General features: G+C 31.1%; 7 protein-coding genes and 1 non-coding gene across 9 annotated transcripts; 4 read left to right on the top strand and 4 right to left on the bottom strand.

Annotated features, from left to right (window-relative positions):
* The first annotated feature begins 31727 nt into the window (after positions 1–31727).
* LOC124934683 lies at positions 31728–33025 on the top strand. Its single transcript, XM_047475202.1, has 3 exons — positions 31728–32402; positions 32470–32721; positions 32778–33025. Exons 1-3 carry the CDS (start codon positions 31796–31798, stop codon positions 33023–33025), a joined length of 1107 nt encoding a protein of 368 aa, XP_047331158.1. The 5' UTR covers positions 31728–31795.
* A 17057-nt stretch (positions 33026–50082) lies between these two features.
* Positions 50083–52549, top strand: LOC124934250 (14-3-3-like protein GF14 iota). The gene is made up of 7 exons (XM_047474751.1): positions 50083–50267; positions 51127–51433; positions 51516–51603; positions 51681–51790; positions 51879–52033; positions 52123–52175; positions 52254–52549. The coding sequence occupies exons 1-7, from the start codon at positions 50195–50197 to the stop codon at positions 52254–52256; spliced, it is 789 nt and encodes a 262-aa protein (XP_047330707.1). The 5' UTR covers positions 50083–50194; the 3' UTR covers positions 52257–52549.
* Positions 52550–54046: 1497 nt separating this feature from the next.
* Positions 54047–57541, top strand: LOC124936096 (triose phosphate/phosphate translocator, chloroplastic-like). The gene is made up of 12 exons (XM_047476556.1): positions 54047–54503; positions 55543–55623; positions 55710–55775; positions 55869–55947; positions 56037–56157; positions 56231–56326; positions 56410–56522; positions 56599–56676; positions 56747–56863; positions 56935–57034; positions 57109–57209; positions 57294–57541. The coding sequence occupies exons 1-12, from the start codon at positions 54211–54213 to the stop codon at positions 57324–57326; spliced, it is 1278 nt and encodes a 425-aa protein (XP_047332512.1). The 5' UTR covers positions 54047–54210; the 3' UTR covers positions 57327–57541.
* On the bottom strand, positions 57410–60090 carry LOC124936095 (protein root UVB sensitive 3). 2 transcript variants are annotated; one of them, XM_047476554.1, is made up of 14 exons: positions 59875–60090; positions 59744–59803; positions 59601–59639; positions 59451–59513; positions 59305–59361; positions 59153–59216; positions 58983–59066; positions 58828–58910; positions 58530–58659; positions 58359–58451; positions 58147–58288; positions 58022–58062; positions 57743–57933; positions 57410–57672 (listed from the first exon to the last, which is right to left on the bottom strand). In XM_047476554.1, the coding sequence occupies exons 1-14, from the start codon at positions 60040–60042 to the stop codon at positions 57574–57576; spliced, it is 1314 nt and encodes a 437-aa protein (XP_047332510.1). In that variant the 5' UTR covers positions 60043–60090; the 3' UTR covers positions 57410–57573. The 2 variants fall into 2 exon arrangements, with proteins under 2 accessions (XP_047332510.1, XP_047332511.1); XM_047476555.1 differs by lacking the exon at positions 59875–60090 and having other exon boundaries at positions 59725–59803.
* Positions 60091–60150: 60 nt separating this feature from the next.
* Positions 60151–60224, bottom strand: TRNAN-GUU. Its single transcript has one exon. It is a non-coding gene; the product is annotated as a tRNA-Asn (tRNA).
* Positions 60225–64838: 4614 nt separating this feature from the next.
* On the top strand, positions 64839–66895 carry LOC124936160 (pentatricopeptide repeat-containing protein At1g69290). The gene has a single exon (XM_047476627.1). The coding sequence runs from the start codon at positions 64847–64849 to the stop codon at positions 66827–66829; it is 1983 nt and encodes a 660-aa protein (XP_047332583.1). The 5' UTR covers positions 64839–64846; the 3' UTR covers positions 66830–66895.
* Positions 66896–67383: 488 nt separating this feature from the next.
* LOC124936364 (peptidyl-prolyl cis-trans isomerase E) lies at positions 67384–68372 on the bottom strand. The gene is made up of 3 exons (XM_047476860.1): positions 68239–68372; positions 67878–68141; positions 67384–67776 (listed from the first exon to the last, which is right to left on the bottom strand). Exons 1-3 carry the CDS (start codon positions 68273–68275, stop codon positions 67544–67546), a joined length of 534 nt encoding a protein of 177 aa, XP_047332816.1. The 5' UTR covers positions 68276–68372; the 3' UTR covers positions 67384–67543.
* Positions 68373–69639: 1267 nt separating this feature from the next.
* Positions 69640–70860, bottom strand: LOC124936711 (protein BIG GRAIN 1-like E). The gene is made up of 2 exons (XM_047477230.1): positions 70312–70860; positions 69640–70183 (listed from the first exon to the last, which is right to left on the bottom strand). Exons 1-2 carry the CDS (start codon positions 70808–70810, stop codon positions 69819–69821), a joined length of 864 nt encoding a protein of 287 aa, XP_047333186.1. The 5' UTR covers positions 70811–70860; the 3' UTR covers positions 69640–69818.
* Between the last annotated feature and the right edge of the window lie 1229 nt (positions 70861–72089).

Here is a 72089-nt window from a genome sequence, read left to right as displayed (position 1 = left end):
GAATTAAAGGATGATTGAAAGCTTACCAATGATTGAAGAACACTCCTTAGACCTTATGGAAAATTATGGGATGCATTGATCCAAGTTTTAGATCTTTAAACAAAAATTTCAAAAAATCCGAAGATTTGAGCTTCAATGGCGAATTTTCGATTTCTTTTGATTTAGGGCTTGAGATGTTATCTCTTTCATTCAGAAAGATTGAGGGGGCTATTTATATTTGTCCGATGTCAGTTAATCCATCCAATTAGATTGAATCATCCAAAATTCATTAATGACATTTTGGTTGTTCTTAGATCACTTGATGATATAGGCACTGATTGTGCCTATAGATGAAGGGGAAATGATCACCATGGTAGTCTGTTACAACTTTAAAATGTGGCATCGGTCTTGAATTGATTGTGGATGGCCAGGACCGAGAGGTGCCTAAAAAGAATGTCGCGGGCGCGTGGCATGAGCACTAGAGATGCGTAGTGCTAAGTGTCCAAAGCTTCTGTCGTGGCATAAATGTGGAATATCAGGACCGAGAGAAGGATGTTAGCATGCGTTTGTCTTGAAATGATTGCGGAGTGCCAAGACCGAGCCTGAGTACGGTCGTGTGCGTGCGACCTAAGCACAAAAGAGTGACAACGGCCAGCGCACTAAGAGTGCGTGCTTGGAGAGCGGAAAAATCAGACTAACGGGTGATGGTTAGAATAGGACCGGTAATGACCAGATGGGGGAACCGAAAATGTAGACATGATGGGCTGAGGATTCGGAAATGTCGGTAGGATGCGTTGAGGACCGGAAATGTCGGTAAGATGGGCAGTTGTGGCGGAAAAAGTCAGTAGTAGTTGGACTGGGGGAAAAACGTGGGTATAGTGGATGGTTACAACCCATTACCCACGTTTAGCAACTTAGTGTGCAGCTTGGACCGATGGAAAACGTGGGGATGGAGTTAGTGGTCGGTTATGACCCACTAATAGTAGTTAAGAGCCACGTTTTACAACAACTGCCTAGCAGTTATTTCCCACTCCCGAAATCAGTTGTTTTCCTAGGCAGATTGTACTCTTTAGGGTTATAAACATCTCTTGAGCTGCACAAGGATGGTTGGTTGAGTTTTTGTAGATAAATACCTACAGCTAGTGAGAATCCTTTTGTGTGCAGCCAAAAGTGTTTGTAGCCTCTTTATAAATCGTATTTGTGTGTGAATATACTTATAAAGTTGAGCGTTGCCCATAACTTGTGTCTCTTTACTTTATGTACGTTGGATTGCTTGTTCATGTTTGGCTGATTATTTTGGTGTGCGAAACAGGCCTCATAAGGGGTGAAAAACTTAATAAAAATCGCTGCGAAATTATCCCTTGTGATAGTAGGGTGATCATTTCGCCTTTTGAATAGAGTCAATCCGTCCAAAAACGACGAAATTCCATCTTTGAAAAATCAAAGATGACTATAGATGGTTATCCATCCGACGTTGCGTTGAAGACGACGGTGGCGTGTTCTGACATTTAGGGGACATTCTGTCAGCGGTCCGTCAAACGTCGTTGTATTTTGGCACTCCGTTAGCGATCCACCTAATGGGATGTTAGTTGATTGGGTGTGAGGCGGGCGCTCATTTCCTCCTTTACAGCGGGCTATGTGGATGGTCCGTGAGCGTTGGATGACATTTCAGCTCGTATCCAATGGTTCTGACGCTAACTGTAATTGTTTTTCACAATTTTGGCCACATAGGATCATTGATATATTTTTTATTTTAAAGTTTAAGGGTTTATTTGAAATTGATTTTTCTTTCACTCTTTTAGCTTTAGTTTTGAAATTTTTAAATACACAAAATATTAAAATAAATATGACAAATATTTTCTAAATATATATGTTTTGTTTGTATATTTAAGAGTTAAATAAATAGGTTTGGGGGGATGAAATGAGTACCTCACTTCATCATAAATTATTTATTTGAATCCCTTTAATTTTTTTCTAAAATTATTGTAAGATAAATGAATACAACATTTATTTCAAAAAAATATTTTTTGTTTTGGTCATTTTCCTTAATTAATTATAACGTTTTAATTATTACAATAATTAATCTAATTAATTGTTCTAATTAGTTTTTGGTCTTGAGGTTAATTATTTTGATTTTATTTATTTAAAAATAAATCAAAATAATTATTTTAATTTTATAAATTGGATGCGTAGATTTTTAAAGATTACACCCGTAAAGAAACTAGCCACCTGGATTGTCAAAACTAACAACCAAATAAGTCTAGGGAAATTTGCCAATGTGTTGTTAATTGAAAATTTTGCCAATGTGTTGTTAATTGAAATGAGGTTACCGAGTTAATCAAGTTTTCAACCCATGCATGGTTTTGTAAAATGTTTCTTTTTTCAAATAATCCCATGAGACTGAATCGGGCACTTTCGACTCAAATGACCAGCACGGGCTCCATAGGGCACCAAACAATGTATATGATATACTTAAAAGACCACGAGAGACCTAGGTCTACAAGTGAGCACAAGCCCCATCACTCCATTCTTCATTAAATAAACACAGTTCACGTCTAAAGGTGGAAGAAGCCTCAATCACGATATCATGAGGTAGAGTGTGTTCATCGGGAAAGAAATAGAGTTACATTGCACCAAATGAGGTGTTGACCTACCAAAAAAATCATAACTCAATGAGGATCAACTATGCACCGGCCTCACCTCATCATTCACATGCTAAAGAAGGTGAGGATTAAGGGAAGCCTGATGTGGTGTAGGGAGGCCAAATGGAGATAGCTTAGGTTTTACTCGAAGGAAAGCCTAACTATAGTGCTCCATTTGAGACTCATGACCTACTAAAATTACATTATTGGACTCCACTACATGCTTTGAACTGAAATTTTCCCGCCATGTATCATCCACGAGTCTAGATAATCCCATGAAGCCTAATGTTTACTCATGAATCCAATTAAGGGAACTAGGACTTTGGTTGGAGAGAACTCAAGCTACAAGCCACCAATATAGGTCAATGACCTACCAAAATTACTTAAGAACTAATCTACATGTTGAAATGTTCCATGAGTCTTCATTCAACACCCACAATCCGAAATGCCCCCGAAGCCCAACTATCACCCTAGAAAACTAATTAAGGCTATATCACATTTTGCCAAAGAGTGACGAACGATTGAGTTCACTTAACCAAGTCCATGTGGTACCAAAATGGTTGTATGTGTCTTATCTTTCTAATGGAAATAACCACATCCGGTTATTCAATGTATGCATCACAGGAGGAGCCCGAACTTCACCTATCGCAAGTTGATATCCAATGAGAGTATCTTTACTTCAACGACGAATAACTCAAACTATTGTGCACCACCTGGGATGAGAACATACCGAAATCACTGCGTGAAAGATATATTTCCAATGGAAGTGTCTCAAGTAGTCTTTCATTGTATGTAACCTCTGAGAGCCCTCAAATACAGTTGAGTTAAAAAGACTTCTCAAACTTCCATCAACAATAATTTGAGCTAGGCTACACCAAACAAAGAAAACCATATATGAAATTAAAGCTTTAAATTAGTGATAACCAACGATGACAACTGTTTCTAGTTAGTCACCCTATGTTGCCTTAATCGAGCTCCTACCATCTCTATTTTTTTTTTAGGGTGGAAGTTAAATAATCATCATAGACTTTGTTATTTAAGCCCAATTTATAGCATAATTCATGTTTCTTGAGTTATGAAACTACACTTATAATAAACTATAAAAGTTAATTACAGTTTATTAGGTTTGTATTTGAGTTTGGGTTTGACCAAGAGTTATTTAGATTTTATTACATGAATGTCTACCCTATATATATGTTATTGCTAAGGGTTTACATTGAGAAGACCGAATTTTAAGAGATAATGTGTGAGACAAAAACTCTATAATTCATCTTCTTGTTCATAATGAAAACTGGTGACAGCTAAAGTGGACGTAGCTCCTTTGAGTGAATCACTATAAATTTGTGTCTTTATATATTTGTTTTTGCGTTATTATAGATCGTTTCAACTATGTCAAAATTGGGGGATCATAATCCTAAAAATTAGTATTAGAGCATTCAACAATCTCATTCACATGTTTGGTGTTAGGATTTGTATCTCCCAAATCCGACCTGTTTGAAAACAATCTGTAAAAACGCAAGAAAGAAGAACACAAGAAGACACAGATTTATAGTGGTTCACTCAAATTGAGCTACGTCCACTTTAGCCACCACCAGATTTCACTATGAAGAAGAAGAAATAGAGTGTTTTTGCTTCACACTTTATCTCTCTAGAATTATGTCTTCCCCATATAAACCCTTAATAATCACATATTTATAGGGTAAACATTCAGGTAATAAACCTAAATAACTTTGGTCAGGCCCAAACCCAAAACCAAAAAGAAACTCAATAAACTCTAATTAACAATGTTAAGTGTAAGCTTCATAACTCAACAATCTCCCACTTGGAGACTAACTTCATCATCTCTCGGTCGGTAGTGGCTTTCTATCCGGTGTCTTAACGAAGAAGACCAACTAAAGTTGCACACAACTTTAGTTTCTCATTTGTCACAGTTTTCGTCAACATATCAGCTGGATTCTCACTCCCGGGAATCTTCTCAAGAGCTAATACTCCATTTTCTAAAGTTGACCGGATGAAATGATAACGAACATGTATATGCTTCGTCCTTCCATGATAAATAGGATTCTTTGCCAAATGAATGACACTCTGACTGTCGCATCGCAACACACTTCCCTTGTAGTCTTGACCCAATTCTAGCAAAAAGGGTTGTAACCACATCATCTCCTTAGCAGCCTCTGTCACAGTAACATACTCTGCCTCACAACTAGAAAAAGTAACAATCTTCTGCAATTTTGAAACTCAACTGATTGCAGTACTTCCCAGAGTATAAATGTACCATGTTGTGCTCTTCCTACTATCAACATCACCACCATTATCAGCATCAACATATCCTTCCAAACCCATATTAGACTTTCGAAAACACAAAGCGAGACCCGTACTTCCTCTTAAGTATCGTAGTATCCACTTTACTTCTTCCTAATGTTGTCTAACCGGGTTGCTCATGAATCTGCTAACAACTCCCACTGTATGTGCAATGTCTGGTCTTGTGCAAACCATCGCATACATAATACAACCAATGGCAGAGGCATACGGAACAGTGGTCATGTAATTTTTTTCCTTCTCTGTTGAAGGCGACTGGTCTTTAGATAGTCTGAAGTGACTAGCTAAGGGGGTAGTAACTGGTTTTGCATCATACAAGTTAAACCTGCTAAGAACTTCTTCATCCCTGAAAATTCTCATCCCAAGGATTTGTTTAGCAACACCCAAATCCTTCATTGCAAACTTTTCAGAAAACTCTGTCTTGAGCTTGTTAATGTCATACAAGCTTGTTCTAGCAATCAACATGTTATCAACGTAGAGTAACATAATAATGTACGATTTATCAAACCTCTTGATATAGCAGCAATGATCAACTTCACACCTCAAAAAATTGTTACTTATCATGAAGCTATCGAACTTTTTATATCATTGCCATGGAGCCTGTTTCAAACTATACAGACTTTCTGAAGCTTACACACAAGCTCATCTTTTCTTTTGATTTCAAATCCTTCTGGTTGTCGCATGTAAATCTTTTCATCTAAATCACCATGAAGTAAGTAGTTTTGACATCCATTTATTGAAGATGAAGGTCTTCTTTCACAAAAATACTCAAAATAGTTTTGATTGTCATCAATTTAACTACTGGAGAGAAGATCTCATTGTAGTCAATACCTTTTTTCTGTTGAAATCCTTTCACAACCAACCTTACCTTATACCTCATGGTTTTATCATGTTCTTCTTTAATCTTGAAGATCCATTTATTGTGAAGTGCTTTCTTTCCCTTTGGTAGCTCAGTGAGCTCTCAAGTCTGATTCAACGTCAAAGAGTCCATCTCATCTTTTATTGCAGACTCCCACTTAACCGATTCATCAGATTGTATTGCTTCCTCATAACATTTAGGTTCACCTCTATCTGTCAACAAGATATAGTTCAGAGATGGAGACCACCTCTCAACTGGTTTTCGATTCCTTGATGATCTTCTCAACTGTATAACCGGTGTTTGCTGATTTACCTATGGGGCCACGTTTTCAACGATTTCATCTTCAACAACACATTGTTCTTCTTCGATAGTCGGTATATATTCAGCTAAAAATTCTCTCAGATCGACTGTACCAGTCTCTTCTAACTTGGAATCACCATATGATGTCTTCCCAACAAAATCTTTGTAGAGAACTTATTCATTGAAGATAATATTTCTGCTACAAATGATCTTCCGATTTTGATTATCCCAGAAAGGATAACCAAACTCGATATCACCATAACCAATGAAAAAGTATTTATTAGACTTTGGATCAAGCTTGCTCCTATCACATTCATTAATATGAATATATGATAAACACCAAACACTTTCAGATAAGAAAGGTTTACCTTTTTATTGCTCCAAACTTCTTCAGAATTCCAAATTTAAGAGGAACAGAGGGTCCCCTGTTTATCAAATAGGCAGTAGTATTGATAGTTTATGCCCATAAAGTTTTAGGCAGCCCTGCATGTAATCTCATGCTCCTAGCACGTTCGTTCAATGTTCGATTCATCCGTTTAGCTACTCCATTCTCTTGAGGCGTCCGGGGAATAGTCTTCACCATACTGATCCCATTTATATCACAATATTCTTTGAAATTTGAACTGAACTGATGTACTCTCCTCCGTTGTCGGATCTCAAGCATTTAACATTCTGATTTAATTCATTTTACACCAAAGCCGTCCACTTCTTGAAAATAACAAATACTTCAGACTTGTGCTTCATAAAGTATACCCATACCTTTTTTGTCGAATCGTCTATAAACGTCACGTGGTATTGTGATCCGCCAATAGAAGAAACATGTACAGGTCCCCACACATCAGTGTGTACCAACTATAGCCTTTCTTTCTTGTGCTCCTTCCCAATCTTTAAGAAACTCACACGTTTCTGTTTTCTAAGAATGCAATTTTCACATAACTAATGTTCAACAGACTTCAGTTCTAGAATCTGTCCATTCTTTAAAAGAATTTTCATCCCTTTTTCGCTCATATGGCCCAACCTGCAATGCCATAGCTCACTGTTCTTTGAGTCATCAACTACAGTAGCAACTGTTTTTCTACAAGTTGAAGTCATGTATAACGTTCCAGTTTTGTGACCTCGAGCAACAACAATTGCTCCTTTAGTCACCTTCCATGCACCATTTCCACAACTGAAATTGTGACCTTCTTTATCAAGTTGTGTAACAGATATCAGATTTCGCATTAAACCTGGAATGTGTCTCACCTTATTAATCTTCCAAACATAACCAATTTCCATCTTCAATTTGATGTCCTCCATGCCAACAATATCTAGTGTCTCACCATCTGCAAGATATACTTTCCCACAGTTTCCATCCATATAATTCTCCATTATTTCTTTATGAGTAGTGGTGTGGAAAGACGCTCCTGAATCCAAAACACATGATTCTATCGGGCTATCAACAGATAGAAGTAACACATCAGTGAAAGATTCTGTAACAATGTGGTTGCATCATTTTTATCATCATCGTTTTTCTTTGGTGCTTTGCAGTTTCTCTTTAAATGACCATGTTTACCACAATTCCAGCACTTAAATGTCCGCCCAGACTTGGACTGACTCCTCTTGCTCCTTGACATAGATCTGCTCTTACCTCGATTAAAATTTTTATCATTACATCTACCCCTGTTTTCCACATTCAGAGCAGATACTTTGAATGTTTCACCAAAATCAATCTTACGAACCTCTTCAGCGAGAATACGATCTCTAACTTCAACAAATTTCAGTTTAGCATTTCCAACTGAATTACTAATTGCTGCCCTCATAGGTTCTCAACTATTTGGTAGAGATGCTAACAAAATTAGGGCACTAACTTCATCTCCAAAATCAATCTCAATAGATAGCAATTGATTCACAATTATATTGAATTAATTCAAATGAGTAGTAACAGAAATACCATCAACCATTCTTAAGTAAAAGAGTTTTTTCATTAAGTATACCTTATTGTTAGCAGATAGTTTCTCATACATATCAGAAAGAGCTTTCATCAGACCCATGGTGGTCTTCTCCTTTGCTACATTGTGAGCAACCGTCTTGGCTAGCGTCAATCGGACAACTCCCAAAACTTGTCTATCAAGGAGTTTCCATTCAGCTTCATTCATCTTCTCTGATTTCTCGTTCAAAGGAACATGAAACTTCTTTCCATAGAGATAATATTCAATCTGCATTCTCTAGAAGACATAATCTGTCCCATCAAATCTTCCAATTTCATGTCATATACTATTCTCACTTACCATTGTTTCCAATGCTCAAATCTAGCCTAGTTGCTCTGATACCAGTTGTTAGGATTTGTATCTCCCAAATCCGACCTACTTGAAAACAATCTGAAAAAATGTAAGAAAAAAACATAAGAAGACACAGATTTATAGTCGTTCACTCAAATTGAGCTACATCCACTTCAGTCAACACCAGATTTCACTATGAAAAGAAGAAATACGGAGTTTTTGCCTCATACTTTATCTCTCTAGAATTATGTATTCCCCATATAAACTTTTAATAATCACATATTTATAGGGTAACCATTCAGGTAATAAACCTAAATAACTTTGGTCAAGCCTAAACCCAAAACCAAAAAAACACAATAAACTATAATTAACAATGTAGAGTTTATTATAAGTGTAGGCTCCATAACTCAACATTTTGCGGGTTTCGAACATTGGTTGTAGACACTCATTTTTGCTCTAAAATTTTATTTTTAAAATAATCTCGAGTTTATAAAATTATTTTTCTAAAATCCTATACAAACTCATTGCACACGAATATATAATTTGAAAACGATGTTGTGTCCATCGTATCCCAAAATAATTAAATTATGATGAAACTAGTGGTGTGATTAATTTCTAAATTTATAGTTATGAATTAAAAAAATCAATCCCAAAAAAAAGACAAAAAAAAAAGAACACCAAAAGTGAAAATGACTGAAATCAACTAAGACACAATTCACCATGTTTTATTTTTTAAGTTTTTGTCCAAAATTTCTACTTTTCTGTGAAGGTGGTTGAGTGTTAAATGGGTGTTTAAGAATCTTCTCACTTTTGTAACTCCATTTATAAATTACATTTTAAAACATACATTTGAGTTTAATATATTTCATTCACAGTTAAATTTCTATAAATTACACCACTAAAGTGGGCTAATGGAAAAAGTTGACCTAACATACTAAAATGTTTTCGATTTTATTAGAAGTGTTCTGAATGAAAACGGAGGGTAATGAATGTGTTGACTGAGATTTATTACTAATATGGTTTAAAAGTTTTTTTTTTGTGATAAATTAAATTTATTACATTAACTTTATAGTGAAAATATTTAAATTTAAATCTTAAAATTAAAAAAAAAAATTGTTGTTTTGTTAAAAACGTGAAAACCCCCAAAAGATCACAGAAAATAAAAAAAATTGCTGCCTGAGCAACACAACAATGTCAAAAAGCATATATATATATATATATATATATATATATATTAAATATGTGATTGCAAATAGATGAGATATGCGTTTTAAAATCTTTTTAAAAATAAAAGTATAATAAAAATCGCTTTAACATAACGAATTTATTGTGTTTGAGTATTTGTTATATAGATATGCGCCAATAATACGTTTCAAAATCTTTTTGAAAATAAAAGGAATAATAAAAAATGCTTAACATAAAGAATTTTTTGTCTTTGAGTATTTGTTACACGTATACGTTAATACGATCGTTAATCACATTAACTATGAGGTTCGAGAAGGTCAACCACTAGGTAAGCAAACTATCTTAAGAATACTAACTCTCTGACAAACATCATGAATGGAGCAAAGCAGACGACGATCAAAGCAAAAGACGAAGGTCTACCAAAGCCAAAGACGAAGGAACAAACATACGACAAATGACTCATACTAGAATTTATTTCGTCATTAACTTCCCTTTTATACAAGTGAATGTTTGTGATTGTGTCTTTTATCCCACGTCAAGGTAAAACAATTTATTTGTTGAATAAAAAAGATGAATTGAAAATTTGGCACTTATTACGTTTAGAACACTTAGGCACATGCACAAGGGTAACCCCGTTTGTTCCTATTAATTGTCTTGTTGAACTCACTTGTTTTGATGCTATAGACTTAATATTTTTACCATGGGATGTACACGAGATCCCACTACTGATCGTTTAATTTTAAAAATGTCTATGGAATAGCTAACATCACAATCCATATCACCCAATATTCTGCTCAAACCAAGGACCTAAGAGCCAACTGGCTCGAACACCATCTTAGGGTCACAAGTACAAAATCTGAATGAAAATATGTCAATGATACTTTACTCCATGAAGCATTTACTAATTCGTCCGTATCGATCGCTTTGTAATATGTTTATTGTTATTGACAAATAAAATTATATGAATAATGAGTTTTTTTAATTATAGTTTTACTCTTTAAAAAATTGCATTATCATATATATAGACATTATATTAATTAAAAAAAAATTATTAAAAAATGAACTTTGATCTTTGTTGTTTTAGTGAATATATTTTTTACTATATTTAATATTTTAATTTTAAATATTAAAAACTAGCATGATATATACCACAATAAGACATACATTCTATTCTATTCAGTTAAATTATGTTTTTATCCAATGAGTCTCTAATATTGAGATGATTTTAGGTTGATAAGAGACTTTAATCACCCACTGTATTAAAGCTCCATCTTTATTAGATTATGTTATTTTCTTTTCTAACCTTTGTTATTTATAATTTATAATCATTATGACCAAATCAATTACATGAACCATGTTATTGTGCATAGAAGAAAATAGTACCAAACTTTCATTCATAGTAACATCAACAAGATTTATTCGGTACTAATTAGTTTATTGATGATACTTAGACAAGAAAAAGAAATTGTCGAGAAGTTAACTAGAAATACATAAACAATATGGGATACTTCCGGGTCCAGGAGGCTTACAATATCCACCCATAGGAAAACCTTTGCTAAGGCAAGTCGCATTGCAATTAGTGAAGTCCTTACACGGTCCTTGTTCTATTAGTCTTATAGCCTCTCCTGTCATCAAAATAGAATAAAATTAATATAAATTTAACTAGAGATCCAAAAAATGATTATTATTACTGTGAAGCCATTCTATACCTGTGTTGGAAAGAAAAGTAACACAAGAGAAGCAAACCAAGAAGCAAACTATGAAGAGAGAATATAAGTTTCTTAAGCTCGCCATTGCAAAATCTTTATATTTCTTCTATCTAGATATGATCTTTAGATGACTTTAGATGAATATAACATGTATAATTTATAGGTAAATATCCCTCTCCACTTGATCAACTATTAGGTCTTGGTTGAATGATGTTTTTAATACTTTGTATGGAAAATTTGTCTGGATGAAAAATAAAAAGGAAGAGAGGATTAATTCTAAATTCAATCTGATCTAGAATTAGCTTTTTTTGGATTGAATTGAATTGGATTGAGTTCAGATTTGATTAAGATTATCAAAATCAAAAATATATTTTTGAATTATTTAAATAAAATATAATTATCATTTTATTTTCTAAATTTTAGCTCAATATAATAATATTATTTTTATCCCATCGTTAAAGCTGTATTTGTTTCCTTCTTTCTTGAAACTACCTTATCAAAAGTTTATTAAGCAATTAACTAAAAACAAATATTAAATATTAAATTGAATTTTTCAAATCATATTAATCCAATCCAATCCTAGTCTCAATCTCATCCCATTCATATTTTTTATTTTGATAATCCTAATTAAATCTAAACTCAATTCAATCCAATCCGTATTAATGAATATAATGGTTTAAAATAAGGATTAAATAAATATAATTGGATTTAATACAAATAGGATGAAACTCGTCTAACTCTTAAAAATTTGAATTTTTTTTTTTAAATATACTGCAAAATGTTAGGATGAAAAAAATATATATTTGTTAAACACAAAATTTGTTGATTTTTAACAAAGTGATAAAATTGTGATTCTAAAAATTCATCTCTAATCAATTATATTATTTAAAATAATCAATTAAAATATTTGTAATTTTTCTCATTCATTCTTTAAAAATAATATATAATAATATCTTTTTATCAAAATAATTGACTATACATAAATCTAATTTAAACATTATTATTCAAAAACACGCCTTAATTATTTCTATGAATAATTCACAAATAACCCATCACCATCATTTTACGTTAAATAAATATATATACATATATATATATAATATCTTTTAATTCTCTTAAAAAATTATTATGTTTTTTTTATTTTTTTTTACCTTTGTAATTTTAAATATCTTCATCAATTACTACTCTTTTATAAAGCATATTTCTATAAAAATAAAATATAAATCTCATCAATAAAAGACTGATTATAACAATCTTAGTAGATATTAATGATAATAACAATCTTAATAGATATTGACATTGTTTTATCTAGTCAGAATTATTATTTTATAAATGTTTTATTATTTAATATCTAAGATTTCACTCAATATTCATGTAATATATTAGTGAAATGAATTTATTTATACCATCAATGAGTAAGATATCAAATTAATGTAGCTATAAATTAATATACCAAAATTAAAAAAAAAAAAAAAAAAAAAACTGAAAAACACAATATTTTACTACTAATATTTACTCTTTTTAGAATATACGGCAAATGGTTGGTTGATAAATATTATTCTCTAAACAAAATATTTCTTGATTTTGGCAAAGTGATACAAGTGTGATTCTAAAAATACGTCTCTAATCAATTACATTATTTAAAATAATCAATTAAAATATTTTCTATTTTTTCTTCATTTTTAAAAAATATATTATATAATAATATATTTTAAATATATTTATCAAAATAATTCACATTTTCATTGAATAATTCTAAACATTATTATTAAAAAAAATAGGCCTTATTTATTGGGTTATTTGAATAATTTAAAAATAACTCAAAATTTTGTGTTTATCCACTTTTTTATAATCACATTATTTAAATAATAAATTAATATATAAATATATAATCTTTTAGTTTTTTTAAAAAAAAATCATTATATACTAATACTTTTTGAAAGAAAAAAATAAGTTTTATAATTTTAAACAACTTATTTTGAGAACATCAATTCAAAATAAAATTATCTTAATTAGTACTCTTTTTTAAATGGGTCTTAGTTGTTATAAAACTTAATCTAGCCAGAATTATTATTTTACAAATGTTTTATTTTTTAATATTTCCGATTATATTCAATATTCATTTAATTTATTAGTTAAATGAATTTATTTATAAAATCAACGTGTTATATATCATATTTACATAGCTTTAATATACATAAACTATAAAATTTCTAAAATACAAATAGCAAATACTTTGGCTATCTTTTCATTACCATCATTACCATATACAATCAAAGGTACACTTGAAAATTAATATTTTTAACCATTTTTTCACCACTTAAAATAAATATTGTGACATCACATCCAGTATTTTGTATCCAATTATCTCATTTTATTAGTGGCATCTAATCACTTCGGTCAACTAACCATCTCATTTACATATTTAACCAAAAGTATCTATTATTCTTTAATAAATTTCTCATTACTAATATTGTGACCTTACTTCGAGCATTTTACATCCCTAACAATTTCAGCATTACACCAACCAATTCACTATTAATCTCATGACCTCATTTTAAGTATTTTGGCATATAATCATCTCATCATTCTAGACTTCTTACTCTAATTTTGGTCATCTCTAATATTGTTGATATCAATGAGAGACTAAATCACCCGCGGTATTAAAGCTCCATCTTTATTAGATTACGTTATTTTCTTTCCTCATGTTCGTTTATAAATTTTGATATTTTATGACATAAGTGCACTTAATTAAATTACATGGTGATTACAAGCCAAACATGATTTATAGTTTATAATCTTTATGACCAAATCAATTACATGAACCATATTCTTGTGCATAGAAGATAATAGTGCCAAACTTTCATTCATATATAGTAACATCAACAAGGTTTATTCGGTACAAATTTGTTTATTGATGATACTTAGACAAGAAAATAAATTGTGGAGAAGTTAACTAGAAATACATAAACAATATGGGATACTTCCAGGTCCAGGAGGCTTACAATATCCACCCATAGGAAAACCTTTGCTAAGGCAAGTCGCATTACAATTAGTGAAATCCTTACACGGTCCTTGTTCTATTAGTCTTATGCCCTCTCCTGTCATAAAAATAATATTAATTTAACTAGAGATCCAAAGAATGATTATTGTTATGTGAAATCATTCTATACCTGTGGTGGAAAGAAAAGTAACACAAGAGAAGCAAACCAAGAAGCAAACTATGAAGAGAGAATATAAGTTTCTTAAGCTTGCCATTGCAAAATCTTTGTATTTCTTCTATCTAGATATGATCTTTAGATGAATATAACATGTATAATTTATAGGTAAATATCCCTCTCCACTTGATCAACTATTAGGTCTTGATTGAATGATGATTTTAATATTTGGTATGGAAAAATTGTTTGGATGAAAAAAAGTAATTTGTAATCCAATCCGATCTTACTTTGTAATTCAGTTTTGAATTAGCTTTTTCAGATTAGATTAGTTCAGATTTAATTAGGATTATTAAAATCAAAAATATATTTTAGAATATTTAAATAAAATATAATTTTCCGTCTGTTTTTCTAAATTTTACCCCAATATAATAATGTTTTCTCTTCGCTTAATTTATAGCTGTATTTGTTTCCTTCTTTCTTGAAACTATCATATAAAAATTTATTAAGAAATTATCTAAAAACAAATATTAAATTTAATTTTTCAAATTATACTAATTTAATTTAATTTAATTCAATCTCAATCTTAATCTCAATCTCAATCTCAATTCCGTCCAATTCAATTAAATCCAATATAATATGTATTAATGAATATAATAATTTGAAATAAGAATTGAATAAATATAATTGGATCTAATACAAATAGAATGAAACATATAACTCTTCCTAAAAATTTGAATTTTTGTAACAATTTTTTAAAATATACTGCAAAATGTTAGGTTGAAAAAATATTGTTCGTTAAACACAAAATTTGTTGAATTTTAACAAAGTGATACAATTGTGATTCTAAAAATTCATCTCTTGTCAATTAAAAATATTTGTTATGTTTCCTCATTCATTTTCAAAAATGATTATATAATAATATCTTTTTATCAAAAATAATTCACTATACATAAATCTAATTTAAACATTATTATTCAAAAACACGACTTATTTATTGGGTTATATGAATAATTTACAAATAATCCATCATTTTACATTTGTTAACTTTTTGATTATTCAAATAATAAATTAATATATATATATATATATATATATATATTTATATATATAATCTTTTAAGTCTCTTTCAAATATACATATTTATATTTTTTTTACCTTTGTAATTTTAAATATATTTATCGATTACTACTCTTTTATAAAACATATCTATAAAAATAAAATATAAATCTCATCAATAAAGGTAAATCATAACAATCTTATTAGATATTGACGTTATTTAAGCACGGCTACATAACTTAATCTATCTAGAATTGTTATTTTATAAATGTTTTATTTTTTAATATCTAAGATTACACTCAATATTCATGTAATATATTAGTGAAATGAATTTATTTATACCATCCATGAATTAGATATCAAACTAATGTAGCTTTAATATACCTAAATTTAAAATTTTAAAAAACACAATTTTTTACTATTAATATATATCTTTCTCTATAACTACCACCGTATACAACTTATGTAATATCAATCAGTTTTGCACTTAAACAAAATATTTTTAATTAATTATTTTTAATTAATTATTTTTCGTCACCAAAATAAGTTTTGTGACATTCACTTCAAGCATTTTGGATATAATCATCTCATCATATTAGTTCATTTTTTTAATTTCGACTGACCAACAATCTAATTCACATATTTAACTACAATTAAATTCCATTTGCCAATAGATTTCACTTTACTAATCTCGTGACCTCATTTAATTTTACACCTCCAAAAATCTCATTATTATCAATATTTTACATTTATTTCGAAGAACTAACCATTTCATTATTAATCTCGTAACCTCATTTCTAGTACTTTTTTATCCAATCATTTCATCATTAACCTCTTAACATTATTTTGGTCATTTCTTCATTTTAGATCTCTTACTCATTTTGGTCAATCAATAATTTCATTGACATATTTTGCGAGATTCGAACATTTGTTTTTATTATGTATTATGATTTTAACTATTTAACCATTTAAGATTGATGGTATATATTTATAATTTTGTGTATAAATATATATTATAGAAATGACTATTAATTTAAAATAAACTACTCAACTCAACATTAAACAACTTTATACCTTAATATTACAACAAGAAAATAAACTTATAAGAAAATTAATTAAAAAATTAATTAGAGATTCGTTAACGTATTTTATAAAACATATTTAATTAAATTTAAAATATAAAGGTTAAGCAGTCTAGTTAATAGAGTAGTGCATATATAATATATAGTTTGTAAGATTGTGTTTATCTCAATTTAAATCTTATTTTCTTTTAATTATCTGTTCCATGAAGTTTTGAGGATAGGTCAATTCGTTGTGATGCGAGAACCTAGTAACATAATATTAAATAATATATATATATATATATATATTTCTAAATAAATGAATAATTTTCAACCCTTATGCATTTGTTGTATAAGGTTTCCTTGTATATGAGTTTGATCACCAAATAAAAAATTTTCAATTTTTAGTATGTAACTATTTGAAGTAAATGGTGTGATTTGACTCATAGACAAAATTATAAGAAACTTATTACATAAAATTTATTTAATATAGGGATTTGAAAAATCATTAATATATGTTGGACTCAAAATGAGTTACGATAGAAATGAAATATTGTGTTAGGTTTCGAGAAAACAAGCAATTTTAACTTAAATTCAAACCCTATTACTCTTTCATTACTAAAATTTGTCACTTCATATACCACCTATTAGGTGAGGTTTCGAAAAAGAAAAAAAAAGTTTGATGGTTGCTTCAATTGGAACTATCATTCTTAAAAATTCGCATATATCATCATACTTTTTCCTTTAAAAATACATTATTATCATTCAATCTAAATTTTCTCAAATTCACACATATATTATAATTATTGTCATTTTAGTTTTTATAATAAATATTCTCAAATTCACATGGGATGGGATTCGAACATTGATCTCAAATATTTGTATAAATTAGTTTCAAAATTAATTAATTATCGGACTTCGACCTCATGAATAAAATAAAAATATATATATAATAAAATAAGAGAAATGATTGGGAGAGGGATTTGAGGGAGAAAATGGGAGAGGGAATGATGTGACGCAATTTGAAGTAACAAAATTTTTCTTTTTTCTCTCTCCTTACCTTTTATCCTTTTTCCAACATGTGATGTAGTGACACATCATTCCTTCTCTCAAATTCTCTCTCCTATCCCTCCTCATAAAATAATACCCAAAAAAAATATAAAATAAATAAAACCAAAAATAAATAAATAATAATAATAATAAATAAAGTCAAACAAATTTATCTCTATATAATAATAACAATGATAAAAAATAAATCACACAAAATAAATAATTATATTTATAAATATATTAATGTCAAGTTTTAAATTTGTCTAAAAAAAAGTTCTGAACTTAGCCTAACTCCATTGTAAACCCCCAAAAAATCCCTTAGTGGAAATTTTCGTAGAAAACTCGAGATTTGAGAAATTCAACTTCGGTTTGAATGTTGGGAATTTTCTTATAAAAAAACATTATTTTTAAAAGATTTAAATATCCCTAACAGCTTTTAAAATTAATTAAAAATAATTAATTTGGGTTTTGATTTTATATAATTCGGAGATTTACCATAATCAAATATCAATTTGATTATTTAAAAATTTGTTGTTTAAACTAATTAGAAATAAATAATTTAAAAGATTATTTATTTGAAACAGAGTCGCCAATTGATTTTGAAAATCAATAAAATGTGATGTACATGTACAAACGTATTGGCCTGAGTTTCTTTTAGCTCGTAATTTGATGATAATCGGGAGAGACTTTCGCGCTTCAACCTCCGTACCCATTTAAAAAGTGGTCTTTACTTATAAATTTGGTTTTTGAAATCGGTTGTATAACATTTTATTTTTACTGATTATTCTTTTAGTCCTAAGCATGCATAAGGTTTGTGCGTTATTTAAAAAATTGTAAAAATAATTATTTAAAGGCTAATACATGTTTCTGATTATAGCTTAAGGAGGAAAATACATAAAGAATCTTAGTAATTTAACGATAATAGAGTTTAAAATTAAATCATAAACAAGTCTTTATCAAAAAAAATAAATTGTGGAAATATCCCTAAAATATTTTGAAACCATTTTCTAATTTTTTTGGAATTTTTAGAAAATAATTTGAGATTCCAAAATTGCAAAAATAATTATGAATTTTTAAAATATAAACCAAATAGGCCTTAGGACTAGGGTCATAAGCCTTGGGTTCATTTTCATTGGTCGAGGTCCGGGACCCTCATTCAGACTCATTGGTCCAGGTTAAAAAACATTTCTCAAGGTGTTAAGAACTCTCGGTCCTTTGCTGAGATTATTAGTTGGGGAATAGAAACCACTTGTCCTGGGTTAGCTCTAGGCTAAGTTCATCGGTCCAAAGTTCAGGAATTCTCGGTTAGGGTCTAGATTTCTCGGTCCTAGATTTGACCTTGTGGTCGGACCTCACGATCCTAAGTGGAAATCATCGGTCCTAGGTTTAGTAGTTCTCAGCTCTATGTTTAATGTCTCGATCGAATGTAAAAATTATCGGTCGAACCTCTCAGTTCTAGCTGAATAACATTGGTCAGACCTCTCGGTCCTCGATGAAGAATATCGGTCATTCCTCTCGGTCCTATCGAAATTCTCTATCAGACCTCTCAGTCCTAGAGTAAGATTTTTTGGTTGGACCTACCGGTCCTCAAGAAGATCAAAATTGCAGGTTTTGCAATTATGATACATGCTTGAATTCTTTGATATAAGGACCTGGGTAGCATCAAAAAGCTCCCAAGAACATTTAGAACATCTCCCCAATGTATCAATCGACATCGGTGATGATCAATTCATTCAAAACAGTTTGTAGCCGAAAATTGATTTTGGTTTTGAAGTTGTTTTGAGGTGAAAGAAGTCTTTATACCTCATATACTTGATTAATACCAAAACAATAACATGGATGTTCGTTTGGACCAATTCAAGAACTAAATTTTTAATTATTTTGAAAATTTTGATTTTGATCGAACATGATTGGATTGGATCAAACATGATCAAAACAATTGTCCAACATCATTACAATAATGTTGGAAAGCTTTATGGGTTGTGATCCTCAATAATTAGCCCATGAACAACAAACCTTTTTTTTTATTTTTCAAATTAAAAGATTGGTTTTTTTAAGATCGATTGATCGGTTCTAGCTTTCACAAAAAGCTTATAATGATTATAAGATCGATTTCCAACCATTAAATTCAAGAACCAGACAACATATAAGCTTATGAAAACTAAAATATAAAAAATTTAATTTCAAACTAGAAGTATGAATTAAATGATGATTGAAAGCATACTAAGGATTGAAGAACACTCCTTAGACCTTATGGAAAATTTTGGGATGCATTGATCCAAGTTTTAGGTCTTTAAACAGAAGTTTCAAAAAATTCAAAGATTTGAGCTTCAACGGCGAATTTTCAATTTCTTTTGATTTATGGCTTGAGATGTTATCTCTTGTCTTCGTAATGATTGAGGGGGCTATTTATAGTTGTCCGATATCAGTTAATCCATCCAAATAGATTGAATCATCCAAAATCCATTAATGGCATTTTGGTTGTTCTTAGATCAACTTGATGATATAGGCACTAATTGTGCCTATAGATGTAGGGGAAATGATCACCGTGGTAGGGTGATCATTTCGCCTTTTGAATGGAGTCAATCCGTCCAGAAACGACGAAATTCCATTTTTGAAAAATCAAATATGACTATAGATGGTTATCCATCCGACGTTGCGTTGAAGACGACGGTGGCGGTCGAAACGATGTCGTTTCTAACGTGTTTTACATTCAGGGGACATTCAGTCAGTAGTCCGTCAAACATCGTTGCATTTTGGTACTCTGTTAGCGATCCACCTAATGGGATGTTAGTTGATTGGGTGCGAGGTGGGCGTGCATTTCCTCCTTTGCAGCGGGCTACGAGGATGGTCCGTGAGCGTTGGATGACATTTCAGCTCGAATCCAATGGTTATGGCGCTGACTGTAATGGTTATGGCCAAATGGAGATAGCTTAGGTTTTACTCGAAGGAAAGCCTAACTATAGTGCTCCATTTGAGACTCATGACCTACTAAAATTACATTATTGGACTCCACTACATGCTTTGAACTGAAATTTTCCCGCCATGTATCATCCACGAGTCTAGATAATCCCATGAAGCCTAATGGTTACTCATGAATCCAATTAAGGGAACTAGCACTTTGGTTGGAGAGAACTCAAGCTACAAGGCACCAATATAGGTCAATGACCTACCAAAATTACTTATGAACTAATCTATATGTTGGAATGTTCTATGAGTCGTCATTCAACACCCACAATCCGAAATGTCCCCCGAAGTCCAACTATCACCCCAGAAAACTGATTAAGGCTATATCACATTTTGCCAAAGAGTGACGAACGATTGAGTGCACTTAACCAAGTCCATATGGTACCAAAATGGTTGTATGTGTCTTATGTTGCTAATGGAAATAACCACAGCCGGTTATTCAATGTATGCATCACAGGAGGAGCCCGAAGTTCACCTATCACAAGTTGATATCCAATGAGAGTATCTTTACTTCAATGACGAATAACTCAAACTATTGTGCACCACCGGGGATGAGTACATACCGAAATAACTGCGTGAAAGATATATTTCCAATGGAAGTGTCTCAAGTAGTCTTTCACTATATGTAATCTAAGAGAGCCTTCAAATGCAGTTGAGTTAAAAAAACTTCCCAAACTTCCATCAACAATAATTTGGGCTAGGCTACACCAAACAAAGAAAACCATATATGAAATTAAAGCTTGAAATTAGTGCTAACCAACTATGACAATTGTTTCCGGTTAGTCACCTTAGGTTGCCTTAATCGAGCTCCTACCGTCTCTATGTTTTTTAGGGTGGCAGTTAAATAATCATCATAGAATTTGTTATTTAAACCCAATTTATAGCATAATTCATGTTTCTTGAGTTATGAAACTACACTTATAATAAACTATAAAAGTTAATTACAGTTTATTGGGTTTGTGTTTGAGTTTGGGTTTGACCAAGAGTTATTTAGATTTTATTACATGAATGTTTACCCTATAAATATGTTATTGCTAAGGGTTTACATTGAAAAGACACAATTTTAAGAGATAATGTGTGAGACAAAAACTCTGTATTTCATCTTCTTATTCATAATGAAATCTGGTGGCAGCTAAAGTAGACGTAGCTCATTTGAGTGAATCACTATAAATTTGTGCCTTCATATGTTTTTTTTGCGTTTTTATAGATCGTTTCAAGTATGTCAAATTTGGGGGATTCAAATCCTAATAACTGGTATCAGAGCATTCAACAATCTCATTCACATGTTTGGTGTTAGGATTTGTATCTCCCAAATCAGACCTTCTTGAAAACAATCTGTAAAACGCAAGAAAGAAGAACACGAGAAGACACAGATTTATAGTGGTTCATTCAAATTGAGCTACGTCCACTTCAGCCACCACTAGATTTCACTATGAAGAAGAAGAAATACAGAGTTTTTGCCTCACACTTTATCTCTCTAGAATTATGTCTTCCCCATGTAAACCCTTAATAATCACATATTTATAGGGTAAACATTCAAGTAATAAACCTAAATAACTTTGGTCAGGCTCAAGCCCAAAACCAAAAAGAAAACTCAATAAACTCTGATTAACAATGTAGAGTTTATTATAAGTGTAGGCTCCATAACTCAACATTGGCGGGTTTCGAACATTGGTTGTAGACACTCATTTTCACTCCAACATTTATATTTTTAAAATAATCTCGAGTTTATAAAATTATTTTTCTAAAATCCTATACAAACTCACTCATTGCACACGAATAAATAATTTGGAAACGATGTTGTGTCGTTCGTATACCAAAATAATTAAATTAATGATGAAACTAGCGGTGTGGTTAATTTCTAAATTTACAGTCATGAATTCCAAAAAAATCCCAAAATAGGAAAGAAGACAAAAAAAAAAGAGGACACCGAGAGTGAAAATGGTTGAAATCAACTAAGACATGATTCACCATTTTTTATTTTTTAAGTTTTTGTCCAAAATTTCTATTTTCGGTAAAAGGTTGTTGAGTGTTAGATGTGTGTTTAAAATCTTCTCACTTTTGTAACTCCATTCATAAATTACAGTTTCATACATACATTTGAGTTTAATATATTTCATTTGCACATAAATTTCTATAAATTACACCACTAAAGTGGCTTAACGGAAAAAATTGACCTAACAGACTAAAATGTCACGAGTTCGATTTTATGTTCTAAATGGAAGCGGAGGGTAATGACTGTGTGATTGAGATTTATTACTAATATGGTTTAAAAGTTTTTTTTCTAACATAAATTTATTCCATTAACTTTATAGTGAAAATATTTATATTTAAATCTTAAAATTAAAAAAAATGAATTTGTTTTTGCTAAGACGTGGAAACCCCAAAAAGATCCCATAAAAAAAATTGTAGTGCCTGAGCAACACAATAACGTCAAAAAGCATATATATAAATAAATATATATATATATATTAAATATGTGATTGCATATAGATGAGATATGCGTCAATAGTACGTTCTAAAATCTTTTTGAAAATAAAAGGGATAATAAAAAAACGCTTCACATAACGAATTTATTGTCTTTGAGTATATGTGTAAGATCGTTAATCACTTGGTAAGAAAACTATCTTAAGAAGACTAACTCTTTGACAAGAGCAACGCAAACGTCGATCAAAGCAAAAGACAAAGGTCGACCAAAGCAAAAGGCGAAGGAACAAACATACGACAAACATACTAGATTTTGTTTCGTCATTAATTTCCTTTTTATACAAGTTGTATAAAAGGAAAATTAATGACACAATCACAAACATTCACTTGTATAATACAAGTGAATGTTTGTGATTGTGTCTTTTATCCCACAACAAGGTAAAACAATTTATTTCTTGAATAAAAAAGATGAATTGAAAATTGGGCACTTATTACGTTTAGAACATTTAGGCACGTACACAAGGGTAACCCCGTTTGTCCCTATTATATGTCTTGTTGAACTCACTTGTTTTGATGCTATAGACTTAACATTTTTACCATGGGATGAACACGAGATCCCAATACCAATCGTTTAATTTTAAAAATGTTTAAGGGATAGCTAAAATCACATTCCATATCACCCAATATTCTGCTCAAACCAAGGACCTATGAGCCAACTGACTTGAACATCGTCTTGGGGATCAAAAGTACAAGATCTGGATGAAAAGATGCCAATGATACTTTACTCCATGAAGCATTTACTAATTCGTCTCTATCGATCGCTTTGTAATATGTTTATTGTTATTGACAAATAAAATTTTATGAATAATGAGTTTTTTTTTATTATAGTTTATTCTTTAAAAAATTTGCATTATCATATATATAGACATTATATTAATTAAAATAATTTATTAAAAAATGAACTTTAGATCTTTGTTGTTTTAGTGAATATTTTTTTACTTTATTTAATATTTTAATTTTAAATATTAAAAATAGCATGATTCCCCAATAATATACATTCTATTCTATTCATATTCAGTTAAATTATGTTTTTATTCAATGAGTCTCTAGTATTGCTGATATAGATGATTTTATGTTGATGAGAGACTATAATCACCCACGGTATTAAAGATCCATCTTTATTAGATTATGTTATTTTCTTTCCTCACCTTTGTTATTTATAATTTATAATCTTTATGATCAAATTAATTACATGAACCATGTTCTTGTGTATAGAAGAAAATAGTACCAAACTTTCATTCATAGTAACATCACAAAGGTTTATTCGGTACTAATTTGTTTATTGATGATACTTAGACAAGAAAAAGAAATTGTCGAGAAGTTAACTAGAAATACATAAACAATATGGGATACTTCCAGGTCCAGGAGGCTTACAATATCCACCCATAGGAAAACCTTTGCTAAGGCAAGTCGCATTGCAATTAGTGAAATTCTTACACGGTCCTTGTTCTATTAGTCTTATGGCCTCTCCTGTCATCAAAATGGAATAAAATTAATATAAATTTAACTAGAGATCCAAAAAGAATGATTATTGTTATGTGAAGCCATTCTATACCAGTGGTTGAAAGAAAAGTAACACAAGAGAAGCAAACCAAGAAGCAAACTATGAAGAGAGAATATAAGTTTCTTAAGCTAGCCATTGCAAAATCTTTGTATTTCTTCTATCTAGATATGATCTTTAGATGACTTTAGATGAATATAACATGTATAATTTATAGGTAAATATCCCTCTCCACTTGATCAACTATTAGGTCTTGGTTGAATGATGTTTTTAATATTTTGTATGGAAAATTTGTTTGGATGAAAAATAAAAAGGGTGAGAGGATTAATTCAATCTGATCTTGAATTAGTTTTTTTTTTTTTTTTGGATTAAATTGAGTTCAGATTTGAGTAAGATTATCAAAATTAAAAATATATTTTAGCATTATTTAAATAAAATATAATTATTGGTTTATTTTTCTAAATTTTATCTCAATATAATAATATTATTTTTATCACATCATTAAAGCTGCATAAATATTAAATATTAATTTGAATTTTCCAAATCTACATATACATAATAACTTAATTTAAAATATTGGAAATGTAAAACACGCTCTCTCCACAAATAAAGGTAATTTCTCTTTCCTAATTTAATTATAATAATTATTTTAATTATTTTCTCTCTCCTAATTTAATTATTAAGTATTATTTTTTACTCCTTACCATATATATAGATATTTATATATTTTCACACTAATAATATAAAATATTTTTGTAACTCTAACTTTTATATTAAAATATATAATATTACATAATATATAATTTTTTTATATATAATAATATATATATATAATACTAAAAGTTAACTATTTTTAACAATAACTTTTATATTAAAATATATAATATAATATTACATAACATATTAATTTATATATATAATTACGTCATCTCAGATATATAATTATGTCATCAGTTTTTTTTTTCTCCTCTCACTTTCTTGATTAAATTTTGTTTTCTATTATCATATATATTATATATATATATTATATTTTATTACCATTTATTATCTAAAAAATTATTTATATTAATATTAATTCAAGATATAAACAATTTTGTTATAAACACACCAATCTTCATAAATTTTATATTTATTTATATATATATATATATATAAACAATTTTTATTCATAATTTTATATTTATTTGTTAATTTATATATATATATATATATATATATTATTTTTCATCATTAATTTTATATAAATACATTTTTATCTTTTATCATACATTTTTTCTCTCATATATATATATAATATTTTCTTTATGAGTATAAATAACTTTTATGTTTACATAAAAAATAACTAATTGCTAATCAATATTAAATACAATATATATATATATATATACACAAAATAATAAAATTATTTTAACACTCATAAGTGGTCTAGCGGTTTAATTGTTCACATTTTATGCTGAAGACTAGGGTTCGAATCCCTTGATTTGGCGAACATTTGAAAGTCTCAAGTCTCGAGATGGAGGTCGGGTGGTGGGTGGTTTGTCAAGAGTGAGGTCGGAATTAGTGGTTGGTTTTACGAGAATTTGAAAATGTGAGGTCATGAGATGGAGGTCGGGTGGTGAGTGGTTTGTGGAGTGCGAGGTCGGAATTAGTGGTTGGTTTGGCGAACATTTAAGATTCTGAGGTCTCGAGATGAATGTCGGGTGGTGGGTGGTTTGTCGAGTGTGATGTTGGAATTAGTGGTTGGTTTGGAGAATATTTAAGAGTCTGAGGTCTCGAGATGAAGGTCGGGTGGTGGGTAGTTTGTTGAGTGTAAGTCAGAATTAGTAGTTGGTATGACGAGCATTTGAAAATATGAGATCAAGTTATGGAGGTCGGGTGGTGGGTGATTTGGCAAGTGTGAGGTTGGATTTAATGGTTGGTTTGACGAGCATTTAAAAGTGTGTGGTCACGAGATGGAGGTCGAGTGGTGGGTGGTTTGTCAAGTGTGAGGTCGTAATTAATGAATGGTTTGGCGAGCATTTGAAAATGTAAGGTCAAGAGATGTAGGTCGGGTGGTGGGTGGTTTGTCGAGTATGAGGTCGGAAATAATTGTTGGTTTGGTGAACATTTGAAAGTTTGAGGTCTCAAGATAGAGGTCGAGTGGTGGGTGGTTTATCGAGTGTGATGTCGGAATTAGTGGTTGGTATGACGAACATTTGAAAATGTGAGGTCACGAGATGGAGGTCGGGTGGTGGGTGGTTTGTCGAGTGTGAGGCCGGAATTAGTGGTTAGTTTGGCGTGCATTTGAAAGTGTGAGGTCATGAGATGGAGGTCGGGTGGTGGATGGTTTGTCGAGTGTGAAGTTAGAATTAATGGTTGGTTTGACGAGCATTTAAAAGTGTGAGGTCACGAGATGGAGGTCGGGTGGTGGGTGGTTTGTCTAGTGTGAGGTCGGAATTAGTGGTTGGTATGACGAGCATTTGAAAATGTGTGGTCACGAGATGGAGGTCGGGTGGTGGGTGGTTTGTCGAGTGTGAGGTCGGAATTAGTGGTTGATTTGGCGAGCATTTGAAAGTGTGAGGTCACGAGATGGAGGTCGGGTGGTGGGTGGTTTGTCGAGTGAGAAGTTAGAATTAATGGTTGGTTTGACGAGCATTTAAAAGTGTGAAGTCACGAGATGGAGATCGGGTGGTGGGTGGTTGGTCGAGTGTGAGGTCGGAATTAGTGGTTGGTTTGGCGAGCATTTGAAAGTTTGAGTTGACGAGATGGAGGTCGGGTGGTGGGTGGTTTATAGAGTGTGAAGTTAGAATTAATGGTTGATTTGACGAGCATTTAAAAGTGTGAGGTCACGAGATGGAGGTCGAGTAGTGGGTAGTTTTTCGAGTATGAGGTCGGAATTAGTGGTTGGTTTGGTGAGCATTTGAAAGTGTGAGGTCACGAGATGGAGGTCGGGTGGTGGGTGGTTTGTGGAGTGTGAAGTTAGAATTATTGGTTGGTTTGACGAGCATTTAAAAGTGTGAGGTCACGAGATGGAGGTCGGGTGGTGGGTGGTTTGTCGAGTGTGAGGTCGGAATTAGTGGTTAGTATGACGAGCATTTGAAAATGTGTGGTCACGAGATGGAGGTCGGGTGGTGGGTGGTTTGTCGAGTGTGAGGTCGGAATTAGTGGATGGTTTGAAGAGCATTTGAAAGTGTGAGGTCACAAGATGGAGGTCGAGTGGTGGGTGGTTTGCCGAGTATGAAGTTAGAATTAATGGTTTGTTTGACGACGAGCATTTGAAAATGTGAGGTCACGAGATGAATGTTGGGTGGTGGTTAGTGTTTGGTTTGACGTTGGATAAGAGGTCTGTGATCAATTGAGATTGGTTATTGATTTGTTAAAGTGAGAGTAAAAGAGATGTTAACTAAGATTGGTGAGTGGATTGTCGAGGGATAGAGACATATGAAAAAGTGTGAGTCATAAGATTAGAGTCAGTGGGTGGTTTACCGAGGGGATAAAGAGGTATATGAAAAAGTGTGAGTCATAAGTTGATGGTCAATTGGAGGGTTAGTGGTTGAGTTTGAGGTGTGTCATGAATTGGGTCGACTAAGATTGGTGGTGGTTTGCTCAAGGGATAAAAAATGCATATGAAAAAGTGTGAGTCACAAGATGAGGGTTAATTGAGGGGTTAATCGAAATAATAATATATATGTTAATATTAAGTTTAAGATTAAACTTAATTTTATCTCAAATATTTATAAATAAATAATATTTTATATATATTCGTATCCGTGCAAATACACAAAATTCGGAATTCATGTTAGTCTCAATATCATCTCATTCATATTTTTTATTTTGATAATCCTAATTAAATTTGAACTCAATTCAATCCAATCCAATCCTTATTAATAAATATAATTGTTTAAAATAAAAATTAAATAAATATAATTGGATTTAATACAAATAGAATGAAACTAATATAACTCTTCAAAATTTGGATTTTTTTACCATTTTTAAAAATATACTGCAAAATGTTAGGATGAAAAAAAAAATATTTGTTAAACACAAAATTTGTTAATTTTTGGCAATGTGATAAAATTGTGATTCTAAAAATTAATCTCTAATCAATTATATTATTTAAAATAATCATTTAAAATATTTGTAATTTTTCTCATTCATTCTTTAAAAAAAATATATGATAATATCTTTTTATCGAAATAATTGACTATACATAAATCTAATTTAAACATTATTATTCAAAAACATGTCTTATTTATTTCTATGAATAATAACCCATCATTTTACGTTTCACAATTTTTCAATCACATTATTCAAATAATAAATCAATATATATATATATATATATATATAATATCTTTTAATTCTCTTTAAAAAATTATTATATGTTTTTTTTAATATTTTTTTACTTTTGTAATTTTAAATATCTTCAATAATTACTACTCTTTTATAAAACGGGAAGAATGTCAATTTTATCACTAAACTATAATGAAATATTCACGTATATCATTGAACTAATTTTTGTTCGCTCGTATCACTGAAGTTGAGATTAATATTCATCTATGTCACTACTCCACCAAATCTCTAACCCCGTTAAGTTTTTGTTAAATGAGATGTCATGTGGAATTTACATGTCATCTTTTTTAATTAATATATTGACATGTCATCTTTTTTAATTAATATATATTATATATTTATTTATTTATTTAAAATTTTAAATAATAAAATATTTACAAAATTATTAATAATTTCCCTCTCATGCCCTAATTAACTAAGGGCATTTGTACCAGCTTCCCTATTTTGTATCCCTAAAAATAATATAAAATAATAATATCCATATTTTAGAGAATCAAAATATAAATTATTCTACATCAGATTTCTTATCCTTATTATTTAGGGATGCTACAGTAATCCCTAAATATATTATTTTATTATTTAGAGATGCTACAGTAATCCCTAAATATAAAGATTCATTGTTCATCATCCCTAAAAAAAATTATAAGGATAGGAAATTTGATAAAGAATTTTTTTACAATTTTTATATTATTTATCTTCATAATAGAGATAGAACACATTTTAAGAATTCTGCTACAAATGCTCTAAGCCCACCATTCTTCTTCTCCGATTCTTATTCTCCTAATCAACTTTTTCTTCTTACTTCAATCAGTCTCAAACAAAGTTCACAATGAACAATGATGACAGGTAATGAAGTTTACAAATCTTCTTCTTTCTGTTGAAGACTTATTTCTGGATTATTGTTCTTGTTCTCTTCTTATATGCTTCCTTATCTCTTCATAGTTTGTTCACCTTTCTCTTCCTATATTTTTGGATTCTTGTTCTGTTTTAGAAAGGTGAATCTATCTGATTGATTATGGTTTATATTAGCAACAAGAATTCATTATCAGGATAACATTTACTTACCTCTGGTGAATATATCTGATTGATTAGGGTAAATTTTGGTTATCATTAGGTTTTTGTTACATGTGATAATTTTTATTAGTTAATTCCTGTTTATGCTGTTGTAAACTTTGAATAATGTTCTGTTTTGTTGCTTTGAATTAATTACCCAAATACTTCCACTTATAAACAATGGCTAGACACTAAATGAATTTGGGTTCGACTATATAATGCCTATTGTTTTTTTTTCAGATTGAATGATTATAAGTTGACTATATATCATGGAGGTAAATTGACTATATGTCATGAAGAAACGAGGTATGTGAACGGGTTTAAATTTATTTTCTTTATAGAAGATTTGGACAAATTAAGTTACTGGGATATAATGGATATAGCCCAGAAACTAGGATATATGAATCGGGTTGTCACAAAATTCTTTTATTGCATACCGAATCTAAGTTTAACCATAGAAATTATGGATCTAACTTGTGACAAAGACATCTTAGTTATGTCGTCATATTTAAGAGAATAAAAAAAGATAGATATCTACATTGTGGATGAGATACGCACAAATGAAATATATGTTGAAGATGAATTTGAAGAAGCAGTTGAAGTAGATAGTGGTGATGAAGATGATTCTACATATAAACCAACACCTTCTGATGAAGATGAGAATGAGAATGATTTAGATATTAATATAAATAGTGATGAAGATAGTCAAGATACAGTTGAGTATGATTAATCTGATGTGGGAAGTTATGAGAATGAGAGAGCGGAAGAAGATGATGATGGTGAAGAAGAAGAATTTAATATTGAGAAATTGATCATTGAGCCGGTTAGAAAACCGAATAAAAGATATGCATATAATCCTAATGTTACAGGTACTATGCGGTTTATGGTTGGCATGTCCTTTAACTCTAAAGAAGATGTAAAATTTTCCATAACTGAATATGGTTGTGAAAACCGTGTGTCGTTGAGATTAAATATCGCTAATAACATTCGAATTAGAGTTGTATGTAATAACGGTGCGTGTCCTTGGGTTTTATGGGTTAGTGTAGACAAAACTGATGAAAAATGGATCATCAAGAAGTATCAACCAGCTGAGTAATCCGGGATCATCAGTTGAGTTGAAGGTAAAAAGAGATGAAGAGACTAATGAATTAATTTTTAAAAGATTTTATGTTTGTTTTGATGTTTGCAAGAAGGGTTGATTGTCTGGATGTAGACCAATTATTGGAGTTGATGGGTGTTTTCTAAAAACCGTTTGTAAGGGAGAGTTGTTATCTGCCATCGGTCGAGATGGCAACAACTAGATGTACCTGATTGCATGGGCTGTGGTAGAATCTGAGAGCACGGATTCATGGAGATGGTTTTTTGAACTATTAATGAAAGACATTGGTGATGGTTTCTTAGATGGTGTTGGTTTGACAATTATCTCAGACATGCAAAAGGTAATATTTCTTCTTGTTTTTACTTATCATTACATCGTTCTATTATATTTTGGTTACTTATTGACTACTCATTACTTTCTTATAATTATAGGGACTAATTGCAGCTGTTAAACATGTTTTTCTCGAAGCTGAGCATAGGTTTTGCGCGAGACATTGGTATGCTAACTGGTCCAAGAAATGCAAAGGTACTAATCTTAAATTACAATTTTGGGCTTGTGCAAAATCAACATATCCTGAACAACTAGATGTCAATATTCTAAAGTTGGATCAATTAATGGAGGGTGCTGCGAGAAGAGTTATTTTCTGTTCCAGAAAAAACATGGACTAAAGCCTCTATCCGAGAGATACCCAAATGTGATGTAATTGAAAACAACATGTGTGAGGCTTTTAATTCATCGATTCTAATTCCGAGGGAAAAGTCCATTGTTAATATGTGAGAGATGATCAGGTTAATGGCCACAAAAAGGATTTCAAGGAAGAGAAGATCAATTCATAAATGGCATCAAAATATATCGCCTAAGGCTAAAAAACTACTCGAGTTGAGTAAATCTAGATATCACGAATGCCACTTGGATTTCAATGGTAGTACAGGTTATGAAATAACTCAGGGTGATCATAGACACGCGGTGGACCTTATAAATGAAAAATGTTCTTGTAGACTTTGGAATATAAGAGGTATTCCTTGTACACATGTTTTTTGTGCAATTTATCATTCAAGTGGTAATATTGAAGATTATATTTCTCATTGGTATAAGAAGGATACTTATCTCAAAGCATACATGGTTGATATACAAACTTTGAGAGGACCAGAATTTTGGAAGAGTGATATTAAAGAGAAAATTTTATCACCAAAACAGGGGAGGCCACTTGGTAGGCCAAAGACAAGTAGAAGAAGAACTCCTGAAGAACCAAAATCTCATGGAAAAAGGTCAAGAAAAGGAAGAAAAATGCATTGCACTAATTGTGGAAAAGAAGGGCATAACAAAAAAGGATGCAATACTATAGCTAGTGGTGGAATTGCCAATGCTCCTCCAAGCGACGATTTAGGTAATTTAATGTGTAAATATTAATTTCAAAAAGTTTAATGTCTAAATTATAAAATTTGATGGTGCAGGCACATACACACAAGCACAATCTTTGCAAAGACATGTCCCACAAGGACAACCCTCACAAGAACCATTCTCACAAGGTCAATCTTCACAAAGACCATTCTCACAAGGCCAATCCTCACAAAAATCGTTCTCACAAGGTCAATCCTCACAACAACCATTCTCACAAAGACAATCCTCACAGGGAGAATTCTCGAGTCTACTTCATAATATTTTGGGTAATATTAAGAAACTTATAACTTATGATATTATTTTAGGTTTGTATATTTTAAAATAATAATTTTTTTATCAACCATTAAATTAATTGGTACAGGTACTAGAGCAGTTACACATTCAGGTTCAGGTGGAGATGGAAGAATTGGTGGAGATAGAGATATAGAAATTGGTGGAAGTAGAGGTGCAAGTGAACCAATTATTATTGGTGCCACTCAATTACAACATGATATAAGGCCACCAGGCTTGATGTGGAGAAGTACACCGGCTATTTCAACTAGACAACTACAAGATGCAGTCAATGAACAAAAAAGGAAATTGTTTGGAAAAGACAAACTTACTAAGTGAATTGGTAGATTTTTATAAGGAGGTAGATTTTTAAATTTGAGTATTATGAATTTGGGTAGATGTACGGTGAATGTATTTAATGAATGCAGTATTTTGAATTTGGGATGTATGGAATGATGAATTTTGGTGATCAACTTATGATATTATATGAATTTTTATTAATGTTATTTATGTATGTTTTTAGTTTATATTTTTGACTACTTAGTGAATTAGGGTAACAAGAAGATGAGAAAGGTGTGGTTTATTTTATTATTTTAAAAATGTTAATAAAAATAAATGTTTAAAATATATTAATTTTAAAAAAAAAATTGGGTAAATGTATGAATCGATGTATATAAAATGTAAGAGTTTTATTATTTAAAAATATGAAGAAAAAAAATATAATATATATTAATTTTTAAAAAATGACATGTCAATCACATGTGTCATCTTTTAACGGAAAAGATAACGGATTTGAATGTTTTGTTAACAAATGATATAGACGAACATTAATCTCAACTTCAGTGATACGAGCGAACAAAAATTAGTTCAATGATATACGTGAATATTTTATTATAGTTCAGTGATAAAATTGGCATATGAAAAAGTGTGAGTCACAAGATTAGGGTTAATTGAGGGGTTAATCGAAGGAATAATATATATGTTAGTATTAAATTTAAGATTAAACTTAATTTTATCTCAAATATTTATAAATAAATAATATTTTATATATATTCGTATCCGTGCAAATACACGGAATTCAGGAATTCATGTTATTCTCAATCTCATTTCATTCATAGTTTTTATTTTGATAATCCTAATTAAATCTGAACTCAATTCAATCCAATCCTTATTAATAAATATAATGGTTTAAAATAAGAATTAAATAAATATAATTAGATTTAATACAAATAGGATGAAACTAATATAACTCTTAAAAATTTGGATTTTTTACCATTTTTAAAACTAACTGCAAAATGTTAGGATGAAAAAAATATATATTTGTTAAACACAAAATTTATTAATTTTTGGCAATGTGATAAAATTGTGATTCTAAAAATTAATCTCTAATTAATTATATTATTTAAAATAATCAATTAAAATATTTATAATTTTTCTCATTCATTCTTTAAAAATAATATATGATAATATCTTTTTATCAAAATAATTGACTATACATAACTCTAATTTAAACATTATTATTCAAAAACAGTCTTATTTATTTATATGAATAATTCACAAATAACCCATCATTTTACGTTTCACAATTTTTCAATTACATTATTCAAATAATAAATCATTATATAAAATCAATGTGTTATATATCAAATTTACATAGCTTTAATATACATAAACTATAAAATTTCTAAATACTTTGGCTATCATCTTTTCATTACCATATACAATGAAAGGTACACTTAAAAATTAATATTTTTAACCATTTTTTCACCACCTAAAATAAATTTTGTGACATCACATCTTGTATTTTGTATTCAATCATCTCATTTTATTAGTGGCATCTCATCACTTCGGTCAACCAACCATCTCATTTACATATATAACCATAAGTATCTATTATTCTTCAATAGACTTTCCATTACTAATATTGTGACCTTACTTCGAGCATTTTACATTCCTAACAATTTCAGCATTACTGACATTTTATCTTCGACCAACCAACCATTTCACTATTAATCTCGTGTCCTCATTTTAAGTATTTTGACACATAATCATGTCATCATTCTAGACTTCTTACTCTAATTTTGGTCATCTCTAATATTGTTGATATCGATGAGAGATTATAATCACCCACGGTATTAAAGCTCCATCTTTATTAGATTATGTTATTTTCTTTCCTCATCTTTGTTCATAAATTTTGATATTTTATGACATAAGTGCACTTAATTAAATAACATGGTGATTACAAGCCAAACATGATTTATAGTTTATAATCTTTATGACCAAATCAATTACATGAACCATATGTTCTTGTGCATAGAAGATAATAGTGCCAAACTTTCATTCATAATTAGTAACATCAACAAGGTTTATTCGGTAATAATTTGTTTATTGATGATACTTAGACAAGAAAATAAATTGTGGAGAAGTTAACTAGAAATACATAAACAATATGGGATACTTCCAGGTCCAGGAGGCTTACAATATCCACCCATAGGAAAACCTTTGCTAAGGCAAGTCGCATTACAATCAGTGAAATCCTTACACGGTCCTTGTTCTATTAGTCTTATGGCCTCTCCTGTCATAAAAATAATATTAATTTAACTAGAGATCCAAAGAATGATTATTGTTATGTGAAGTCATTCTATACCTGTGGTGGAAAGAAAAGTAACACAAGAGAAGCAAACCAAGAAGCAAACTATGAAGAGAGAATATAAGTTTCTTAAGCTTGCCATTGCAAAATCTTTGTATTTCTTCTATCTAGATATGATCTTTAGATGAATATAACATGTATAATTTATAGGTAAATATCCCTCTCCACTTGATCAACTATTAGGTCTTGATTGAATGATGATTTTAATATTTGGTATGGAAAAATTGTTTGGATGAAAAAGAGTAAAGGTGAGTAGATTAATTTGTAATCCAATCCGATCTTACTTCTAATTCAGTTTTGAATTAGCTTTTTCATATTGGATTAGTTCGGATTTGATTAGGATTATTAAAATCAAAAATATATTTTAGAATATTTAAATAAAATATAATTTTCCGTCTGTTTTTCTATATTTTACCCAATATAATAATGTTTTTTTCGCTTACTTTAGCTGTATTTGTTTCCTTCTTTCTTGAAAATATCATATAAAAAGTTTATTAAGAAATTAGCTAAAAACAAATATTAAATTGAATTTTCCAAATTATACTAATTCAATTCAATTTAATCCAATCTCAATTCCATCCAGTCCAATTCATAATATGTATTAATGAATATAATGGTTTGAAATAAGAATTAAACAAATATAGTTGGATCTAATACAAATAGAATGAAACATATAACTCTTCCTAAAAATTTGAATTTTTGTAACAATTTTTAAAAATATACTGCAAAATGTTAGGTTGAAAAAATATTATTTGTTAAACACAAAATTTGTTGAATTTTAACAAAGTGATACAATTGTGATTCTAAAAATTCATCTCTGGTCAATTAAAATATTTGTTATGTTTTCTCATTCATTTTCAAAAATATTATATAATAATATCTTTTTATCAAAAATAATTCACTATACATAAATATAATTTAAACATTATTATTCAAAAATACGCCTTATTTATTGGGTTATATGAATAATTCACAAATAATCCATCATTTTACATTTGGTAACTTTTTGATTATTCAAATAATAAATTGATATATATATATATATATATAATCTTTTAATTCTCTTAAAAATATATATATTTATATTTTTTTTACCTTTGTAATTTTAAATATCTTTATCGATTACTACTCTTTTATAAAACATATCTTTAAAAATAAAATATAAATCTCATCAATAAAGGACAAATCATAACAATCTTATTAGATATTTACGTTGTTATTTAAGCACGGCTAAATGTTTTATTTTTTAATATCTAAGATTACACTCAATATTCATGTAATATATTAGTGAAATGAATTTATTCATACCATCCATGAATTAGATATCAAACTATTGTAGCTTTAATATACCTAAATTTAAAAAATTTAAAAACACAATTTTTTACTATTAATATTATATCATTCTATAACTACCACCGTATACAATTTATGTAATATCAATCAATTTTGCACTTAAAAAAATATTTTTTTTAACTAATTATTTTTAGTCACCAAAATAAGTTTTGTAACATTCACTTCAAGCATTTTAGATTTAATCATCTCATCATATTAGTTCATTTTTTTATTTTCGACCGACCAACAATCTAATTCACATATTTAACTTCAATTAAATTTCATTTGCCAATAGACTTCACTTTACTAATCTCGTGACCTCATTTAATTTTACACCTCCAACAATCTCATTATTATCAATATTTTACATTTATTTCGAAGAACCAACAATTTCATTATTAATCTCGTGACCTCTTCGAGTACTTTTTTATCCAATCATTTCATCATTAACCTTTTAACATTATTTTGGTCATTTCTTCATTTTAGACCTCTTACGCTCATTTTGGTCGATCAATAATTTCATAGACATATTTTCCGAGATTCGAACATTTGTTTTTATTATGTATTATGATTTTAACTATTTAACCATTTAAGATTGATGGTATATATTTATAATTTTGTGTATAAATATATATTATAGAAATGACTATTAATTTAAAATATACTCAACTCACCATTTAAACAACTTTATACCTTAATATTACAAAAAAAAAAAAAAAAAAACTTATAAGAAAATTAATTAGAGATTCGTTGACGTATTTAATAAAACATATTGAATTAAATTTAAAATATAAAGGTTAACCAGTCTAGTTAATTAATAGAGTAGTGCATATATAATGTATAGTTTGTAAGATTGTGTTTATGTCAATTTAAATCTTATTTTCTTTTAATTATCTGTTCCATGAAGTTTTAAGGATAGACCTACAAACTAACTAAATGATTCATTTAATCTCATAAAATAGATAGTTAGTTGTGATGCGAGAACCTAGTAACATAATATTAAATAATATATATATATATATATATATTTCTAAATAAATGAATAATTTTCAACCCTTATGCATTTGTTGTATAAGGTTTACTTGTATATGAGTTTGATCACCAAATATTTTTTTTTCAATTTTTAGTATGTAACTATTTGAAGTAAATGGTGTGATTTGACTCATAGGCAAAATTATAAGAAACTTATTACATAAAATTTATTTAATATAAGGATTTGAAAATTCATTAATATATGTTGGACTCAAAATGAGTGACGATAGAGATGAAATATTAGGTTAGGTCTCGAGAAAACAAACAGTTGTAACTTAAATTCAAACCGTATGTTCTCAAATTCGTAACCACATACACTTAAAGTTAGGTCTGAACAACCATATATATATATAAAAAAATTTCATTACTAAAATTTGCCACCACATGTACCACCTATTAGGTAAGGTTTCAACCCAAAAAAAAATTGATTGCTGCTTCAATTGGAACTATCATTCTTAAAAATTCGCATATATCACCATATTTTCTCCTTTAAAAATACATTATTATCATTCACTCTAAATTTTTTATAATAAATATTCTCAAATTCACATTGAATGGGATTTGAACATTGATCTTAAATATTTGTATAAATTAGTTTCAAAATTAATTAATTATCGGACTTCGACCTCATGAATAAAATAAATATATATATATATAATAAAATAAGAGAAATTATTGCGAGAGGGAATTTGAGGGAGAGGATGGGGGAGGGAATGATGTGGTGCAATTTGATTATCTAAAAAAAATAACAAAATTTATCTCTCTTCTCTCTTCGGGAAATTTGATGGAATAACCCTCATAAGAGGGTTATTACCACATATAGCATACCATTTATAATTTTTTCATTTTTAACCTTTTGCCCTTTAATTAAAAAAAAAAATTTTGAAATGTCAGTGCCTTTCAGTTTCTTGTCCCCCATTTCCCTCCTCTCCACCAATCGTCCTTCCTTCATCAACTTTCCCCATTCTCATCAACGTTCTTCATCATCAACGGGGTCCTTCCTTCATCATCAACGTCTTTCATCAACAAAACCGGAACGTCTTCAACATTCAGGTTAGACGCTACCTTCGTCGTTTTATCGCGAAAATGGATGAATGTTTAGGGTTTCGTCATTTAGAGTCTAGGATGTAGGTTAGGTCATGGAAGAATGGTTTTCGAGCTTGGCTGATTTGTTTTACAGTGAAATATACATCTGACGAAGGTGACGAAGGCGACAGTGCATCTGTCATAGGCGACGATGCATCTGTCGTAGGCGACGATGCATCTGTCGCAAGCGGGAAATACATTTGTCGCAGGCGACGATGCATTTCCCGCCTGCGACAGATGCATCTCCCGCCTGCGACAGATGCACTATCGCCTGCGACAGATGCACTATCGCCTGCGACAGATGCACTATCGCCTGCGACAGATGCATTTTCCTCCTTGCATTTTCCTCCTTGCAATTAACACTGACTGGGCACTGGCACTGACTTCTGTGAATTTTTATCAATTGCAGATCACATGAATGTTGGTTTTTTTCTCCTCTTTGATGGAAACTGGAAAACTGATGATTGTGGGGTTAGTTCTTTTGTCTCAAGTTCGTGTCGTGGTGTGAATGTACCCTGAAATGCTACATATGAAGAGTTAGCTTCAATTGTCTATAATTCTATTGGTGTGGACAAACTAAGATATGACTTAGTGTTCAAGGTAAAGTATAATATGTTAATGATGAATTCTCCTCCTGCAACAATCATTGGAGATAGCGATGTGGCGTTCTATTTACAAGAACTCTCGTCTTCACTGCCCAATCATCGCGCCCCGCTATGTGTCTCCTTAGTAGAGAAGTCAATACCTTGAACTCAACAAAGTGAAAGACTAGAAAATGACATATTTTAGCAGCAAGATATCTTACCAAGGCAGCGAGATGTATGTGAGCAGCGCGATGTATTTGAGCAGCAAGATGTATCTGAGCAGCAAGATGTGTTTGAGTAGCGAGATATATTTGAGCAGCAAGATGTTTTTGAGCAGAGAGATATATGTGAGGAGCAAGATGTTTTTGAGCAGGAAAATGTCTTCCCAAGTCAACCAAGCACTTCCCATTTTAGGAAAACATTCAGTCATACTAAGGAAACCAAGCACTACTTCTCATATGAACCACTCGAGATCGAAACACCTGCTCCATTAATTGAAAATTCATTGGAAGTGGGTACGTTTTTTTATAACAAAAAAGAAATACAATTGAGGTTGCATAGACATGCGATGTCTAATCATTTTGTCCTTAAAGTGGTGAAGTCAACAAAAAATCTTTGGTTTGTAAAATGTATGGCTGAGAACTGCAAGTGGAAATTGCGTGCTAAGAAAGGAAAATTCTCGGAGATGTTTGAGATCATAAAATTTGTAAAAGAACACACATGCTCAATTTTGACGAGACAAGACAATGTGAGGCAAGCACCATCATGGATAATTGCGGAGTGTATCAAACGTAAATACATGGACCATCACCATGACCACATGCCTAAAAAAATAATGGAAGACATGCATACAAGTTATGGGTTAACTTTGACATATAATAAGGCTTGGAGGTTAAGGGAAAAGGCCTTAATGGCGGTGCGAGGAACTGTGGAGGATTCCTATGGTGAATTGCCATCCTACCTGTTCATGTTGCAGAAGAAGAACCTAGGTACCATAACTGACATCCAAACGGATGAGGAAGGACACTTCAGGTATATGTTCATGTCTCTAGGGGTTTCAATTAGGGGTTTCATAGAATGTTGTCGTCCTGTATTGTGCATCGATGCCAGCTTCCTTAAGCACAAAGTTGGAGGTCAACTACTGGTTGCGATAGCATTGGATGCGAATGAGCAACTATATCCCGTTGCTTTTGGTGTCGTTGATTCAGAGAATAATAACTCTTGGACATATTTCATGCAACAACTAAGGTTGGCAATTGGATCAGTCCCGGATCTCGTCTTCATATCCGATAGACACTCAAGTATTGTCAATGCCTTGTCTGCGGTTTTTCCAGAAGCACGTCACGGTGCATGCACATACCACATCAAAATGAATATAATGGCCAAATTTAAAACTGATAACTGTCATGTTGAGTTTGATTTGGCTTCTCGCGCATACACCGAGTCCACGTTTCAGAAGCATTTTGACAAGATCAGAACTAAAGACCCTAGGATTGCTCAATATTTGGAACAAATTGGAGTGGAGAGATGGAGTCGTGCTTTTTTCCCCGGTTCGCGATACAATCAAATGACAAGTAATTACGCTGAGAGTTTTAATAGTCAGTGCAGAGAAACTAGGAAATATCACATAACAATATTAGCTGACTATTTAAGATTCACAATACAAGATTGGTTTTATCATAGAAGAGAAAAATCAACCAACCACAACGAACATTTATCTCCATATTATGAAAAGTTATTACGTGAGGAAGGCGAAAATGCTAGATTCTACAACGTTTATCCACTTAATCGATTTCAGTTCCATGTGCATGACGGTGAATTTGATTTTCAAGTTGACTTCAAGGGTCGAACTTGTACTTGTAGGGTATTTGATGTATCCGGTCTATGACAGATGCACTGTCGCCTGCGACAGATGCAATTCCTGCTATTTCTCTTTGTCCTGTTGTTAATACAATACCCAAAAAACAGTTTCAACAACGAAAACTTACGTGATCATGTAGCCAATTCTGAGGCCTCAACATTCTGTTAAACAAATCTCGACCAGCATAGAAAAGAACCAGATTTATCTTGTCTTCATCCTCCAGCTTCAGACAGTGTTTCAACTCATCCAACAGTTCACTATCATAATCTAAAAGAGGATTGACAGTTACTGGATCAATGAGTTTAAAGGATTTTCCATTAGGATCTGTGTAGTTCCCCAATTGTGTGGACATCTTCTTTCTCCGAAAACTCTGTTCCTGAAATCTTGTTGCAGTCAATACCAATACATCATCATCCTTCTTCTTTCTCAACTCAGCCTCTTTACCCATATTCTTTCCCAACTCAGCCTCTTCATCCTTCTTCTTTCCCAACTCAGCCTCATCAGCCTTCTTCTTTCCCAACTCAGTCTCTTCATCCATCTTCCTTTTCTTGCCCAACTGTTGCAACCTATTTTTGGTTAAAACCACCTTCCTCTTCTTCTTCGTGGCCAATTCATTCTTTCCCAACTCAGCATTCTTATCAACAAGATCAACATCAACATCAGCATCATCTTTGTTTTCATTCTATTCAGCTTCTTTGTTGATCTCCAAACCATCAACAGCAGCATCATCTTTGTTTTCATCATCATCAACAACAGCTTCTTTGTTGATCTCCAAACCATCAACATAATCATCATCTTTGTTTTGATCATCATCAACAACAGCTTCTTTGTTGATCTTAAAACCATCAACAACAGCTTTTTTCTTGATCTCCAAACCATCAACAACAGCTTCTTTGTTGATCTCCAAATCATCAACAACAGCAGAATCTTTGTTTTCATCAACAACAGCTTCTGTGTTGATCTCCAAACCATCAACAACATCATCCTCTAACCCAACATCATGAGCATCATTGTGTTCATCAACAACAGCATCATCTTTGTGTTCATCATTCTCATCATTCTTTATCATCTCCAACCCATTGGCAGCATCATTCTCATCAGATTCTTTGTTGAGATCCAACCCATCAGCAGCATCTTCTTTCTCATTCATATCAGCAGCATCTTCTTTCTCATTCAACCGATCAACATCATCATTCTCATCAGCAACATCTTTGTTCATCTCCAAATCCTTCTCCACTAAATCATCATCAGCAGCAACATCTTTCTTTTGTTGTTTTATTTCACCCAATAATTGGATTATGTGATTGAACATAACCCGTTGATCCTCTTTCATTACCTTCATTTCAGTTTTCAGCTCCTTCACATCCCTTGTCAACTCCTTCACATCCCTTGTCAGCTCATCAAACTTGACATCATTCTGGGCTTTAGTCACCCGATTGTCTTGGCTAGTTGGAGAATTGTCTTCTTTCTTTTGAGGACTCGTTGTTGAAGGGACATGACTAGATTCACGAGTAGTAGACTGAGAGCTGTCTTGGCTAGATTCATCACTAAATGACTTCTCGGTCCTCTTGGCTAGTGTGATTTTATTGGTTTTCTCCTCTTGGGCGTCGGTTTGGGAGTACTGCCATCTTCATTCTTTCTCTTCCTACCATCCACTTCAAATAAATCATCATAAATGTAATCTCCCATTTCTTCAAAGTCTTCCCCACAGTAGTTCTTCTTCTCCTCCTCAGACTCATGAATCTTGTTAAACACATTGCATTTGAAAAGGGCATTGGATACCTCTTGACTAGTGTTGGTGTTGCTTCTGGAGGCTGTAAAAAGTAATATCCTTGGGCATATATGTTTTTCCTCGAACATATCCGCAAATTTGGGGACAAATGTCTTCATAACCAAATATGTCCAAACTTGGAAGGCTATGGCGAACCCACTAATAGTATAAGCAACATCACAGTTCCCCTTGCAGGTTTCCTTCTTCTCCACATATAGCTGCCGAAGATGTTTCATGTCCTTGTCAATACCCTTCAAGGTTGAATTGAATGACATCTTTCCCCATGGAAATTGAAGGAACATTTCCATGTCCTCCACCATGCTGAAGATCTTCAAACATACCCTCTTCCTATTATCATATCCAAAAAGACACTCGTAAATAAGGTTGATGAGCCCAAACTTCCATGCATCCTCCTTCTCAGAGCATTTGAGGAAAACAGTTTGAACCTCTGTCACTCTAACAACTGTTTTGCCACCAAAATATTTATGGACTAGGGGTGGACATTCTTCAGCGTGCCAGTTTTCAATCACAGGAAATCTTCCAAAATTTAGGCCTGTTACCAAGGCATATTCCTTCATGCCCCAGTACAGCTGCTGACCATTGACTATGAAAGTTCTTCCCTTCGAATTGGAGCTACTTTTCCTAATCAACATCTGGTGGATTATTGTTCCTGAGAAAATGACAGTCGGGGCTTTCAATAGATACTGAAATTGACTCTTCATAGCCCTTTCCATAAGACCAAAGTGATTAAACTTGTCATTGGTCTTTAACAAGCAGGTGCAAGTAGATTTCCATGAAACACGTCTAGGAAAGTTCTCAATTACCGTTTTGTTTTTGCATTTGGCTGGTGCCATCTGCAAAAAAACAATAAGTCAGAATAATAAAAGTAAATACCACTTATTTAAAGGAAATAAGACATATGTCGCAGGCGACGGTGCATCTTTCGCAGACGACGGTGCATCTGTCGCAGACGACGGTGCATCTGTCGCAGGCGACGGTGCATCTGTCTCAGGCGACGGTGCATCTATCGCAGGCGAATAGTATATTCTGCCTGCGACAGATGCATCGTCGCCTGCGATAGATGCATTGTCGCCTACGACAGATGCACAGTCGACTGCGAAAATGCATCGTCGTCATCGACAGCCTGCAACAGCCTTCGACAGAAGCATTTTAAACCCAAAACTAAACCTAAACAATAAACCCTACCTAAACCTAAACCCATACTTAAACCTAAACAATACCCTAAACCATTCTTCCATTATAGCATGCATGGAATATAAACGATATAAAACGGGAGAACTATGATAGAAACGGGGAAGATAAACTCACCTTCGTCGTTATGGAGTTGTGATTCTCGTCGGGGGCTCTTATTTGTCGTCGGGGGCTCGTCGGGGGCTCGTCGGGGGCTCGTCGGGGTTCGGGGGAGAGGACGTCGTCGATGTTTCGGGGGCTTTTCGTCGTCGTCGTCGTCTTCGGGCTTGATCGGTCGTCTTCGGGAGAGGAAAGGGAAGTTGGAAACGAGAGAGAGGGAGGGAAAGGAGAAGGGGGGAAAGGGAAATGACGGGGAGAATAGAAAATCAAATTTTTTTTGTTTTTTTTTTAATTAAAGGGCAAAAGTGACATTTTGCCTTGGCAAAAGGTTAAAAATGAAAAAATTATAAATGGTATGCTATATGTGGTAATAACCCTCTTATGAGGGTTATTTCATCAAATTTCTCCTCTCTCCTCATCTTTTATCTTTTTTCCACTCAGTAATTGCAGTGACACATCATTCTCTCCCTCAAATTCCCTCTCCTATCACTCCTCATAAAATAATACCCAAAAAAATATAAAATAAATAAAACCAAAAATAAATAAATAAATAATAATAATAAATTAAATCAAACAAATTTATCTCTCTATATATAATAACAATGATAAAAAATAAATCACACAAAATAAATAATTATATATATATATATATATATATTAATGTCTGAGTTTTAAATTTGCCTAAAAAAGTTCTGAACATAGCCTAACCCCATTGTAAACCCCGAAAAAATTCCTTGGTGTAAATTTTCGTAGAAAACTTGAGATTTGAGAAATTCAACTTCGGTTTGAATGTTGGGAATTTTCTTTTAAAAAAACATTATTTTTAAAAAATTTAAATATCTTTAACCGCTTTTAAAATTAATTTAAAATAATTAATTTGGGTCTTGGTTTTATATAATTCGGAGATTTACCATAATCAAATATCAATTTGATTATTTAAAAAAATTTTGTTTAAACTAATTAGAAATAAATAATTTAAAAGATTATTTATTTGAAACAGAGTCGCCAATTGATTTTGAAAATCAATAAAATGTGATGTACGTGTACAAACGTATTGGCCTGAGTTTCTTTTAGCTCGTAATTTGGTGATAATCGGGAGAGACTTTCGCGGTTCATCCTCCGTACCCATTTAAAAATTAGTCTTTACTCATAAATTTGGCTTTTGAAATCGGTTGTATAACATTTTATTTTTACTGATTATTCTTCTAGTCCTAAGCATTCATAAGGTTTGTGCGTTATTTAAAAAATTGTAAAAATAATTATTTAAAGGCTGGTACATATTGTTGATGATAGTTTAAGGAGGAAAATACCTAAAGAATCTTAGTCATTTAATGATAATAGAGTTTAAACATAAATCATAAACAAGTCTTTATCAAAAAAATAAATTGTGGAAATATCCCTAAAATATTTTTAAACCAATCAAAAACTAGTTAAGAAAGTGTGTGAAAGTAATTTTTTATTTTATTTATAATTTATAATCTGGTAAACATAAATAATAATAAAAGCGACGAAAAAATATAAACTTTGTAGGAATACAATACGAGAATATAAATATTTTTTATAAAAAATTATTGTATGTAAAATTTATAATTATCAGTTATTAGTGTATTTTTTTATAATATTTGTATTTATAAGTAAATAAAATAAAATTATATTTGTAATTTTTAAATATAAATAAACAAATATAAGAATTTAATTAAAAAAATGAAATGCATATAATATCTTTGAATTATATAATATGTAAATTTATAAATATAACTGAGAATGATTGCATTTAATATTATGTAAATTTTAATTATATAAAATAATAAAAATATTAAGGAATTAAGGGTTATTCCACTTTACCTAGTCCTCCATTTTCTTCTTCACGAATTCACCTTCCTCTTTGTGTGGAGAAACCTTCCTCTTTGTGTGGAGCTTCAACCTACTTTTGTTGATCGAGCACTATCTACATTCCTTATTCTCTTTAGCGCATTATCTACATTCCCTATTATCTATTATCTTTCACTTCACCTTGCTCCATGTACATTTGAAGAAAATTTCTACGTAACTTTACCTTGTTCCCTGGTACATTTGAAGAAGATTTTTGCATAAAGTATAGTACTTTTGTTTCATCGGTCAGGTCCTCCATCTTGGAGATAATGATTATTTGTAGATTTGTAAAGATTCATTTATGAGTTGTGTCATTGAATATAATTAACTTTATTTATGAATTTTAGGTTGATTATAATGTGGTTGTCATTGATATAAATTTGAAAGAATTAATGAATGTTCAAAAGATAAATTCATTTCCTCATTTTTCTCCATGATTTTATTTCAGTGATCTCTTTTGGTGTCCAATTTAAGACAAGGTCAAATAGATGGAACAATAAAATTTCTTTGAGGGAAATTTGCAGTGCTTGCAGGTTAGTATGAATTCTCTAATGAATTAATCATATGTGATTTATATCAATTTATTTAATATAGGAAATATTTTACTTAGTTCTTGTTTGTTAAAAGAGAGTAAAAAAGTGTAATTTGTTATTAATTGATAAATTTTCATTTGAATGTTTTATAGGTCCGGAGAGAAGGAAGAGAAGTTGTTTAAAATGTTGGGATTTGATCATTTTTGTTGATATAATAATGTTTATTTGTATGAATTTGAATACTATATAATTATATTTTGATGTAATTATATTTGGATATAATTATATTTTTAGATAATATTATAATATAAAAATGGAGTGTTAATTATATAATATTATTTTGAATGATTTTTATTATTGCCAATTGACTATTAACTACACTTATAACCCTGTTATTTTTAAAACGTAATTAGAGACAATTATTTGCGGTAAAAATATTGCTTTTATATATAGCCAACTAACTATTAACTTATGACCACTATTAATTGTGGTTTTTAAACAGAACTTAAAAACTATTACTTACGTAAAAATATCGCATTCATAGATAGTCACCTAACTATTAACTACGATTTTTGTACCGCCTTTATAGCCAATATTAACTGCGGTTTTTAAACCGCAGTTAAAAACTATTATTTGCGGTGAAAATCCCGCCTTTATAAGTAAACAATTTACTACGGTTTTAGGAACCACAGTTAGAGACTATTAAATGCGGTCTTATAAACCGCGGTTAGTGCGGTTTTATAAACCGCAGTTAGAGACTATTGACTGCAGTTTTATAAATCGTAGTTAAAGGCTATTATCTGCGGTAAATTTACCGTCCTTAAATGTCAAAATTTCTTTAACGGAGGAACTATTAACGGCGGTTGACTACGGTAATTTTACCGCCGTAATTGTCTTTTAACAGCGGTAAATTATGAAATAAATGCAGTAAAAATCGCCCTTAAATGTTACTTTTTTACTAGTGATACTCACTCTTAAATTCACATTATTTATGATTTGAATCGTAGTCTTAAGTATAAAATGTAAGGATATTCAATATTTGGTTTAAATTGAATATCCAATCGAATTCGAATTCACTAAAATCAAATAAACTGAATTCGAATTTTATTTCCGGTTTTCGATCGAATTGAATTTTAAACCAATTCGAATTCAAATAGAATTTTCATTTCATTTTCGATTTGGGGTTTCAACTCGAAAACTAATCCGGAAATCGAAATCATTTTTTATTATTTATTTAATTATATATTATACAATTTATTACCTATAGGTTTTGAGTTTGACAATAAATTTTAAAAATAATTTGTTCGAATTCGTTTCGGTTTTATTCGAATTCGGTACGGTTTTATTTGAATTCGGTTCGATTTTATTATAGTAATTTGAATTTGGTTTGGTTTTTGAATTGGCTAAAAAATAAGAAATTAAAAAAATCAAAAAAATGAACCATTCTAATAAAATATAAACACTTTAACCGCTAAATCAATTATTTGTGATCGTTGAATTCAATTTATATATTTATATATTTATATATATATATTTGACCAATTGCTTAAACCAACATTATATCTATAATTTATACGGAAATGAATATTCAAAATAAAAGTGAATATTTAACCCTCGTTATTAAAAACATGTGTATTAAAGTATTTGATTATGGATGTAAATAATGTGTTATTAAATCATAAAATATATAATATGTCTTAAAATTAATTTAGAAGAAATTAATACAAAATTTTAAAATTATATAAACACATTGTCGTTATTTATTAAACTTTATGTTGAATTTACAATATAAAGTTTTATTAATTTAGTTAGTTAAAATGTTGAACTTATATCGTTTAGGAGTATCGTAACTTTCATCAAATTTTATGTTGAATTTAGTATATAAAATTATATTAACTTAGTTGGCTAAAGTTGTACTTATATTACTATTTAAAAAATGAAAAAAAGCTCATTTAGACGTGTACTTGTACAATTAGTTTAGTTAAATGTATGAACTAATAAATTTATTTAAACATACATATTATTAAAAGTTAGTTCATCTAGTTGTTAGTAAAGATAGTTAATTTATCTTTCATATATCAATTTTGTAGGGTTTGTTCTATTATAATAAGTTTTTTAATTTTATAAAAAATATTTAATAATTTATTTGTGATTTTTGTTCTAATGTAATGATTTTGTAGGGTGTTTCTTTTTTGTATTTTTTAATATAAATAAAAATTAAATTAATAGTTCTTTTATTTAATCTTTATTTCAGGATTTATAATTTTAATATAAATAAATATTATAATAATATTGATCTATTTTATACATTACAATATTTAAGTATTAATACTTACGAAACCAAACAATTTTAAAATAATAATAGAAAAAAAATAAAATTAAAATAATTAAATATTAAATACTAATATAAAACATAAAAAATAGAAAAAAAAATAGATAAAAAGAAGATAAATTGATTAATTAATTAATAAAATAGGAAGGAGATAGAAAAAAATGAATGTTTAATTAATAAATATTATATTTTAAAAAAAAATAATTCATTTTATTAAAAGAAGCTTAGATAAGCCAATTTTTAAATAGTACGTACGTTTAAATAAACTTTTATACTTCTAACTGAGTTAGTTGTACAAATTTATAAATCAATTTTTTTCCTTTTATAAATTCAAGACTTATATATATTATTTTTAATTTTATTTTTTTAATTTAATCGTTTCAAGTTTATGGGTGGGTCAATCCACGACTAATTATGTCAATTATAACCAATCATGCGGTTTCCGATTCGAATTGTCCCGTTATGGGCGGTTATTCTCCAGTTTGATCAAGGATGGGATGGGGAAGATATTTGTGTCTTTCGCTCCGATTCTAGTTTCAAGTTTTTGGGCGAGTCAACCCACGACTAGGGATGTCAATTATAATCTGTCACGTGGTTGTCGATCTGAATTGTCTCGTTATGGGCAGTTTTTTCCCTGGTTTGACCGGTAGTTAATCGGGGATGGGACGGGGATGATATTTGTATCATCCGCCCCGAACACTAATAAACATAATTAAATATATAAACATCATTAATATATTTATTTTTTTATTTTATAATAATTTTAAGTTTAAGTTTATTTATATATAATAGTATAAATTTTCAATAAATTATAATATATATAATATTAAAAATATCGTTTAAATAAACTACCACCACCAAACAAACCTAAATGTTTATAAATAGCCCAATAATTTATGGGTGACAAAGAAAAAAAACGGCTAAGAATAGAGAAAAACCGGTTTGATTCCGGTTGAGTTGAGCCGTAATAGGGAAAGTTGTAACCACCAGTTTCATCCTGATATAACTGCCTAGATCCGCTATTCGTTGATGGAAATATTTGACTCCATAAATACTCCCCATTTCTCGCGCTCTGTAAAAAACCTGCCTTAATCTCTTCTCTCCCTTTCCACCACCACCACCGGCGCCGGAAAACCTACCGACAATGTCGTCTGAGAAGGAGAGAGACACTCACGTTTACCTAGCCAAGCTCGCTGAACAGGCCGAACGCTATGAAGGTTTCATCTCTTCTTTCCTTTTCTTTTTCACATTCATTTTCATAACCATAACCATCCGGATCTATCATCTATGGCATTCTGCATATGATATGCATATTGATAAATGTTTGTATATGATTATTATGAATCTACTATGATCGATCGTAAAATTTCGACGGTTACCGCTTGTTCAATTTCCATTTGTGTAGTTTTCATCCATTCTCAAAATGATAACCGTTTCAAATTCTTCTGTAATGGTGACGGTTTTCAATTTCTTTTGTATAGCGTTTTCAGATTTCAGATTTTTTATCCTGTTTGTTAGCATTTTATGACTTTGTGTTCGTGAAACCCTAGGAAATGGAGTCTGTTATAAGAGTGTTTTGTTCTCCAAAGTTTAGATCATCAATAACTATCAGTTTGAAACATGAAATTAAGTTTGCTTCCATTACGTTTGGGCTGCCCTAGACATGTTGCTTTTCAATTTTCTTCACGACAAAACAACAAATCGGTTATTCGTTAATTGTGCTCTTTATTTTCTGTTGAAGAAATTAAAAGAAGACAATAAGTTTGGAAGACAATATAATAGAGATAATAATCATAACTTTGTAATGTGACCTCGTTGGTCTGAAAACTGGAGAGAATGACGAACATCGGTAGAATTAGGATTTAACTGAAAATTGTGGGATTATATTGTATGAGGTTGGGTCTTCCCTGGGGATGTGTTGAATTGTCATAAATCATAATACATTCTTGATGTTCCCTTATATGCTTGTAGTTATGGTATGAAATTATTCATTGTTTTGTTTGATCTTTAGTAAACTTCAATATGAGCTTTAGTCAGGCTATGCTTTTGAACCAGTGATTTAATATTATCTTACAGAAATGATAGAGAGTATGAAGACACTTGCAAAACTGGGAAATGAATTGAATGTGGAGGAGAGGAATCTACTCTCTGTAGGGTACAAGAATGTCATAGGAGCTCGTAGAGCATCCTGGCGTATAATGTCATCGATTGAGCAGAAGGAAGAAGCAAAGGGAAATGAAAACAATGTTAAACTCATAAAGGGTTATCGCCAGAAGGTAGAGGATGAACTGGCCAATATCTGCAATGATATTCTGTCAATCATTGATAAGCATCTGATTCCCTCTTCTGGCTCAGGAGAAGCTACTGTCTTCTTTTACAAGATGTGAGTAAAAGTCATGATCACGTTTCGAGTTATTATTCCAAGACATCATTTTAAATGTTTTCAATCATGTTATGACTTTCAGGAAGGGAGACTATTATCGTTATCTTGCTGAATTCAAGACTGATGATGACAGGAAGGAAGCATCTGAACAATCACTCAAGGGCTATGAGGTATATATATGTTCATTCTGTTTCCATTTTTACTAACTTAAAAAATCTTCATTTTTTTGTGGGTCGGGTTTTTTTAGGCTGCTGCTGCAGCTGCAAGTACTGATCTTCCTTCTACACACCCAATCCGCTTAGGGCTTGCTCTCAACTTCTCTGTATTCTACTATGAAATCATGAATTCTCCCGATAAGTATTACTCAATCCCATTTCTTTATAATGTGTTTCCTGCATGAGTTGTATGTTATTAGTTAGTAGTATGACCATTGAACTTGTTTCAGAGCTTGTCAATTGGCTAAACAAGCTTTCGATGAAGCGATCGCTGAGTTGGACTCATTGAGTGAGGAGTCATATAAAGACAGCACCTTAATTATGCAACTCTTAAGAGACAATCTCACACTCTGGACCTCCGATTTGCCTGAGGATGCAGCAGCAGGTATACCGCCTTTGTTTCTTGTAGTTTGAACGCAAACAAACATATTGCTGCGTAGATCTAATTTCTCGAGAATTAATACATTTTTATAGGTGAGGAGGGCATAAAAGATGAAGAGCCTAAGGTTGCAGAAGCTAAGCCTGAGGTAATTTTAATAAGTTTGATTCAATTCCATTCTTTTTTCCACCTAAAAAAACCGTATATAATCGAATATACCTTGCAGTAATACGATGAATTCCCAATGGAGATTGACTGTGTCGCGATTTAAATGCTCGAGATAATCAATCAGTTTCCTTAATTTTGGAGGGGAAAAAAGAAGTAATATGTCTTAATTGTTGTTGCTATTATTAGAGTCATGATATGTCTTAGTTATTCTAAATTTGAATATTATATATAAGGGGAGGTTTTATTGTCTATGTTATATTTCAATTAGAAGTTTAAGATTGTTGTTATTGAATGATTGATGTTTAAAATTGGATGGTTATATATTATATAGGGTGGGAAAATTCCATGTTATTATATTATGGGTTGTTGAGATGGTCATTATCATTAGTAATAAAAATGTTTTATTTTAGTTTTGCTTACTCAATTTTATATGGGATATGTTGACATTCTTGCTTGCGCAAATGGACATGCAAAGGGAAACAAATTGTATATACAAAAAATGATTGACTACTTAATTAACAAACACAATAATGGATGGTTTATTTAAATACTTTAAGAGGAGTCTATAATCATGCTTAGGGTCCAATAACAAAATTAGTTGGAATGTCAATATTTGACTCTTAATAATCTATTTTCTAGAAGTAACTTAATTATACATAAATTTATTCATGTTTTTCGTTTAACCCTTTGGATGAAAAAGTAATTATTAGAAATGGATATCCCTAATTTCGTATACCTGATATTTGTAGGTATCAGTATTTTAAATTGGAGTCGAGAATGGGAAGTAGTAGGTTACCGATCATACACGTGAATCAAAATATTGTTTCATATGTTTTAATAATAAAATGTCATTTCTCTCTTTATTCTTAATCTTCAACGTCATTTTTCCTACCAAATATTATTTCTCTTTCTCATTTTTTATCTTCTAACATTACTCTTTCTAATTTTTCAACATTATTCTATTTTTTCTAGTTTTTCAACATTATCCTTTCTAATTTCTTTTTCAATTATAATAACAATAATTTTATTATATTCTTCGAATCCTAAGTCCACTACAACTAGGATCGGCCCTGGGGTAAGCCCGACAAGCACTCGGGATAGGGCAATTCACTCCTTAGGGCGATTCATTTATTAAAAATAGTGAGATATTTAATTAAATTTATTATAATTTTTAAACATAAGATGTTGTATTGTTGTTGCTTAGTATCTCAAGATAAATATGTAAAAAAAAAATTGGTTAAGAGTTCAAATCTCAAAAAGAAAACTATTTTTTTATCAAATTTTTAAACTAGAATTAAGACAATAAAAAAATATCTCTGGTTTTTTTCCTACCGAAATTGGGGCAGCCCAAAATTCGAGTTGGGAATTGTCTACAACATAAGTATGGATAAATATTGTTTTTATATCATTAGTGTTAAAGTTATATTTTTTATTTTTTAACATCTAAAATCTTATAAATATTTAATTGAGTAATAGAATACCCGTCGGAGATCAAATACCCGACGAATCGGGAATGAGACATAAATAGAAATATCCGTCGTTCTGAGATGGGTCGGGTCAAGTAGTAAAATAAATTCATGTTCGAGGAGGGTTACTAAAAATATGAGTTTATTATTCGGCTGACAATAAATATAAAAATAATATTTAATAATTAGATAAAGGTATAATAATGATTCATAATGTCATGATTATCATTAGGTCTTCTTCCATTACAAAATTAATATTCGTAATAGATTTAAAGAAAGAATGTCTAATTTTAAAATAAAAAGAAAAATTCAAATAAATTATATATATATATATCAGCTAAGAGAATATTTTCAACAGCTCTCTTCTTCTCTTTCGCTCTAAAATCATCGCCTCAACTCAACCCTTGGTTTCATCGGCAATAAAACCATTAATGAAATTTGTTGTTTTCTGCAATTCATAAGTAGTCATCATCTCATCAACCGATCATCAAATATATTTATTTAGAAATTGTCTAAACGATCACTTTTACTTGTTTCAGTTCCATTATTATGGCTTCGATCATCATCGGACCTTCTTCTTCTTCTTCTTCTCAAATTTCACTATTTTCGCGACTAAACTTATCTCCGATTAGGGTTTCAATCAGAAATCAACCACTTGTCATTAAAGCATCATCATCATCATCAAGCTTGAAATCTACGCAGTTCTCAAATGCTAATCAAATATCCCCTGTTCTTCTTCACTTCCTGCCAATTTCTACGAAAATGGTCGATTCGATTCAGATGTTAAGGCACCGTGGTTTTCCGGTAGCAAAGGCCGCCGCCGCCGCCGGTGATGCAGACGGGTATGTACTTTTCAGTTTTCATAACGATCGCATTACAACATATTTTGATTGTTACCTTGAATTTAAACCGATCATATTAGGGTTTAGCTTTAATTAATTAATAGATCAATAATACAAACTTCCCTAATTTATATATTTTTTTTAATTCCAAAATTCAATTTTTAAGTAGTTATTTTTTATTTTTGTTGATTTTCAAAATATTATTAATTTTAATATATACTATTCAAGGTTTCAACTATTAAAAATCAAATTACTTTTAATATAGTATGTTGACATGATTATTATATTTATTAGTTGAGTAATCACATGATAAAGTCATTAAAGAATTGATCAATTTTATATAATCATGTATGTATTACTAATAATATCGATATATCAATTCTAACTCTAAACACGTTGAATTTGAATTGAAACGGGTCATGACAGTGGAGTGGAGTGTCATGTTAGTTCTCCATAATTCAAAAAAAAAAATATTATCAATTCAATTATAATCGTAAAATATTTAATCAAATGGATATAAGGTTTTAATATAATAAATCTCGATCTATTATGGTTATCGTATAAAGTCTATTTAAATAACCGATCGAATAAGGTTAACCCGATATTATAGAATGGTTTGTAAATCAATCCAGTTTCTCTGATTTTTTTTAAGAAATGCCAACTTTATTTGCATATTTTGTTTAATAAAAATATTTGTTTAAACTTATTGTATTGATATTTTTTTACTTTTATTTTGTTTGATTAATTGTTTCAAATTAATTAGTTAAAAAAATTGTTTATAAGGTCGGATTTCCAAACAATTATCAAACCAACTCAATACTACTATGAACATTTAAGCTGCAATTTTATTGTGATTTTTTGGGTTCAAACTATCATTTTACTAACCAGGTTATTTTTATTTTTTTTATGCCACCACCTATTTAACATTTAAAGAACAAACAAAACCGCATTCTCCTTATAGGTGTTTGAACAATATGGTTTGAAATTATCTTTCTTATCTGATTAGTTTGAGTTGGTTTATAAACGAATGTAACAACAGATTGTCTTTGCCTGAGCCGTCGTCTAAGAGCTTTTCTGAGAGATTCCCAGCTTTGGTTACAGGTTCATTTTTCTTCATATGGTAAGATAACATCTAAATTCTTATTATTTTCATAAAAATTGAGCATTTCTTATGACTAAGATTGTATTTTTTTCATTGGGAATAAGGTATTTCCTGAATGTGATATTCAATATACTGAATAAAAAGGTGTATAACTATTTCCCATATCCATAGTAAGTTTCTTCTTCTTCAATCTACACTTTGCTTGCTTTTCACAACCAGATTGATAACAAGATAATCGACTTATTTCTTTCTTTCTTTTTCAGTTTTGTATCGGTTGTGCACCTCTTAGTTGGTGTAGTTTACTGCTTAGTCAGTTGGTCTGTCGGGCTCCCCAAAAGAGCAGTGAGTTGTTCTTCATGCATGAAGTTTGTTTGGTTGGTTCAAATTCAATAGTATCAGTTTCTTATTCATTGATTCATTGATTCATTCAGCCAATTAATAAGGAACTTTTGGGACTCCTTACACCTGTGGCTTTCTGTCATGCTCTTGGACATGTTATGTCTAATGTCTCTTTTGCTGCTGTTGCTGTTTCTTTCACGCATACCATCAAAGGTTGAAAAGAAAGGAGTTTGATTTTTTGTTTGAATTTGACGACGATTAATGTTTGTTTTGACTAAATATACAGCACTTGAACCGTTCTTCAATGCTTCTGCTTCTCAATTTCTTATGGGCCATCAGATTCCCTTGCCCTTATGGCTGTCGTTAGCTCCTGTCGTTATTGGTAAGTTTAGACAAAGATTTTGAAATTAATAGAATTTGTCAGTTTAGTGTCTTGAATTTATGTTTTTTTGGTTTATTTATTAGGTGTTTCAATGGCTTCTTTGACTGAGCTTTCATTTAACTGGACTGGATTCATAAGTGCAATGATTTCAAATGCTGCATTTACATATAGGAGTCTTTATTCTAAGAAAGCAATGGTAAGTGAAAAAGGAAAAAGTAATCTGTTTTCGTTATGTTTATCTGATTCGTCTGGCTTTTGTTATTCTTCGACAGACGGGAATGGACAGCACAAATGTTTATGCTTACATCTCAATAATAGCACTCGTATTTTGCCTCCCGCCTGCAATTTTCGTAAGTAACTGCAATGTAGAACATTTAAATAACTATCGAAATTTGAGTGTATGATATTGCGTTATTTCAGATTGAGGGGCCTCGATTGATGCAATACGGGTTTGCTGACGCGATTGCCAAAGTCGGACTGATTAAATTCTTGTCCGATCTTTTCTGGATCGGCATGTTTTATCATCTATACAATCAGGTTTTCTTTCAAAAACTTTTCTTCTTTTTTTGGGAAAAAACCTCAAGTCAGTCCTGTTTTTGAACAATCAGGTTGCTACAAACACATTGGAGAGAGTCGCCCCTCTGACACATGCAGTTGGGAATGTCTTAAAACGTGTTTTTGTCATCGGGTTTTCAATCGTAGTATTTGGTAACTATTTCTCTCTTTTTCTTCCTGAAAACACAATGCATGTAAGTAAATAAACATGTGTTCGTTATACACAGGCAATAAGATCTCGTCGCAAACTGGGATTGGGACTGCGATAGCCATTGCAGGTGTGGCGATCTATTCTTTAATAAAAGCAAACTTGGAAGAAGAAAAACGGGTAACTAATTAATTCCAAAAACCAATATTGGATTGGAATCGCTCTAAAACGCACCCTTTTGAATTTATTGTTTGCTTATTTCAGAAAGCTGCTAAATCTCTTCCTGCAAAAGAGTAGATTATCGACAGACATTTACAAAACTTAGGTTGAATGTCAGGAAGTTGATGATGGAGTTTCTCAGAGAAATAGAAAGATTGATGAACTTCAAAACTCCTGTGATTCAGTTTCCATAAATAAGTACTTCATGAACTGCAATCTGTTGCAAGACATCATACTTCACTTTAACACTGTTAAAATTCTCGTAATGTAATAAAAATTGTCATTATCATCGCTAATCTTCAATTGCCTTTTCTTAAATTCTCTCCTATTCTTCCTTTGAATCCGATGGTTTTGTCTGCCAATTTGCTCTCCACAAGATTGAATGTGTCAAAAGCCTCTCTGTTTTCCAACCTGACGATTGTAACTGCCAAATAATTTTGTCATTAGTTACCGTAACCTCAATATAATAAACTGTCAATAAATTTTTCAAGTACCTTGACGATAAAGTCTTGGTAATGACTGTCCATCCACGAGAAACTCTCTGAACCCGAAGATGGTTTTTCATTTACAAGATTTGCCATGGCTATAGCATGAACAAATGCTTGCAAAGTGTCCAATGCTGTTGAATCCTTGTGCATAACAATTTTGATGTCATCTCCTTTTTGTTGAAATAATAAATATTTCGCTACAAGGATATAAAGAAAATAAATAAATAAAAGCAGGCCGCATTCATAACCAATGGCCAGTCGAAAAGGATAACGGTATGAACTCACATTTTCTGTAACGTGATCCCGAGAGGCATAAGACATTCGACCTGCTTCCCCATTAGTCACCAAAATACCGTTAAGAAATATGATTTCCGTTGCTAAAAGGAAAAAGGAAAAAGAAAAAATCTCACATTTCCTGGTCATTAATCGACGAAACTCTGACACCTAAGCGAACACGGTCATGCAAAAGCTTCCCATTCTTCAAACTCCACGGTTTCATCATCCATAATGGTATGACATGCTCCATCGTAGAGACCCGATCAGGAGAAAGAACTGGAAAACAAGTTTTTAAATTTCAAAAAGATGAATTTGGTTTATAGAAATAAAAAAAAATGTCGAGCACCTTGGCCGGTTTTCATGAAGTGTACCAGAAGAATAGAGCACCTTTCACAGTTCAATGTGTTCAACTTAAGACATTTAACAGCCTTGTAGTTTGCTGCAAAAAATACCCAAAATTAAATCGACAATGCAACTCGTTAAATTTGCGATCAAAACCGGAAAGTAACAGCCTTACCATACATATGGAATATAGTGAGCGACAAAAATGAAAACCATATAACAAAAGGGTGTCCTGTAGCGAACCGTGCAAGAACCATCCCTAAAGCCATCCCAACCATGGTTGCAACCGTCTCCTGGCTACCTTCCTATCACACGTTTCCAGATATTAACAATCCATTAAAAAAACGTAATTTCATCTAGATCAACATCCATATGAGATAATTAACATAAAAAAGTATTTTCAAATAAATTTATTCACAATTTCTCGTCTAGATCCAGACTCAAACAATGTTTCCAAATGGGATAGCATTTACCTTAGCAGATATATCTGCTGCGTTATTCTGAAGCGCAAAGTGCTGTGTCAAGGCAGCCCGAGTTGCTCCACTTGCAACGCCAGCTAAAAGGTCGATATATTAAAAGGAATGAGCAAGATCACAAAAAATATATTTAAAAGACTGAAGAACTTTACTGAATGATCTGGACAAGCTCCCTAAGCAAACAACATAAACAAATGCCCAAGGAAACAAAGGAGAAACAAGATCCATCAACATTCCTGCAAACATCAAACGCATAACTTCTCAACACTCAATAAAAATCAGCTAAACCTGTGAATTTTTCCATACAAACCAGTGAAAATACCTAAATCATTCATGAAATCAGCCACCAAACGCCACCTTTTCGCATTATTATCAAGATTCGAACCCTAATGGAGAAAATTACATGATGGATTATGATGAAAGTCGAGAAAAATCTATAACAAAAGCAAAAAGAAGACAATGCATAATAAAAACCTGATAGAATGTGAAGAGGATACCACCAACCATTCCAGTCAAATCTCTCAAAAACCACTATAACAATTTCATACAAATTAGACAAAACTATTTCATAATCAAAGATGTTTAATCTGTTTAAAACATTCATATTCAAGACCCTAAACCTGAAATGTTGCACCAATAACAGTAGCTGATTTTTCACCAACCCCAATTGCACTCAGAAGAGCCTAAAACCGACAATATTGAATATTAGGAATGAACATATATCATCATTAATCATCTATACAAAACATAAATATAAACATAGAACTCACCTGAGTAGAAAGCATAGTTCTCACATAAGTAGAAAGACCCTAAAGAAAGAAACCCACCAACAAAGGCTCAAATTTTAGATACAAACTTCCATATTTAAACATAATCAACTAACAATAAACATACTTTCTGAATCATTCACAACCTGAAGTGAATCCCATATCTGAAATTCAACATAATCCGGCGTCACACTTGTCGGGAATCCCTGTTTTTCAATGAAATAAAACAAATCAAGCAATATGAACATGAAAAAAACATATTGATCGGATGTAAAACCTCGGGGACGAATGCTCTTAGAATATTGCTCCAAATGTGAGTGAATCGGCTGCCTGATCTTCTTCGGATTGAGATTGAAGAATTTGAAGTTATGATGGTTGCTGTTTTGGTAAGATTTGTTGAAGATGATCCATTCCATTCTTCTACTATGAATGAATCGTCTTCCATTGTCGTGGACTCAACAAAATGGAAGGGTTTTTGGAATTGAGTATGAAGAACATGAAGAAAAAAAAATATATAATAAAAAAAAAAAAAAAAACAAGAAAAAGAAAAAATCGCTAGAAGGAGGGCTTGAACCTCCGACCTTGTGGTTAACAGCCACACGCTCTAACCAACTGAGCTATTCCAGCTTGTGATATTGTAGAAAAAAGAGTGACAAAAATCCGTGGATCAGTGGAATTGGAATTGGAATTCCAATTCAATTCAATTCCTATGGTAATTATAGATTTGTAATTCAATTCCAATTCCTATGTTCGGGAAAATTATAAAAATGTAATTTAATCCCAATTTCTATGTTTATAAAATAAAATGTAATAAAAATAATTATTCAAATTATATAAATTTAATTTAATTCTCTTTTATTAATCTAATATAAATTAACCATCTTTCACTTCAATATATTCTCTTGATTTTTACTATATTGATTTTCATTACAGTCGAACACGTTTTTGACACAATATTTCTTCTAGACGAGCCAAATATTCAATATTCTAGCTCTTCAAGACCTATCTTACTCAGCTAAAGACAATCCCTTAAACCCCCAGAGCTGATAGATGAGTCACGTCGAAATTGAAAATAAACATTGAAAACAGCACAAGAGATCCAAGCGGCAGAAGAGAAAGGAAGGTGAAAGTGTGAACATTGTGGTCGCTCCCGTAATACAAAGGAGACTTATTGGGAGCCTTTTACCGTGACCTTCCAAGTTTCAGAATGATTTGATATGCAATATGAGTTCTCCCTCCCCTTCTCTCATTTAGTTTAGTTAAGGGGGGCTATCGACTGCTCCATTGATAAGAATAGCCTTCCGGAGATGTGATTCTAGAGGATGAACTTGCGTTGGAATTATATAAATATATATAACATTTTATAAAGAATCTCCGCTCCGCTTCACTCGCTAGGGGATGGGTTTAGCTAACATGCCCGAAAGGGGCGCTAACCCAAATATAAATTCATCATAAAAGCGTGGATTTTCCTGCCAAAGGAAATAACTTCTGCTGCCTATGTATGAACAAAACTCGCTAACCAAGTGTAATAGTTTGTAATAGAAGTCGGGTAGAGACTGACTTCGGTCGGGCGAGAGGGAGTGCTAGTGTTCTATGCCCTTCCCCAATCGTAACCAAACGCTTACCTGGTGTTTCGAAAATAAGGTCTTTCTTGTTTTAAAACGGATTTTTACTATATTGATTTTCATTACAGTCGAACACATTTTTGACACGTTTAACACGTTTTTGATATGTTTAACATGTTTTTGACATTTTTAAAATGTTCAACACGTTTTTGACATTTTAACACGTTTTCACACGTTTAACACATTTTCACACGTTTAGCATGTTTTTCACGTTTTGGCACGTCTAACATGTTTTTGACATTTTTAATACGTTTAACATGTTTTTCACACGTTTTCACGTTTTTAGCACGTTTAACACGTTTTTAATATGTTTAACATGTTTTTTACACATTAAACACGTTTTTCACATGTTTAACACATTTTTCAAACGTTTAACATGTTTTCCACGTTTTTGGTACGTTTCACACGTTTTTGGTATGATTAACACGTTTTACACATTTTTGGCACGTTTAACACGTTTTTAACTTGTTTAACATGTCTAACACATTTTTGGTACGTTTAAATCTTTTTTCACATATTTAATATGTTTTTGGCACGTTTAACACGTTTTTCACACGTTTAACATGTTTTCACGTTTTTGGCACGTTTAACATGTTTTTTACATTTTTGGCACGTTTAACACATTTTTCACGTTTTTTGCATATCTAACACATTTTTCACGTTTTTGGCACGTTAAACATGTTTTTCACGTTTTTGGCACATTTAATACGTTTTTGACATATTTAACATGATAAACGTGCCAAAAATATGATAAATATGTTTAATGTGTGAAAAATGTGTTAAACATGTCAAAAACATAAAAACGTGTCAAAAACGTGTTAAACATGTCAAATATGTGAAACACTTGTCAAACGTTCCAAAACATAAAAAACATGCCAAAACGTGTGAAAATGTGTTAAACATGTTAAAAACGTGAAAAACGTGTAAAAATTTGTTAAATGTGTCAAAAACGTGAAAAATGTGTTAAAATATCAAAAACGTGAAAACCTGTTAAACGTGCCAAAAACGTGTTAAACGTGTTTGATATGTGAAAAACATGTTAAACATGTCAAAAACGTGAAAACGTGTTAAACATGTCAAAACGTGTTAAACGTTTCAAAAACGTGTTAAACATGTTTGATGTATGAAAAATGTTTTAAACGTGTCAAAAACATGAAAAACGTGTTAAACGTGTAAAAAATGCGTTAATCGTGCCAAAAACATGATAAATGTGTTTAATGTGTGAAAAATGTGTTAAATTTGTCAAAAATGTAAAAACGTCTGAAACGTGTCAAAACGTGTTAAATGTGCTAAATATGTAAAAAAAACTTGTTAAACGTGCAAAAACGTGAAAAACATGTCAAACGTGCCAAAATGTGTAAAACGTGTCAAAACGTGTTAAACATGTCAAAAAAACATGATAAACGTGTTTAATGTGTAAAAAACGTGTTAAACGTGTCAAAAACGTGAAAATGTGTGGAATGTGTTAAAAATGTGTTAAACGTGTTAAAAACGTAAAAAAACGTGTTAAACGTGTCAAAATATGTTAAATGTGCCAAAAATGTGTTAAACTTGCCAAAAATGTGAAAACATATTAAATGTGTTAAACGTGACATAAATGTGATAAACGTGTTTAATGTATGAAAAACGTGTTAAACATATCAAAAACGTGTTAAACGTGTTAAACTTATTTAACTAAAAAAATATCGATTCAATATTTTAACATCTTAAATTTCAAAAACTAATATTATCGATTGAAAACTTTAATCGTGTTTTAAAAAATAAATTATATTGTTGGAAAAATATATTAAAAAAAATTGGAATTACAATATTACAATTCCGACTTAAAAAGATTGAAATTGAGAATTATAAAATTACACTGTATTGAATTCCATTGAAATTTTAATTCCAATTCCAATTTTTAATATTAAAATGTGTATCAAACATAAGAATTGGAATTGGACTCTTCAATTCCAATTCCAATTCCAATTCCAATTCCAATTCTAATTCCAATTTTAATTACAATTTCAACTCCAATACCAATTTTAGGGTTACCAAACACACTCTAAGAGTGTAAGTAAATCGATTAAACATAATTCATTAAGGTTTTATTTTTGCCAAACTCATTCAAACGGTTTGGTTTGTCGGTTCAACGTCACTCAAATCGATCAAACTGTTTAAACAAACCGAATGTTAAAAAGTAATATTTAAATAAGATGAGAATAAAAATTGAATATTATTTCGAAAAATAATATATATATATATATATATTACGGGATAGATATGATATAACCTCCTAATTTTTTAAATTTTTTAATTTAATTCAGTATTTTATCTAATTAAACGAAAATTTAACAAAATTTACGTTTATTCATAATTTTTTGTTAATCTTTTAAGTCCATTTTAAAAATTTTTTACGCCGATCCAAACTCGAATTCATGATCAGTTCGGGTATATAACACTTATTTAAACTAATAATAATGAATGAATGTCATGAATTTAAATAAATTTAATTTGCCATGAATTGATGTTTGCCTCTATTGCCTTTCGTAGAGATGTTACTATCAAAGTCATATTTGACCCGCACTCCGGTAATCTTGCTAGCAAGATCAAATATATAAGACGCCTTAGAGGTGTTGAAGTCCTCGATCATGAAAGATTGTTGGATCTGGTGGGTGGTAAGGAGGTCAACTCAATTATTCGTGATGTTATGCGATGGTGTGATATGAAAACATTTAATATTGGCCACTATTATTCGTTATTTAATAAAGCCACCACATCTAATTTTTGTTGGGACTTGTATGGAACTCTAAGGTGCCTACTAAGATTTTGTTCTTTAATTAGAGTGCTATTCATGATATTTTAACGAATGACAAAATTAAGCGTAAGGATTTTATTATGGCAAGTCAATGTCGAATATGTCTTAAGGCAGAGATGACGTATGGTTGAGCACCTCCTCTAGCATTGTGAGTCTGTGATTGTGATTTGGAGCCTTCTTTGGACTTTTAATGGGGTTCAATGTTTAAATGCATGGGTAATTGTTGAAAAGTTTTGATGGATATAATCAAATTGGCTGGTCTAAATTAATGGGTTTTTATTCCCGTTATTTTTTAGTGGATCATATGACTTGAGTAGAACCGAAGAACTTTCAACAACCGTCAAGGTCCATTCAAAACTCTATTATCATAACGTTAACTGATGTGAGATCAAATAAGAACATGGACTCAACAAATGATCTCATTACTCTTTTGAAATATTTTAGTGCTTAGTGATTTTATATTTTTATTCTTCTCGTTTTGTTTTTATTTTTTATTTTTTTATTTTTCATGTAATACTTTTATCGTTAACGAGACTTTAATTTTCATGAATCATTTAAAAAAAATATTAAAAAGTAGATAAATTTAGTTTCAAAATTGTTTGACTAATTTTATTGTAATGTTTGGTAAAAAAATGTTGATATGTATTTGTGTTTTGAAAATTATGTCAGTTATTAACTAATTATGTTACCGTATATCTGAAATTTGTATTTCTATAAAATCGAACAAACCGATCGAACCGAAATTTAGTAAACTTTGGATTTAATAAAACGAACCGGTTAAACCTTGAAAAAAACTATACATTACGGAGGAGGGAAAGAGAAGAGTGATGCATAGAAAAATGTGGAGAAAAGCTCTGTTTACCGGAGCAAGACGGCAGTTTTCCTCCGGTGCCGAGATTCCAAACCTGTATTCATTTCTTCAGCCATCTATATTTGCATTGAATAGAAAAGACCCATCATCGTCTTCCATAATACCGCCATCTTCAAAGTCGCAAGAACAAACCCTAAAAACCCTAACACCAGAACAGCAATCAAAATTAGAGAAAACAATCCAATTTTCACTATTCAGTAATGATATCAGTGAGGCATGGAAATCGTTTAAGTCACTCACGAATTCTTCTTCTTTCCCAAGTAAGTCAATCGTCAATTCACTCATCACTTATTTATCATCCCCAAATGACGCCCTTAATTTCAAGAGGGCTTATGCAACTGTAGTTTACTTCTTAGAGAAAAACCCTAATTTACTCGAATACGAAACTGTTTCAACTCTTCTCCGTTCCATGGAAACGGCTAACTCTGGTGCCCCTGCTTTCGCATTGGTCAGGTGTATGTTCAAGAACAGGTATTTCATCCCCTTTAACTATTGGGGACATGTTTTGATTGAAATCAGCAGAAAAAACAGTAATTTCGTTGCTTTTCTTCATATCTTTAATGATAACTGTAAAATTGCTCTTGATGAGAAGTTGGATTCAATGAAACCGGATTTATCAGCTTGTAATGCTGCCCTTGAAGGTTGCTGTCATGATCTTGAATCCGTAGCAGATTCAGATCGTGTTATCGAAACAATGGCACTCTTAGGTATCAGACCAGATTCTTCGAGTTTTGGATATTTAGGTTATCTGTATGCATTGAAAGGCCTTGATCATAAGATAACAGAATTAGAACATTTGATGAATGGATTCGGATTCACCAGCAACAGCAAAGGATCATTCCATAGTAATCTCATCATGGGTTACGTTAAATCAGGTAACTTGGACGCTGTTTCATTGATCATTTTACGCGAAGATGGATTCATAATCTCGACTATCAATATGAAAACCCATTGCGAAATAGTAAAAGGGTATTTCGAGAAAGACAAGATAAAGGAGCTAGGTGAACTGATAATCGAAACACAGAAATTCGAGCAACCTTCAACTCCGGTGGAAGCCACATTCGGTTACAATGTTATCAGTGCTTGTATATCGCTGGGATTCTTACAAAAGGCGAATTCTGTTCTGGACGAGATGAAGAATTCTCCTAAAGGTATGATCGGGCTTGGCGTATATATCCCGATCTTGAAAGCATACTGTAAAGAGCAAAGAACAGCAGAAGCAACACAATTAGCAACCGAAATAAGCTGTTTAGGACTTCAATTAGACGGTTGTTACTACGACGATCTTATTGAATCATCCATGTCATGCCAAGATTTCCAATCTGCATTCTCTTTATTTCGAGACATGAGAGAATCAAGAACTATAACAGATCTTAAACCAAGTTACTTAACTATAATGGCAGGTCTAACAGAAAGCCAAAGACCCGAATTGATGGCAGCGTTTCTAGACGACGTCATTGACGATCCCCGTATCGAAGTGGGCTCGCACGATTGGAATTCGATCATCCACTCGTTTTGTAAAGCCGGAAGGGTAGAGGATGCGAGGAGGACTTTCAGGAGAATGTTGTTTTTGAGATATGAACCGAATGTGCAGACTTATTTGTCCTTAATTAACTGCTATTGTGCTGCGGAGAAGTATTTTAACGTCATGATGCTGTGGAATGAGGTTAAGAGGATCGGAGGGGACGGGAGGTTTAAGTTGGAACATGGGTTGGTCGATGCGTTTCTGTATGGTTTGGTTAAAGGTGGGTTTTTTGACGCAGTTATGGAAGTGGTGGAGAAATCGCAGGAAATGAAGATATTTGTCGATAAATGGAGATATAAGCAAGCTTTTATGGAGAATCATAAGAAATTGAGAGTGGCTAAGTTGAGAAGGAGGAACTTGAGGAAGATGGAAGCTCTTATTGCGTTTAAGAATTGGGCGGGATTGAGTACTTGAAAAATATCATTTCTATGATACTAAAAATTATTGTTCAATTTAATGTAGCTAAATATGATATATTGTATAACTGATTATGTTATCAATTTTGAGGCACTAGTATTAGTGTAGTTTTTATCAAATAAATTCTTGTTTTACTAAGTCAGTATGGTATACTGTATCTACCAAGATCCTACGCATGGCGAAACAAGGGTATCGGTAGTCACTACCAAAAAACGATTCGACTGTCACTTAACTACGAACAGCTAAAATCAGCTTTGCCATTCAAAATATGATAAAAACAACAAATTTATGCTTACAGATGTAGATATCATCATCTGGTCTGGTTTTTATTACAAACTATGGATCAGATCATGCAATAATGTTAACATCTGAAGTGATACCTAGATCAAACCCTCTATCTTCTTCATAACTTCACAAAACAACCACCTAAATTGGTTCTTGATCATTGCCATAACTACCATCTATCATACAATAGTTGATTTCCATGAGACCATAACCTGCAAGAAGAACCCTTCTATTATAAGATTTCACTAAATTGGTTCTATCAACAATCGAAGAAGATGATAAACTAATACTCCAATTTCAGAAACTTTGTGGCTAAATGGTGTACATATTTCCCCATTAAAAAGGATTACAAATGAGTAACTCAATTCACTCACATTCATCAATGACCAATACAAACACGAAAAATAATGTGAAAACATGGTCTGATTAAGAACCATTCTGTTCTTCTTGTTGTTGTTTCAAGGCGTCTGATTCCGCCTTCGCCATAGGATCACCAGAAACATCGGTTTCATCATCCTTCTCCCCATCTCTTTCCTGCGCCAGCTTCTTCCTATGCAACTCTTCCGCTAATTCCATACTAGCCTTATTCTCTGCTTGAAGTTTTATCATCTCCTCTTCTTGTTGCTGCCTCTCAAACCATGTATCAGCATCAGCCCAAACTGCAAGTTATTATTCAAATTTTCAAACCCAATATATAAATTGATTAACTTAAACAGTTAAACCCTAGATGATATCAAATTAGGGCAAAATGAAAACTTACTTGGTTGGGCAGCCCAACCCTGTTCACCACCCTTGATTTTCTCTGGAAGTGCATAATTGACAGTGAGAACACGACCGTAGAGTTCAGCTCCGTCCATATTGTCCATGGCGGCGACGGCGTCTTCTCGTTCGAGGAAAGTGACGAATCCAAAAGATCTGTGCTTTTGATTTTCCTGATTTAAGGGAGTCTTTACATCTTTAATGTCGCCGAAAGGTATGAATGCTGAATGAAGTATACTTTCATTCACTTCGTCAGCTAATCCTCCTGTTATTATTTTTACAAATCAAACGAATGAATATGATGATGATGAAGAAGATGATGATCAGAAAAGTTAAGATTGGTTGATTGATTGATTACATACCTACATAGAGTGTGTTCTTCTGCACCGCTTGATTCATTGAAAACGCGCGATTTGCTCAAACGCTTCTTCTTCACCTCTGATCTGTTTCTCTCTCTCTACAGTTCAGAATTTTGAAAGGGTTTTGGGGAAGACGACGACCCAATTAAAAAGCCCATATAATAAATTAAACATGAAATCAGTTAAAAAGCCCATATATATATATATGATAAATACAAAAGCCCAATAAGAAATAAAACCGGTTTTTGAAAAAATAAAAAATAACGCCGTTGCCGGGGATCGAACCCGGGCGGGAATACTTACCACTATACTACAACGACTTGTGTTTGAATTTAATAAAATTAGTTTAATCTTTTCAGAAATATTGGTGTAAATATATAATCATATATTTTCTTTATAGGTTTTATTCTATTATTACAAGTAGAAAGACTTTTTTCTAATATATATATTCAATTTATATTGATTTGGTAGTGCTAATTACTTGTTTTAAGGAATAAAACTCTTATTTATATATAAAACTATATATAATAACAATTTTTTTATGAGTCTACTATGGGAAGAAACCAAGTGAGTGGGAGAACACATCTCAAAAATGATAAATACTAAAAAGAATGCTCAAAAATGATAAATACTAAAAAGAATGTATTTTGGTCTAACTTAATAGGTAAAGAGTAAAAATTATTTCTTATGTTATAATAGTAAATGAGCGAGAGAACATATGTCATGTTGGAAAAATGATAAGTACTCAAAAGAGTGTGTTGTGGTCGAACTTAACATACAAAAACTAAAAAAATTATTTTTTATATCTATAAAAAGAAATTATAATATTGTTAGAATTGATGAAAGTAATAAGAATCGTGCCTAAGAGACTAAAGGACGTTACTGTTTAATTTCACTAAAAATATCTTAAATTAAAGAATGAGTTATAACGTGCTACTTATGCATATTAAGGTAGCTTGTGTGATAAAAATTGTGTCTAAAATACTAAATATCATGAGTTTAATTCTTATTAGAAATGTTTTAAGACGAGGTTAAAGTTGAAGTTATTTATTCGTTCTCTATTTGATCACTTCATTTGAGAAGTTTGATCTAAAATTTTAATTTTTTTCTTGAAGTCTTACTATTTTCTTTTTTATATTTACAATTGATTATTCTTCTTACTAAATGACATAATGTGTATTACATTAATTTGATTATTTCATAATCATATTTGTGAAAAACAAACTCATTTCCAAAAAGGGTTAGGGGAGAAGGCATATATATGAAAAGTTGAATTGATATTTGCTTTAGTTGAAAAGAAAACATGACATACAATCACATATAAAGAAGATAAAAAAAAATGATTTGTGGGCATGAATTAGAGACAGACAAACATTCCAACCTGTGTGGATACAATAAAAAAGGTTATCAAAAAACAAAACTACTCAAAATGTCTTAATTAATTAACCAATGCATCTTACTTTATATATGGTCTCTATCACATCACATGACCACCAAAAGACACTACATTTTTTTCATTAATTAATTTACTAAATCACTCAATCCACATTAATTTGCAATAGTAATCTTATAACATAATCCCATCATAAACCACTTATTTCAAACAAATCCGAGCTTGAATCGCTCTCTCCTCCGTCGTCTACTTCATCGCGATGAACAGCATCCTCGACCTTATTGAACTTTGACTTCAATAATTCTCCCCCAACTTCTTGACATGGATTCTTTTTCTCCTTTTCGGGCAACCCTTTTGCATAATCAACTTTGAACTTTTCGTCCAACCAATTAGCATATTCAAAAACCTTACTCTCCCCACATATTATTGTAGATGTCGCAGGCATGATGATTTTACTAGGTAAACTTGTCGATATCGGTGCCATTTGCTTGTTTTGATCGAAATTGTTGATTCTTCTCATGTTATTATTAATATAGCCACCTTTTTTAGGAGTTTCTGCATAAATAGAATGAACATTAAATAAAATGTGGTCCATCTTATCTATATTCACCAACATGTATATTTGAGTTATTTGACTAATCAATCAAGTATATTATCTATTTAAGATTCATTATAAAGTTTACCTGAGCTTGAAGACGAATATATCGACTTTGAATCATGATTATTAGACGAGATGTCTCTTAAATTGCTCATGCTACTCCTTCTCTCCTTCGATACTTTTGAATTCTTCGTCGACTTTCTCTGATTCGATGTTTGGTTGAATAGAGAACTAAAGAAGCTTGCAATTCTCCTTGCAGGTGTTCTTGGTTGTTTCTTATCCATAATCATATGAAATTGATCATCATAATCATCATCAGCTAGAGAAGAATTAGAGATTGATGAATTTCTTATATTTGTAGGCAAGTCTAAGCTCATTCTACCAATTCTTCTAATCCCCTGTTTTTGATCAAGTTCGCGGGCGCGTTCTTTCTGCGATGAGACTATTGGTCGAACCTCGCCCGGGGATGGTTTTTCTTCGCCCGCGAAATATTGTGTGGCCTGAAAAACATCGAGCTCGTCGGAGCCATTTCGAAGGTGAAAAGGGTGTTTTAAAAACATGTTTTTTTGGTCATAGGGTGCCATGGCTAGCTAACTCAAAGTTTGAGATATTATTATTATGAAATCTTAGACATGTATTTATGGTGAACGTGTGAGAAAGAATAGAATGTTTGAGAGATTTTATATTGATAGAATTGGATAAAAAAATTGAAGAAAGTTGGAGATTTGATGGGTTTTTAGGTATGGTCCACCAATGAAATGATTTTACTCATATATAGCACCGGTATTGTTTTTCAATACAAAATTAATAGATTATCTTGATGAAATCAAGTCTATTTTTTAAAAAAATTTAATTTTTTTTTTATTTTTTTTATCATATGGGCAGGGATTAGATTATTATTATGGGGGGTTTGGTTGTCATCAATTTTCAACTTTTAAATTATGCTTTGTATAATAATAACATGAAAATGAGCACGAGATTGGATATGATATTTTATTTTTGTAGTAATCCATTCTTAGAGAATGTGTTATTCCTTGAATCAATATAAAATATTTTATTCATTCAAATAAATAGTAACAATAATAATGATAATCTAAACTTGAAAAATATATTCATATACTTTACAACTGTATAAGCTGCATCATGAATGTACAATCGGAGACGACAAATATGACATAACTATATCGTTGAAAAAAGGATTATTGTACTCTCAATAATTGTATTCAACATATGCATATTATCACAACAACATTATGATACAGTCTAAAATATCTTTGGAATTGGTTTTGAGTTATTGTGGTTATCATCTCCAACCGATGCCAATACCCAAACCCAAAATCTCTTTTCCCTCCAATCGATACCAATACTCAAACCCAAAATGAGTTTTTCCTATTTTCTCTCTCCTGCAAATATATATATATGCGTTTTCACTGTTTATGAAACTCAAAATTTTATTTGTTTTTTAATTTTAACCCCTAGACTTAATCTAGGTTCATTTTATACATTAAACTTATTTATATAATTTATTATTTTAATTTATTTATATAATTTAATTCATTTATATAGCATAAATTTATAATAATGTTTAAAAAAATTATAATAATGTTCAAAAATTATAATATATGAAAATTTATCTCTTTTTATTTATAAGAATAACTTTTAATTTAGGTTGTGTATTGTAATTTTTTAATTTTTAATGAACTTTTATAATTAATTTATAATCAAATTTAAAATAATGGGGTAATATTAAGATATTATGGTGTAATTTATAATATTGTAAAATATATAGGGTGATATTAAAAAGTTATAAAAGTTATAAAAGTTAATGTAAAGAAGAATATTATAAGAGTATTCTTTTGGGTT

The sequence above is a fragment of the Impatiens glandulifera genome, chromosome 4, assembly GCF_907164915.1.
Source record: "Impatiens glandulifera chromosome 4, dImpGla2.1, whole genome shotgun sequence".
NCBI lineage: Eukaryota > Viridiplantae > Streptophyta > Magnoliopsida > Ericales > Balsaminaceae > Impatiens > Impatiens glandulifera.
The sequence above is the reverse complement of the archived record's forward strand: the minus strand, read 5'-3'. Positions and strand labels throughout refer to the sequence as shown.

Coding starts and splice junctions, on each gene's coding strand:
- LOC124936711 (XM_047477230.1), bottom strand. CDS start 70,810: ATGGCACCCTATGACCAAAAAAACATGTTTTTAAAACACCCTTTTCAC. Junction 70,184..70,311: donor ATATTCGTCTTCAAGCTCAG/GTAAACTTTATA, acceptor CTATTTATGCAG/AAACTCCTAAAAAAGGTGGC.
- LOC124936096 (XM_047476556.1), top strand. CDS start 54,211: ATGGCTTCGATCATCATCGGACCTTCTTCTTCTTCTTCTTCTCAAATT. Junction 56,158..56,230: donor TTTCACGCATACCATCAAAG/GTTGAAAAGAAA, acceptor CTAAATATACAG/CACTTGAACCGTTCTTCAAT. Junction 56,523..56,598: donor TTTATTCTAAGAAAGCAATG/GTAAGTGAAAAA, acceptor ATTCTTCGACAG/ACGGGAATGGACAGCACAAA.
- LOC124936364 (XM_047476860.1), bottom strand. CDS start 68,275: ATGAATCAAGCGGTGCAGAAGAACACACTCTATGTAG. Junction 68,142..68,238: donor GAAGAACACACTCTATGTAG/GTATGTAATCAA, acceptor AAATAATAACAG/GAGGATTAGCTGACGAAGTG. Junction 67,777..67,877: donor GGGTTGGGCTGCCCAACCAA/GTAAGTTTTCAT, acceptor AATAACTTGCAG/TTTGGGCTGATGCTGATACA.
- LOC124936095 (XM_047476554.1), bottom strand. CDS start 60,042: ATGGAAGACGATTCATTCATAGTAGAAGAATGGAATGGATCATCTTCA. Junction 59,514..59,600: donor GAACTATGCTTTCTACTCAG/GTGAGTTCTATG, acceptor TGTCGGTTTTAG/GCTCTTCTGAGTGCAATTGG. Junction 58,660..58,827: donor CAGCAGATATATCTGCTAAG/GTAAATGCTATC, acceptor AACGTGTGATAG/GAAGGTAGCCAGGAGACGGT.
- LOC124934250 (XM_047474751.1), top strand. CDS start 50,195: ATGTCGTCTGAGAAGGAGAGAGACACTCACGTTTACCTAGCCAAGCTC. Junction 51,791..51,878: donor ATCATGAATTCTCCCGATAA/GTATTACTCAAT, acceptor AACTTGTTTCAG/AGCTTGTCAATTGGCTAAAC. Junction 52,034..52,122: donor GCCTGAGGATGCAGCAGCAG/GTATACCGCCTT, acceptor ACATTTTTATAG/GTGAGGAGGGCATAAAAGAT.
- LOC124934683 (XM_047475202.1), top strand. CDS start 31,796: ATGATCAGGTTAATGGCCACAAAAAGGATTTCAAGGAAGAGAAGATCA. Junction 32,403..32,469: donor TCCTCCAAGCGACGATTTAG/GTAATTTAATGT, acceptor TTGATGGTGCAG/GCACATACACACAAGCACAA. Junction 32,722..32,777: donor AACTTATGATATTATTTTAG/GTTTGTATATTT, acceptor TAATTGGTACAG/GTACTAGAGCAGTTACACAT.
- LOC124936160 (XM_047476627.1), top strand. CDS start 64,847: ATGCATAGAAAAATGTGGAGAAAAGCTCTGTTTACCGGAGCAAGACGG.